This window comes from Typopeltis vanoorti, chromosome 11 (genome assembly GCF_054136105.1).
Source record: "Typopeltis vanoorti isolate ZY-2024b chromosome 11, IOZ_Tvanoo_1.0, whole genome shotgun sequence".
NCBI lineage: Eukaryota > Metazoa > Arthropoda > Arachnida > Uropygi > Thelyphonidae > Typopeltis > Typopeltis vanoorti.
In genome coordinates, this window is record NC_143559.1 from 112,336,661 (window position 1) to 112,408,749 (window position 72,089).

The 72,089-nt window shown below is 37.8% G+C and overlaps 1 long non-coding RNA gene across 2 annotated transcripts; it reads right to left on the reverse strand.

Moving 5' to 3' along the window:
* Positions 1-438: 438 nt before the first annotated feature.
* Positions 439-40,252, reverse strand: LOC150101949 (uncharacterized). 2 transcript variants are annotated; one of them, XR_016549067.1, is made up of 3 exons: positions 40,176-40,252; positions 27,289-27,445; positions 439-559 (listed from the first exon to the last, which is right to left on the reverse strand). It is a non-coding gene; the product is annotated as an uncharacterized LOC150101949 (long non-coding RNA). The 2 variants fall into 2 exon arrangements; XR_016549066.1 differs by lacking the exon at positions 40,176-40,252 and adding an exon at positions 39,141-39,274.
* Between the last annotated feature and the right edge of the window lie 31,837 nt (positions 40,253-72,089).

Below are 72,089 nucleotides of genomic sequence, written 5' to 3' on the forward strand. Positions count from 1 at the left end.
CCCCCCACCCCCCCCCCCCCCCACCCCCCCCCCCCCCCACCCCCCCCCCCCCCCACCCCCCCCCCCCCCCACCCCCCCCCCCCCCCACCCCCCCCCCCCCCCACCCCCCCCCCCCCCCACCCCCCCCCCCCCCCACCCCCCCCCCCCCCCACCCCCCCCCCCCCCCACCCCCCCCCCCCCCCACCCCCCCCCCCCCCCACCCCCCCCCCCCCCCACCCCCCCCCCCCCCCACCCCCCCCCCCCCCCACCCCCCCCCCCCCCCACCCCCCCCCCCCCCCACCCCCCCCCCCCCCCACCCCCCCCCCCCCCCACCCCCCCCCCCCCCCACCCCCCCCCCCCCCCACCCCCCCCCCCCCCCACCCCCCCCCCCCCCCACCCCCCCCCCCCCCCACCCCCCCCCCCCCCCACCCCCCCCCCCCCCCACCCCCCCCCCCCCCAAAACTCTGATTTCTAACTGTGCCTAACATCGGAAGGCAGGTGAAAGGTTCAGAATGTTTTAATAATCCCTGGGAGTGTAAGAAATGAGTGAGGAAACAGGCATAGTACAGATGTAACACTCCTATATAAAAATAACAATTAATAACATATAAAGTACCAAAAGCATTATTACATAATGTCATGAAAAAATCATGCTACTTTTTACTCATAATCATACTCACTGCATATGAAAATCTACTTATACCATCTAAACCAAGGATGAGATACCTTGAAGCTTTCAGTTTGCGATGTAGTATGTGATTTATTTTTGTATGTATTTAGACAAGTACGTGGTATGTGATTTTGTGAATCACATACCACATACTTGTCTAAATACATACAAATTCAGATATGATTTTAATAATTTAGTTAGCACAGACTTGTAGATGAGAAAACCAATTCCAACTTCTTTACCAAAAGAAAAATCTTTCTTGAAATGGCAAAAATAAGTGACAAGAAAAACGTGGAGAACCAGTTGAAAAATTTGGATGTGAAGATGAAGGCATTGACTGAAGTCATCAAACAGGCCATGCCAGGCCTAAATCCTTGATTTAGGCCTGGCATGGCCTGTTCCGGCCTAAGAAGTCATCGTTGAATCGTTTAAGAGGACGTCCTGGTTTTCTTTTTCCTAATGGCTTGTTTTGGTAATCTTTCTGTTTTCATTCTTTGAACGTGTTCCATTTATTTATGTTTATATTTTTTAATTTTTTCTATTACTGGTTCTTGGTTTAATTCTTTCATAATATCTTCGTTTCTTTTGTGATCAAATAGGGTGTACTTTGCAGTTTTTCTCATAAACTTCATTTCTGCTGTTGTTAATCTTTGTTTGTCTTTTTGTTTTATCGTCCAGATTTCGCTTCCATACATTAAGACTGGTAGGGCTAATGTATTGTATACTTTTAGCCTGGTTTGTTTTTAAACTAAGTTCGGTTTAAATATAGAGTTAATTACACCTGTTATTTTTAAATATTTTGCAATTTTTACATTTATATCTTTTTTTTTTCATATGTGTTCATACATCCTAGATAGTTAAATGAAGTCACCTGTTCTAAGATCTTGTTATCTATTACTATTTTAGTTCTTGCTAGATCTTGTCCTTCAAAGGCCATAGTTTTTGATTTTTCTGTTGATATTATCATACCATAATCTTTTGGATATCTCATTTAGATCTAAAATAGCTTTCTGTAAGTTATCTTCAGAATTTGTAATTATTATCTGGTCGTCGGCAAAGAGGAGAGTGTTTAAGTTAACTGTAGGAGAAAGTTTAATTCCTTGATGTAAATTTTTATTCCATTTTATTATTATTTCATTTAAGTAGACATTAAAAAGAGTTGCTGAGAGGGGACATCCCTGTCGGACCCCTTGGTTTATCTCTCTCGTATACGATAGCTCGTGATTTAATCTTATTTGTATTTGATTATTTTCATATATACTTGTGATAGCTTTTAGGATATTATTTGGTATTTGTCTTTCTTTTAATATGTTAAATAATATGTTTCTTTTAACTTTGTCAAATGCTTTTTCAAAGTCAATAAATGCAATATGTGTTTCTAAATTGTATTATCTTCTTTTCTCTAATATTAATTTTAGGCAAAAGACCAAGTCTATACATGATCATCCTTTTCTAAATCCATTCTGTACTTCTAAAATAAAGTTTTCGGAATATTTCATTAGTTTGTTATTTAAGATTCTGCTATATATTTTGTAACAGGAATTTAGTATACTGATACCTCTATAGTTTTTAGGGTCATCTCTATTAGCTTTTTTAAAGATGGAATCACAATTGCTTTTTTCCATTCTATTGGGGGGGGGGGGATACTAGTTGAGTAAATTTTATTTAAAAATAATAAGTCTTTCTTTTAATCTTGTTCCTACGTATTTAAATATTCTGAACCTAGCTTATCTTCTCCAGGTGATTTTCCATTTCTTGTTTCTTTCAGGATGATTTCTAATTCTTCTTTAGTTATTTCCTTTTCATTTTCGTTAATTGTTTGCCAGTTGTCTTTTTTAAAATATTTGTCTGTCCACAGTTCTGTGTAGTAATTTAGAAATTCTTCTAATTTCAATTCAGTGTTTAATTTTATGTTTTCTTTGGTATCTGCATTTAAGTGTTTCAAAATCTTATACACATTGGGTCTTATTTTATATAAATCATGTTCTAAATTAGGAACAAATTTATTCCATGATTCTCTAAGTCTTTTTCTGACTTCTCTTTTAGCTATGGCTCCTATTCTTTTATATTTTATTTCATCTTTTACTGCTTAACCATTTGTGATATGCTTCTTTTTTTCTTTTTGATTATTTCATTGATTGTATCATCCCAGATCTTCAGTTTTTTTTCTTTTATTGAATTTTTTGGTCTTTCCTAAGCTTTCATTTGCTGCTGCATTTAGTATCGTTTTTATATTAAGCCATTCTATTTCTATTTCTTCATTTTGTTTTATTTTGTCTAGATATTGGTTATATCTAGACATAATATGTGTATTATATTTTGTCGTTTCTATTTTTGTTTTGCCTTTTCCATTCCAGGGTTATTTCCCATAGATTCAATCTGATTATCTTTTTCTGTCAGCTTACAAGTAGGATTATGTTCTCCATGTCAGGGGACTAGCCTGACGATGAAATAGTTCAGTGGTAGGGCTGCTACCTTTAGGCTTGTGAACTAGTCTTCTTCTGAATTTAAACCCATAGGAGGAATAGGATATATTGAAGGGGAAAGAGTAGATTATAGAAGAATTATAGTAAGGTTTATAGAGAGGGCATAGTTGTAAGACCAGAAATGAAAAGATCCCATGGCCCTCGAGTACTCTAATAGTACTCTAATAGGTTATAAAATAAGAAGAGTTGGCTGATAAGGTCTTATAGGAAAGATTAAAGTAAGTGGATCTTCCTCAAAGTAGAAGAAGGAGAGGATAGATCCAGCTAGGGGTCCATGGGAGTGCCGCTTTCCTTACAATCAAGATGATTGCCCCTTATGGCCCTGTTGGTCCATGAGTCCTTATTCAGTATATTCGGCCCACCCCACCATATATATATATACGCATGCACGCACAAGCAAACACACACGGTGGGCTCCCCCATCCGCCACCCAGGGGACGCACTCTCTAGGGGTTACAGGGTCCCCCCGAGAGATTGACTGAAGTCTATGATTGAATTTATTCTTTCAAAACTCAATGCTTAATTTTTATATATATATATATATATAATCAACCAATTATATATATATATATATATATAATTTATATGTGGTGATGAGCTTGAGAGACGCATTGTTGAATCAAAAGAAATAGTTCTGGACCCTTCACAAATGAACAGTAATCTTAGCTACAGTTTACCTGATTCCCATAGCGCAGTGATCCAGTAATGGCGCTCTAAAATGAATTGTCACTCTCTTTCAACTCGCAAATACTGCCACGTGATCACTAGTTCAAATATGACTGTTGCAATTCTTTCCTGTGGAACTGAGATGTCCATGTTTTTTACCTTGTTAGTTTTTTAGTTTTTTGTGTTATTTCTTTCACACCTGAAGAAGTCGGGGTACCGATGAAACTAGTCGTGGTTCATTAAAGCTTTTTGCTATATTTCTCGGGTTTTTTAGTCAGTATATTATTTATTTTGAAATATATATATATATATATATATATATACTAAAACTAGATACTAAAAATCACAAATTTAAGTTCAGATTGTCTCTAATCCATTGGACTGTGTCCATGATAGCCTGGAACAGGTCCATCAATTGCCCTTAAAATTGACGCAAGCCACACTTATACATCATGGTAGCACATCTGGCAGGGCCTGTCCTCAGGTGGTTGAGTGTGCACCATTGTTATCTAGGCAGGTCAAAGCCAGGGGCCTCTGTTGTGGGATCTGTAATGAGGTGTCCATTTTTTATTGTTGAAGTAAGCCAGTGATTCTTCCATTTAGTTTCAGGAGAATATGTATCTGGTTGCTGAGTTTTCCAGATCGGGTTGCAGGACTTTAAGCAAATAGGTGATAGATTTTGGAGGTCCTCATGGATGGGTAAGGTGTTATTTCCCATACATTTTATCCACTCTCTGTTAGTGGCAGCTTTCCTCCTTATGTCTGGTGGCATGATGTTAGAGTGTCACTTGTTGGTAGCCATTCAACAAGTGTAGACTTTATGCAACCTGTGATAATTCTCTGGTATCTTTAAGTTGCACATCGACCTTGCTGACATAGTGACTTGAATACCACACTGGAGCACAGTATTATGCACAAGAGTACACCAGGGCATGGGCAGCAGATTCTAAAGTGTTGGCTCCTGCCACCCCCCCCCAACCCAAACGCACAAGCTTCCTGATGATATTATTCCTAGTTTTTAGCTTTTCGCAGACATTTTCCAGGTGTTTTCTGAAGGTTAAAGAGCAATCTAAGGTGAGATATTTTGGGTTAGGGTTGTGCTTCAAAGTTTGTCCTTTGAATGAGACCTTCAGCTGTTTATCAGCTTGATGATTGTTCAAGTGAAATGCATGAACGTATCCTACAAGTCTGGTGTAGGATATCTATTTTAAAATTCAGATAACTCAAAAAATGAAATAAAAAAAATGAATTGAATTCACAGTTAAGAAGTTATGTGTGTGGTCTGAAAAGTTCTCGGCCTCGACCATAGATGGCAACACTATCGACAAGATTTATTTTTTCGAAGTTGTTGCATCTGTCATAAGCATCCATGTGAAATTGCAAATCATGCAATTTCACATGAACCTGAGAATGAACCACATTCTCAGGCAAGGCATTCCAATCATTCACAACTCTGCACGAAAAAACCTGCCTCTCACTCCCCTACTCACACCCTCTTTATACAGTTTCCAGGGATGACCTCTGGTTCTCTCCTGATCTCCCACTATTCTCTGTAAAACTTCTCCAACATTGGCCATCCTATAACAACCCCTTACCAACTTGTAGGTCTCTATCATATCTCCCCTCTTCCTCCTGTCCACCAGACTCTGCAAATTACATCTTCTCAATCTTTCCTCATACTCAACATTCCAGAGGTCAGAAACTACCTTAGTCAGTCTCCTTTGGACCCTTTCCTACATCTCTCCATCCTTCTGAAAACCAGGTGACCAAATCTGGGCACAATAGTCCATGTGTGGCCTAATCAAAGCCTTATACAATGGAACAAGAATCTCCCTACTTCTACATGTCAGTGTCCTCCGCATCATTCCCAGAAGCCTTTGCGTTGTCTTCCCAATTTTGGCGATGTGTCCCCTAAATTTTAGATCCTTATCCACCATCACCAGCAAATCTCTTATTTCCTCTATCTCCAACAATATATTCTCACCAAGCATAAATTCTGCATCCCATCTTTGTTTTCTAAATTTTAAAACCTTACATTTTGCTACATTGAACTCACATCCCCATTTCCGTGCCCAATCACTCAATCTATTCAAGTCTTCCTGTAAGGGCACAACATCTTCACTGCACTTCATGGTTCGTCTCAACTTTGCATCATCTGCAAACAACTGAATATCTCCATCCAAATCTTCACCTATATCATTAATATACAAGTTAAACAGCAATGGACCCAAAACAGACCCCTGAGGCACTCCACTGGTGACTTTCCTTTTCCTGGATATCGCTCCCCCATACCAACTTGTTGATACCTATCAGATAGCCAGTCTCCAATCCAATGCACCAATCTAATATCCAACCCATCTGCTCTAGTTTGACTGTCAACCTATCATGAGGTACTCTATCAAAAGCCTTTGCGAAATCCAAGTATATTACTGTGTATCCTTTTCCTCTGTCCAAGGAAGCAGTCACTTTATTGTAATAAGTAAGTAGATTACTAAAACATGACCTCCCTTTAGCAAATCCATGCTGTCCATTAAAGATAATACCATTGCCATTATCTTTAATGGCAATGGAATTAACCGAACTCTGGATTCTAGTTCTCACAAGCTTCTCCAACTTAACCACAACACCTGACACATGGATAGGCCTATAGTTTGATGCTTGCGTTCGATCACCTCCTTTATGAAGTGGCACGATCTTACCAAAAATATCTTGAATGATAAATCAGATAACGCATGTGTTATTCAAAATATATTTCTTAGTCATTTCTATAATGGAAGTTATGGCAATAATACATTCATGCAAAACAGCTGCCGTACTGCAAAACCAACAAAAGTAACCTAACTCTATAAATTACTTCCTATTTAACCGGCCTGGTTGACCGAGTGGTTAGTGTATCCACTCTCCAGCCAAAGGGCTGCAGGTTTAAATCCCACTGTGGGCATGGATGTTTGTGATTGTCTGCGAAAATACTAGTGGTGGTGGTGGGCAGTAGATGGCACTGGTGTAGATGATGATGGTAGTTGCAGTTCGTTGCAGTTGGTGGATTGAGTGGTGGAGACGGAGAGCTTCGAGTAAGTGTCCTCAAAGTAAGTGTCCAAAGACTCATCGAGTCTTTGGACTACCTGGAGGTGTCAAGTAATAATAATAATACCACAACTCCTTAATTAATGTCTGAATGTTAAATAAAAGTAGAAAAGAATGCTAACTTCATCCTCTTACTTTAACAATGAAATATGATGCAGCAACTAAGCAAGATATAGAACTGTAAAGAACAAAAGTAGTGAAAAGCAGAGAAATAGTTGATCAATGAGATGGCAATAAATTTAAGCTCAATATAAGATATTTGGGACAACTATTGGCAGATCTACTTAGATGCAGCCTTTAAGGATTGGAAAAGGCAATGGTATGGTACATCCATGGGAGAACAAATCTTAGATTCTCTTCTTTTTGCTGGTGATCAGGTGATGCTTGCACAGGACAAGAAGGATGCAGAATACCGGGTGAGAAAATTGTTGGATACATGAAAGTGATGGTGCAACAGTTCTTGAGTTGGAGGAAGGAATCATAATATCAGTGGATGCCTTTACGTGTGTGGATAAACTTTTAACATGTAAACAAGAAAAATTAATATTATTTTATTTACGTATACTTCAGCCTGAAACTAACAAGTGTTTCTACACTATTTATGGCTTATTAGCTTCAAGCCAAAATATTTGTAAATAATAAAACCTGTTCGAGTATCTGGGTTCTACAATGAATAAGTCTGGTGTAGGATATCTATTTTAAAATTCAGATAACTCACAAAATGAGATAAAAAAATGAATTGAATTCACAGTTAAGAAGTTATGTGGGGTGCTTAAGGTAGGGGTGCTTAAGGGTCAAAGCTGTATAACTGAGAGGAGACCTCCACATAGCCTTTAAAGGAATGCGGAGAACCGACCAGGGCTTCTGACCTAATGTCCAATCCTCACCTTCTCGTGGTGCACCCTGTTGGGTATCTACTTTGATACTGAACGAACGAGGATGGGCTGGCAATTTGGGATTTAGCCGACCAAATTGTATTCTTATTGGTTAAACCAAAATAAAAAATGATGGTACAACATGACAAAATTTCATGCCGGCTGGGGCGTCGCCCGGTTAAACAAGGCCCCCGTTGTTTTTGCCAGGGAACCAGGGCGAACAAGCGAAAAGTCAGCTACTGGAACAAATCTGAAAACAAACCCCAACTCAACATCACCAGAGTTAAAGATCGGTACTATCAACGTAAGAAGCCTGAATGGCAAAGAAATGGAGCTAGCTGAGGAATTAGATAAGTACCAGATCGACATAATAGGGGTGACTGAAACAAAAAAGACCAAAACTGGTGAGATCTTTCTGAGCAATAAATACAAAATGTTATATTCAGGCAATAACAATCAAGGAAAAGAAGGAGTAGCCATAGTATTCAACACAAAATACGAGGCTAATCTTCTTGAATGGCAGTCAGTCTCAAGTAGAGTAATGTGGGCAAATATGAGAATGGGGAACTGGACAATGAGACTTATTTGTGCCTATGGTCCCACAGAAGGCTCTACTAAGGTAGAAGTGGAGGAATTTTTTGAGGCTTTAGAAAAAGCAACTGACACAATGAAAAAGGAAAAGTTGGTCCTTGTTGGGGATCTAAATAGTAGAGTAGGAAATGATTGTGAGACATACAAAAATATTTTGGGAAAATTTGGAGAAAAGAGCAAAGCTAATAATAATGGCAAATATCTGTTGGATTTCTGCTCAGGACATGGACTGGTTATTACTAACACCATGTTCCAACATAAAAATGTGCACAAATTCACATGGAGAGAAGAGGCTAGGAATAAGAAAAGTCTCATTGACTATGTTATTGTTGATAGTGATGTTTCCTCCCTGGTGCAGGACACCAGAGTGTACAGAGGATTTGAAATTGGAAGTGATCACTATTTAGTCTTGAGCAGGATAAAATTGAATTTCATATTGAAAAGAATAACATGTAAGAAAGTTTTAAAGCGAATAAAAGTTGAGCAGCTCTCAGATGTAAACTGTAGACTAAAATACAGAAATATTATTGAAAAGAAAATGAAAGAGTTTGAGAACAGGAATCAAACCTTGGAGATTCAGTGGCAAACTCTGAAGGAAACATTGATTGATTCTGCCAGAGAGGCATGTGGTGAGGTTGTGTGCAAAGATAAAAAAATCAGAACTCCCTGGTGGACACAGGAAGTTAAAGAGGCAGTGAAGGAAAAGAAGAAAGCATATCAAAAGTTCCTGGCAAATAAGTCAGCTTTTACTCTTACAGAATACAGAGACAAATGTAAGAAAGCTAAACATTGTGTAAAACTAGCTAAACAAAAGTCATGGGAGGACTTTGGCAAGAATATAGAAAATAAATATCAAGAAGGTGGCAAAATATTCTGGAGGTTGTTGAAGAAGCTTAGGAATGGAGGAAAGAGTGCTGTAAAAGGAATTAGAGATGATAAAGGTGAAATGAAAACAGGAGAAAAAGATATCCTTGAAGTATGGAGTAATTACTTTGAAAAACTGCTAAATGAAACAAGCAGTGATGACAGCACAGTGATAATAAACACTGACCAGGCATGCAGTCAGGAATACATATCCATACTTGAAGTAGAAAAAGCCATCAAAGGCTTGAAATGTGGAAAGGCAGCAGGAGTAGATGATATTCGACCAGAAATGCTGAAGTATGGTGGTATAAGAGTCTTACAGTGGCTGCACTGCATAGTTCAGAAAGCCTGGACAGAGGGACGAATTCCCGATGATTGGAGTAGAGCTCTCATAGTACCCATATATAAAAAGGGAAATAAAACTGAATGTGAGAATTACAGAGGTATTTCCCTACTGAGTGTTCCTGGCAAGATCTATGCAAGTATACTTGAGAAACGGTTGAGAAGAATTGTGGAAGAAAAGCTTGGTGAAGAACAAGCTGGATTCAGGCCAAATAGAGGCTGTCAGGATCAGATCTTCACTTTACGACAAATAATCGAGAAAGCATGGGAATATAACAAAGATCTGTATTTAAGTTTTGTTGATTTGGAAAAGGCATATGACAAGGTGCCAAGAGAGAAGCTATTCAATACGCTGCAGTTATATGGTGTCAATGGGGCATTATATCAAGCAGTACTTAGTCTGTATTTGAGTTGTGAGTCAGCAGTTAGAATTGAAGGAAGTACAGGAAGATGGTTTAATGTTAAATCTGGTGTGAGACAAGGATGTACATTATCCCCTCTGTTATTCATTATCTATATGGATCACATTATGAAGGAATGTGGTATTAAACCTGATATCAAAATTGGAGATGTTAATGTCAGCTCTTTGCTTTATGCGGATGATGTTATACTTCTAAATAAATCCGCTACAAGTCTGCAAGATTCTCTGACAAAATTGAATAGCTGTTGTAATAGATATGGTATGAAGGTGAGCAATAAAAAGACAAAGATAATGAAAATAGGCAGAATCATTGAAAATGTCAACTGTGTTGTGAATGGAGAACCTGTGGAACAAGTAAAACATTTTAGCTACTTAGGCACAATTTTTACTGAAGATGGTAAACTAAATATAGAAATAGACAACAGAATCAGCAAAGCTGGTATCGTGGGAAGTCAGTTGAATAAATTCATATGGAATAAGAAAGAAATTAGTCGGAACACTAAATTAGCTGTATACAAAACTGTGTTCAAACCAATTTTAACTTATGGATCTGAGAGCTGGGTCAGAAGTAAAACACTTGACCAAAGACTAGAGACCGCAGATATGAGAGTCCTGAGAAAGATTAGAGGCGTGAACAGATGGCATCAATGGCAATATCATATTAAAAATGAGGATATTAGGAAAGAACTTGACATTGTCAGCATCCAGGAATGCGTTAGCAGAGCTAATCTCAGATGGTATGGTCACCTAAATAGAATGGGAGAGGAAAGATTAGCAAAACAAGTGTTCTCTGCCAGGTTGGCAGGAAAACGACCCAGAGGAAGACCAAGATATAGGTGGATTGATACGGTACAAAGTGCCTTAGACGATAGAAATATAAGATCTGATAATGTTGGAGTCTTGACAAGTAACAGACTGATTTGGAGGAAAATTGTAGATAGGAAGTTAGTAATGATGTAATTTTTTCATGTAGTACTGTCATATCCTGTACACCCCTTGAGGGTACATGGCAGGAATTTGATGATGATGAAGTTATGTGGGTGGTCTGAAAAGTTCTCGGCCTCGACCATAGATGGCAACACTATCGACAAGATTTATTTTTTCGAAGTTGTTGCATCTGTCATAAGCATCCATGTGAAATTGCAAGTCATTCTATCAAGTAGTTTGTTTTATACAGCTGTCTGAAGCAAAAGTGTTGTCTGTATCCCTTGAATTGGATAAAATTGAGTATTGTGCAGTTATAAAATTCTTTGTAAAAGAAGGTTTAATGGCAAAAGAACTTCATTCGAAGTTCATAAAAGTTTATGGGCACTCTTCTCCTTTGTTTTCGACAATTAAGAAATAGGCTGCCAAGTTTAAATGTGGCCGTACCAGCCTTGAGGATGATCCATGTGAAGGATGTCCAAACAGTGTAACAACACCAGAAATCATTGATCAAGTGCATGATATGATATTGGATGACCAGCCAGTCAAAGTGCATAAAATTGCTGAGACTATAGGCATTTCAAAAGAACATGTGGGATATATTTTGCATGAAGAATTGCAAATGAAAAAGCTTTGCGCAAGATGGGTGCCACGCTTGCTCACAGCAGATCAAAAATGCACTCGAATGAAAATCGCTGAACAGTACTCAGAGCATTTTAATAAGAATAAAACTGATTTTGTGCATTGATTTATTACTATGGATGAGACTTGGATTCACCATTACACACCAGAATCTAGACAGCAGTCAAAACAGTGGACAGAAGCCAGTTGTTCAGCGCCAAAGAAGACAAAGTTGGTTCTATCAGCAGGAAATGTCATGGCATCGGTGTTTTGGGATGCTAAAGGCATTTTATTTATTAATTATCTTTAAAAGGGAAAAACAATAACTAGGGAATATTATTCCAATCTTTTGACCAGACTAGATGAAAAAATTCATGAGAAAAGACCCAGTTTGCAGAAGAAAAAAATCATCTTTCATCAGGACAATGCACCTGCCCACAATGGTGTTTTGGCAATGGGAAAATTAAGAGACCTGCACTATGAATTGTTGGAACATCCACCCTGTTCCCCAGATTTGGCTCCCTCTGACTTCTATCTCTTCCTCGCTGGTCAGCATTTTTCTTCGAATCAAGAGGTGATTGCAACTGTAGAGGATTATTTTTCAGATCTTACTGAGAACCACTACAGGGACAGGATAATGGCATTGGAGCATTGCTAGAATAAATGCCTTAAGAGAGATTATTTTGAAAAATAAAAATAATTTTGAAATTATAAATTTGTTTTTTCATTGTTAGGCCGAGAACCTTTCAGACCACCCTCATAATAATATGGCATCATTTTATAAAGTTATTTAGATGGATGTTCAAGCAAGACTTTTGAGATGTTATTTTTATTTCTGATTACTGAGATCTTGCTTAGATTTAAAATAAATTTATTTAAATCAGATATTACAGTGTAATTATCATTTTGTATTATCCATCACTTTTTGAAATGTTGGGGTTTATATCAAAACAAAAAAATTTGTTATATCGTAACTTAGAAGAGAAACCAAAATGACTGCTATATGCATGTTTTGAAAGTGATTAAATAAACTTACTTTGGTGCACAAACCTTATGAACCAAAAAAATGTTATAAATTCTGCTTGTTTCATTATGAAATTATAATTAAATAATTTTCCTGCACTACAAAATAGTACTTCATTGCCATTTAAAGCATGATGTTATAACCAGTAATGGTAGTGTATAATGGTGGACTGGAGACAAAGTTGCTCTACTCTACTTGTGCAAACATGTGCAGAAGAGAACATTAACATCACTAAATGTTCAACTGTTTAGAATGAAGAAATAATACAATAGTAGAAGGAAAATTGTGATTTTTTTTTCTGTATCTTCAATATATGAAGACTGAAGATACAGAAATTAAAACAAAGATTAGAAATGGAAGACAGAGAGGAAATTTTTTTAAAAAGAGATTAAAGTTCATCGTAGGTCCATATTATTCTATATGGACGTATTAGTCCATATAGAATTTATTTTCAGCGAAAATTCACTTATGCTACTTTTTTTATATAGGAAGCTGTTTGAATTCCTGTGTGAATTCAAAAAAGAATGAGCATTCTGTAGGAATGAGAAAACTAAAATTTCAGAAGTTTTGTCCATTAAGGATGATAACTGTTGGCTTATGCAAGTGGAGGTGGCAGTGTAGAAAAAGTTATTTCAATTGTGATCTGAAGAATATACATTAAGTTTAATATATATATATATATATATATATATATTATTGTTCATAATTTACTCAGTAGATAATGTTATAAAATTGAATTTGAATGACTATATACCGAGAATGAAAAGTTTAATGTTAAGATATGACTAGTTTCTTTGAATAAATCAACTTCTTCAGGTATCACAGGGGCAAAGAATTAAATAAAAAATAACAGAGACATGATAAATTACATTAACAGATCTAGTAAAAAACACAAAAGTACATTTTAAAACAGGAATGCGTGCTTGAGTTCCAATAAGTTGACTACGTGCGTGAGCTGTCACGAGTGTGCTAGTACTCGTGACAGCTCGCTATATATATATATATATATTAAGCTTATTAACTAACCACTCGGCCAACCAGCAGGCTGGCTTAACATATAATACACTAAGCTGGACTGGTTGGCCGAGTGGTTAGCATATCCACTCTCCAGCTAAATTCGAATCCCACCGTGTGGATATTTGTGATTGTCTGTGAAAATACTAGTGGTAGTAATGGTTGGTGGTATATGACATTGATGTAGTTGTTTGTTGTAGCTGGTGGAGACAGAGAGAGATGTAGAGTAGGTGCCCTCCCTTGATGAGTCCTTGGACTCCCTGGATGTGTCATGTAATAATAATAAAATTTGTGTTCGTTTTGTAAATTAAAGATTTTTTCATTTGGTTATAAAGATGTTTGAAGATTTTTATGTGTGATATCCTGGAATATGAATCTATATTTTGAAGTTAAGAGTAAACCACTCAAAATTTAGGGAGGAATTCATCATCATCATCAAATCAAATTCTTGCCATGTACCCTCAAGGGGTGTACAGGATATGATAGTACTACATGAAAAATTTACATCATTACTAACTTCCTATCTACAATTTTCCTCAGAATCATTCTGTTACTTCTCAAGACTCCAACATTATCAAATCTTATATTTCTATCGTATAAGGCACTTTGTACCGTATCAATCCACCTATATCTTGGTCTTCCTCTGAGTCCTTTTCCTGCCAACATGGTAGAGAACACTTGTTTTGCTAATCTTTCCTCTCCTGTTCTGTTTAAGTGACCATACCACCCGAGATTACCTCTGCTAATGCATTCCTGGATGCTGACAATGTCAAGTTCTTTCCTAATATCCTCGTTTTTAATATGATATTGCCAGTGATGCCATCTGTTCATGCCTCTAATCTTTCTCAGGACTCTCATATCTGTGGTCTCTAGCCTTTGTTCAAGTGTTTTACTTCTGACCCAGCACTCAGATCCATAAGTTAAAACTGGTTTGAACAATGTCTTGTATATAGCTAATTTAATGTTCCGACTAATTTCTCTCTTATTCCATATGAATTTATTCAATTGACTTCCTGCAATTCCAGCTTTATTGATTCTGTTGTCTATTTCCATATTTAATTTACCATCTTTAATAAAAATTGTGCCTAAGTAGCTGAACAAGTGTTTTATTTGTTCCACAGGTTCTCCGTTCACAATGCAGTTGACATTTTCAATGATTCTGCCAATTTTCATTGTCTTTGTCTTTTTATTGCCTGATCTTCATACCATATGTATTACAACAGTTATTCAATTTAGTCAGGGAATCTTGCAGATTTGTAGCGGATTTATTCAGAAGTATAACATCATCCACATAAAGCAAAGAGCTGACATTAATATCTCCAATTTTGATATCACTTTCCTTCATAATGTCATCCATATAGATAATGTACAATCTTTTCTCACACTAGATTCAACATTAAACCATCTTCCTCTACTTCCTTCAATTCTAACTGCTGACTTACAACTCAAATAAAGACTAAGTATTGCTTGATATAATGCCCCATTGACACCATATAACTGCAGCGTATTATGTCATATGCCTTTTCCAAATCGACAAAACTTAAATACAGATCTTTGTTATATTCCCATGATTTCTCCACTATTTGTCGTAAAGTGAAGATCTGATCCTGACAGCCTCTATTTGACCTGAATCCAGCTTGTTCTTCACCAAGCTTCTCTTCCACAATTCTTCTCAACTGTTTCTCAAGTATACTTGCATACATCTTACCAGGAACACTCAGTAGGGAAATATCTCTGTAATTCTCACATTCACTTTTATTTCCCTTTTTATATATGGGTACTATGAGAGCTCTACTCCAATCATCAGGAATTCGTCCCTCTGTCCAGGTCTTCTGAACTATGCAGTGCATCCATTGTAAGACTTTTATACCACCATACTTCAGCATTTCTGGTCGAATATCATCTACTCCAGCTGCTTTTCCACATTCCAAGCCTTTGATGGCTTGTTCTACTTCAAGTATGGATATGTATTCCTGACTGGTGAGTGTTTTTTACCACTGTGCTATCACTCCTTGTTTCATTTAGCAATTTTTTGAAGTAATTACTCCATACTTCAAGGATATCTTTTTCCTCCGTTTTCATGTCACCTTCATCATTTCTAACTCCTTTTGCAGCACTCTTTCCTCCATTCTTAAGCTTCTTCAACAACCTCCGGAATATCTTACATCCTTCTTGATATTTATTTTCTATCTTCTTTCCAAAGTCCTTCAATGACTTTTGTTTAGCTAGTTTTACACAGTGTTTAGCTTTCTTACATTTGTCTCTGTATTCTCTAAGAGCACAAGCTGACTTATTTGCCAGGAACTTTTGATATGCTTTCTTCTTTTCCTTCACTGCCTCTTTAATTCCTTTGTCTACCATGTAGTTCTGATTTTTCTATCCTTGCAGACAACCTCACCACATGCCTCTCTGGCTGAATCAATCAGGGTTTTCTTCAAGGCTTGCCACTGAATCTCCAAGGTTTGGTTCCTGTTCTCAAACTCTTTCATTTTTTCTAAGGTTGTTAGTATATTTTAGTCTACAGTTCACATCTGACAGCTGCTCAACTTTTATTCGCTTTAAAACTTTCTTAGATGTTATTCTTTTCGAAATTCAATTTTATCCTGTTCAAGACTAAATGGTGATCACTTCCAATTTCAAATCCTCTGTACACTCTGGTGTCCTGCACAAATGGGAAAACATCACTATCAACAATAACATAGTTAATGAGACTTTTTATTATTCCTTGCCTCTTCTCTCCATGTGAATTTGTGCACATTTTTATGTTGGAACATTGTGTTAGTAATAACCAGTCCATGTTCTGAGCAGAAATCCAACAGATATTTGCCATTATTATTAGCTTTGCTCTTCTCTCCAAATTTCCCAAAATATTTTTGTATGTCTGACAATCATTTCCTACTCTGCTATTTAGATCCCCAACAAGGACCAACTTTTCCTTTTTCATTGTGTCAGTTGCTTTTTCTACAGCCTCAAAAAATTCCTCCACTTCTACCTTAGTAGAAGTGGAAGAATTTTTTGAGGCTGTAGGACCATAGGCACAAATAAGTCTCATTGTCCAGTTCCCCATTCTCATATTTACCCACATTACTCTACTTGAGACTGACTGCCATTCAAGAAGATTAGCCTCGTATTTTGTGTTGAATACTATGGCTACTCCTTCTTTTCCTTGATTGTCATTGCCTGAATATAACATTTTGTATTTGTTGCTCAGAAAGATCTCACCAGTTTTGGTGTTTTTTGTTTCAGTCACCCCTATTATGTCGATCTGGTACTTATCTAATTCTTCAGCTAGCTCCATTTCTTTGCAATTCAGGCTTCTTACGTTGATAGTACCAATCTTTAACTCTGGTGATGTTGGGTTGGGGTTTGTTTTCAGATTTGTTCCAGTAGCTGACTTTTTGCTGTTCGCACTTGTTCCCTGGCGAAAACAACGGGGCCCTTGTTTAACTGGGCGACGCCCCAGCCGGCATGAAATTTTGTCATGTTGTGCCATCATTTTTTATTTTGGTCTAACCAATAGGAATTCAATTTGGCCGGTTAAATCCCAAATTGCCAGCCCATCCTCGTTCGTTCAGTATCCAGGTAGATACCCAACAGGGTGCACCACGAGAAGGTGAGGATTGGACATTAGGTCAGAAGCCCTGGTCGGTTCTCCACATTCCTTTAAAGGCTAAGTGGAGGTCTCCTCTCAGTTATATAGCTTTGACCCTTAAGCACCCCATTATTGTGAAGTCATTAGCCTCTATATACGAGTTGCCCAGTCCTTAAAATACTGCAGGCGCAAACGTTGTTTGCTTACACTTCAATGAAGGATTAAACAAAAAATATAATTTCTTGGCATCTTTAATTTATAGTAAAACTAAGTGAAAAAACTTCCAACACCATAAAATTTATATTTCCATAATTGAGCATTTCTGGTTGAATAAGTGTTGATTCCTGCTGCCTTCTTACATTTTAAATTTCTGATGGCTTTTTCTATACCACAAGTATTAACGTGTAGTCCTAATTGCATTTCTTGAATGTTTTCTACCACTATACTGCTTATTTCATTCAGCAACCTCTCAAAGTAATTTCTCAAGGCATCTAGAATATCATTATCTTGTTTTCATGTCACTATTAGTATTATTGCATGGACACCTCCATATAGTTCTAAGACTCTTCGTGGGAGACCTAAACTATCAACATATTATCTATCACACTTCTCCTTAAAACCATTTATTTATTTATTCTTATGGCAAAAGCAGCTACAGGTCAATGTCCAGACCAGAAAGCCAATCCAGTGCCTCATCTGTCACAGCATGGATGTCCTGGAGGCCACCACCATGAAATTGGTGCCTTGGGCAGTCATTCACAATATGAGTGATCGTCTGGGCCACAGGAGAACAGTCACAATAAGGGTGGTCTGACAGTCTCCATTTATGTAGTAGGTAGCCACATCTGCCCTGGTTAGTTCTGATCCTGTTTATAGATGGCCAAATCTTCCTAGGAAGGGCAAAACCAGGCTGCGGAGCACAGGGATCTTCTACCAGGAAACAATTTGTTGGAAAATTGTTGGACCATTGTTCTCTCCAAGTCAGGTGTTGATGGTAAGGCAGCTGAAGAGAGTTTGTCATTGGTCAAGAAGGGGTTTTGTGATTTTAAGCGTACACTACGTGGATTTATGAGAGTCTAGGGCAGGAGTGGGTTGCACATTACTTTATCAAATATTTAATCAAGGCTTGTCTTCTCCATATATTTGGTGAAGCACTGTTAAATAGGACAGGTAGCCAGGGGAGAGGGATGCTTCTCAGTGTCCCACTAATTGTGCGCATGGTAAAGTTTAGCTGGGTGTCTATAATGTTAGTGTGTGCATTTCTTTCCCAGACAGGGGCAGAGTATTCTGCTGCAGAGAATGCGATGGCTAGTGCAGACGACCTTAAGACATCAGCACTACAATCCCAGGTTGTTCCAGCAAGTTGTGGGATGATATTATTTCTCATTTTAACTTTGTTGGACAGGTTGGCGATGTGCCTTTTATAGGTTAGGCTTCTGTTCAGGCTCACTCCAAGGTATTTTGGGTGAGGCTAATGTTCTACCATTTTGTCACAGTTGAGATGTCGATTTTCCTCTGCATTGTTCAGGTGGAATGCTGTGGACACAGTTTTTGTTGGGTTTGGCTTCAGGTACCACTGTTTAAAGTACACCTCCAGGATGTTCAAAGTTGTTTCCAGGTTGGCAAAGAAGGTAGACTGGCGTAGGATACCGAGATCATCAGCGTATACATATTTGCTTGAGCTGGCATGTGGTAAGTCAGACATGTAGATACTAAATAGAAAAGAGGATAATACAGAGCCCTGTGGAAGACCATTGTGGAGGAATCTGGGCTGCTCTTTTTTTTTCTACCAATATTGATCCGGATCTTTCTGTTGAGAGAATGGATTCAAAAAGTTGGAAAGTTGTTTTGCACCTTATGATATTGCTTAACTTTAGGAGGAGGCCCCTGATCCAGACCGTCATAAGATGATGTTAGATCAATGAAAGTGTCTCTGGATTTAAGTTTCTTCTGGAAGCCTGCTTTAATCTGTGTTGTCAGGGCCAGGACCTGGTCACAGCAACTTCTTCCCAGCCTGAAGCCAGCTTGTTCAATCAGGAATGTTCTTTCGATGAGTGGTGAAATTCTTTTAAGGAGAATTTGTTCAAAAAGCTTAAAGGTGGAGCAAAGCAAGGTTGTAGGTTGTAGATTTTTGACATCATTTGGATCTTTCCCTGGTTTGGGCACAGCAATTATTTTGGCTTCCTGCTACAGTTTTGGTAGTTTTCTAGTTGTTATAATATTTGAGAAAAGGGAAGCCAGCCATGTTCGACCTCCCATTGGCTAAAATGTTTTAGAAACTCAGGGAGGATACCATCCACACCTGTAACCATGCCATTCTTGGTGAGTTTAAGGCTCCGTGCACTTCTTCAAGGAAACTGGCTGTACAAGTTCAGGAAGCTCGAAGGATCTCTTCAGATTTTTTCTGATCGAAGATTGCAGTTATTTTCCTGGTAGAGCTGGGACTTACCTTGGAGGTTTTCATAAATGATTAACCATTTGATTAGGAGTTACCTCTGGTGGTTTGTATGTTGTCGGTTCTGCCCCCCTCCTCCCGATTTTCTCAGAAATGATCAGTTTTTCCGGCTAGATTTGGAAAAGTCAAGTTCATGGATGGTTGAGATCCCTCTTTCCTTTCTGTTTCTGTCAAGTGTTCCTATGAGCTCCTAAGCAATAGTTGGATCTTCAGTTTTTTTCATATTTGGTGAAATCTGGAGGCTTTGGCTGCAGTTTGATTAGTTTGACAAATCTGGGATAGCAATTAAGAGTGGGTGGTATTGCTGTAATGATTTGCTCAATTTGCTTTTCAAATATATTCCAGTTGGATCTGCAAAGGTTCCATCTAGCGATTGGTGTTCCACTGATGATTGGGATTGATGTATACCTGTCTCTATTATTATTATTATCATTCGTGACACCTCCAAGGAGTCCAAAGACTCATCACGGGAGGACACCTACTGTACAACTCTTTCTGTCCCCACTACTACACAGAGCCTCTACTACCAATTACCTACATCAACGCCATCTACTCCACAACCACCACCACAGCTAGTATTTTTTGTCTGTAAATTGCATGTGTTCTGAAGGGCCAATTTGTCTGTATGAGGGATGAAAAACCCAAGTTTCCAGCAGAAAAAACCTGCTACCTTCGTATGAGATCGGCTAACTCACCTTCAATTGAAAAAGTCCATATAAAGTTTCCTCCCGTTATGATGAGAATTGAACTTAGGCTTTAGGACAATGCTGGCTGTTAGAGAATCTGTTGAGGATGGTTCTGGTTGTTGGCAGAGGGTGGTCTTCAGAGTCTTTAGAGACTATGCACAGATCATGGGGCGTAGGTTCTGTTCCATCTGGCTGAGTGAAGAGTGCCTTCTTGCTTGGCATCATAGATAAAATACAGGTTATATGATTCCATTAACGAAAACCATTTGAAACCATTAACAAAGCATCACCACTCTCCAGTGAAAAATCTAGTCCTTCATGCCTTTGTGTTTAGTGAGGGAACAACAATTTCAGGCATTTTACTATTTATGGTAGCTGAAGGTGCATATCATAATTAAAAAAAAAAAAAACTCAAATTACTCTTGCTTATTCTCTCTAAAGAAGTCCATACCTGCATTGACACAATCATGCCACATATTATGTAAATATTATGTAATATTTTATACAACAAAAATATTATAAAGCAGTTCTAGGGTGAAAAAAATGGCACACAGAAAGTTGGAAAGCCTCAGAAATTTTCAAACCAAAGTCTTTATTTAGTAAATATTGCTAAATATATACACTGCAATATATAAATAATTCTCAGGGGATCACTTTAGTGAGTACACGAGGGTACTTGATGCTGGCCCATGCATTACCTCATGTAATACACATCTGTTATATTATCTGTACACTAGTCCCTACCCTTCTTTCTTTCTTATATTCTTACTTCTTCCTCCCAATGCTATTAGAGTATCTGAGGGCTATGAGTGAATCTTTTCTATTTTACTTTGTTCTTCTCGTGCAATGGGAGTCTGCCCTCTCTCCCACCATGCCCAGCTAGAGCTAGAAGGCAAATGGCAGAGGAGTGGCAAACCGGCTGCATTAAAATTGCCAAAACCCCTTATGGATAGAGTTATTATGGAGCCAAGATAATACTTCCTTATTTGGAGCATCTGATGCGACTGTTTTTAGATCACAGGAAACAGTTGAGAAATATGCCATGTAGTCAGCTCAAAAAATAATCCACCCCTAACATTGAACATAAGGACTCTTTTTAAACCAGGAAAGACCAAATTGATGGTGAAAGAGCATTATATTTCATTATAAGAAATATAATGGATATTATCAAAATACACTGGCCAGGAGATGAGGTAAATTTGAAGAATGGAAAACTATTTTACTCTGGAAGAGAAGATAACCTCACAGAGAGGGTGTCGCAGTATTAGTCAATAATCCCTTCCAGAACTCCATTTTAACCACAGAACCACTTGGTCAAAGAATTATAACAATTAGGTTAAACTGATTTAATTTACTTGAACTACTATATATACTTTATTTAAGACAGCTCTTCAAGACATGGCATTCTAGGTCAGGGATTGACAAAAGACTGTCAATACCTGATCTTGATAAAATCTTTCCCTACCTACAGTGAACTCTAAGTAGAACAAAGTCATAGGGACCACAGGAATAACAAAGTTTCTTTAGTAGAGTACTGTGCCTATGTGGACTTGGATTGATATTTTTCAGTAATTTGTCACAGCGAGAGAGTTGGCTATAACAGCTAGGCTGTCTTCAAGTGGTGGCAATGAATTTCACTGCATAGTGTGAGGCTACCATTCTGCTTATTAGAGGCCTGAAGCGGCTTGAAAAAGTTCCACATTTGGTCTCTAGAGCAGGGTTTCTGAACTATGTAAACAAAAAAAAAGTAAAAAATACAAAATATATATAAAATAAATAAAAATAGAAAAAAAATCCTTAGCATTCCCATGGCACAAATGTACCATAGGTTTACACATAAAAACTTGGGGAGTCACATAAAAGCATTTGCTATATAAACGAAAATCAACTATTAGGAAAAATGGTGTACTGCAGTGCTCTGTTTTTTTTTTTTTTTTTTACTCCCAGCCTTTTGGTCCAGATGATATTTTCACCACTTGTGCTCAACATCTGTGTTCTGAAACTAATACTCGTCCAATATCTTCTCCACATTCTATCATACTCAACTAGCATTTACCCCACATGGACTTGAGTCTAATTACGGTAGGATAGTAAACTTTTATTTTTCTTTTTTTAGAATGGGATGAATATGAACTTGTTTCCATGATTCACTGTCCTCACCTGAAGTTCTCTCCAAAAGAATAGAAGTCAGCAACAGTCAAAATCAAAAATGTATCATTGGTTTACAACTTTTTATGAGTAAGAATCACATAACAGTAATTAGCAATTAATTAGCAACCATTTAGTAATTCTCAATTTGCAGCAGAACAGTCTGCTTTCATCAACTTTCTTGATGTGCCACAGAAATTTGGAGAATAAAATACTGTTTACCACTCTGTCCATTCACCATCATGGTGAATGGCTTCCTTCCTTCAGTTCTTCCTGTATCCTTTCACTTATCCCTCTTCTTCCCATACATAAAATGGCCTTATCTCACTGATTTCAAATCTTAACTGTAGATTTGTTGATGACAGTTCACTCCATATCTCCTCCTTCTAATTTGACAAACCTTGTAGTGCTCAAACATTTCAAGATTCAAGATCGTTTACAATCACTGCTTTAAACTCTGATTTCTAAGCCATTTTTCAATAAGAATGAGGATACCTTTTGACTCCAGTGCTATCAAATTGGCCGTGTCTGTGATCTCACAAAAAATGTCCCATATCTTATGTTTGAACAAAAACACATTAGAAGAATACTAAACAACTTTGACAATAAAGTTCTGCACCAAACCTAATACCTATCCTGTATTATCTCTACAATCTTTTATACTCAGCTGGAATCTATCCCAATGAATGGAAGCAGACATGCATTCAATTCCAAAAACTGGAAATAAATGTCTGCTGTGAAACTATTTACCAATTGCCACAACCTCATTCCTCTCCAGAATAATGTAGAACATCATGAACTGTCAACTTCTCCACTATAATCAGCCTGCCACCAGCATGGAGTCTGCAAATCTAAATCCATAGCTGACCTCTTAGCCTACTGCATCACCTACTACTGGATACACGCCATAGAAAGGCTCAGAGAAATGTGCTGTTGCTCATAACATTTTCAGTTCTTTTGATGTGTTTGGCATCAAGGACTGCTCAGTGACAGCCTTCCTTCAGTCTACTTGGCATCCTCTGTAACCGGATAACCAGTTGAAAGTTTATACTTTCTCTCTCTCTCTCTCATTGTTCACTCAGTGAACAATGAGAATGTTTCATTGTTGAAACATTCTCATTGTTTCAACAATGAAACATTGTTGAATTTGTCACCAATAAACAGGACTCTGTTCGTTAGTGGTAAACAGGACTCTGTTCTTCTTCTTTCGCTATGCCTTATCTAATGTTAAATGGGGTCAGCGTTCACATCCTTAATCTTCTTCTTCCAGATTCTCCGGTCCAAGACATCTTTCCAACTCCATCCTTTTTCCCTAAGATCCTCTGCCACCTTATCCTTCCATCTGAGCTTGGGCCTGCCTCTTTTCCTCCTTCCCTCCACCTCCATACGCTCCACTCGTTTACCAACATGCTCCTCACTCCTTTTCTCTACATGACCAAACCACCTCAGCCTGCTTTCTTGTACCTTCTTACCGATCGGTCCCACCTTGACCGTCCCTCTGATATAGTCATTCCTTATCCTGTCCTTTGTCACACCACATATCCATCTCAACATCCACATCTGCCACCTCCATCTTTCTCTCCTGTGCTTTTGTTATAGGCCACGTCTCCATGCCATGGAGCATCGCCGGCCTCACCACCATCTTATACAGCTTTCCTTTCATCTTATAACTCACTCTCTTGTCGCACAGGACCCTGCTCATCTTCCTCCAGTTCATCCAGCTGCATGTTATTCGGTGCTGTATTTCCTCATCCAGGTCACCATTCCTCTCGATGACCGACCCGAAGTGAATTTCTTTCCTGAAGTTAATCTTTCACTCTGGAGTTGTGTGAATATCCTCATCACTCCCCCATTGGCATATATTCGGTCTTTACCCAGTTAATTTTCATGCCTCTCTCCTCCAATACCTTTCTCCACTCTTCCAGGGTCTTTTCAAGCTTCTCACGGGATGATTAGCAGAGAACAATATCATTGGCAAACATCATGCTCCATGGCGCCTCCTTCTTGACGTCCTCCACTAGTACATCGATGACCAGATCAAAGAGGTAGGGGTTCAGAGCTGATCCCTGATGGAACCCTATGACAATGGGGCACCCCTCTGTTCAGGGCTCTGTTCTATTGTTGGATTCTGAATGAAGAGAAATTTAAATTATTAATACTCTCCTCAGAATCCAACATAATCCACCAGGGCAAAGGCTACATTTGTAAATAATATTTAATGTAAATCACTTGTTTATAATTTAATATTATTATAACTACCTTTAATTTTATCTAATATTTAATTATTTAATCAAGAACGTATGTATTAATAGGAGAAAAACTCTGTGATAAAATATTATTAAGCTATTTTAATTATTACTATGTTAATATTATAAGAACTTGTATTTGATAATTTAACTGTGCATTATTTGAAATATAAATATTCTCTATTTATTCCTGTTTGTGAAAGTTTAACGTTAGGTAATAGCTCAATTTTATTTATGTTTTGTTTTGTTGTCATGAAGATGCATGTAAGTAAGCGAGCGCGAGAATTGGAACAGAACGTGAAGAGGAGGTTTATTGAAAATGCTGAAAGTTTACTGGAAAGTTAGAGATCTCGAGAAGAATTTAGGCGGGAAAAATGGATATAAAAAGGAGGAACGCTGGAAAAAAAGAGAAGCATTAGGAAATTAGGAGATTAGAGATTTATTAGAGAGAGAGAGATTGGCATTAGGTTGGAATCGAGCATTCGGGAATCACAGTGCGATAATAGCGAGTTGGCAAGTCACTCAAGCAGAATATGTGGTGGAGATACTTAATGAGCAGTTCATAAAGATCTTTCAGTCTTGTGAATGTGACTTCATGGAGGGATTGAGAGCAGTTGATGATGGGGAGGAGAGACTGACTGTAGGTAAGCAAGAGGCGTATGGGGAGTTGAGTAAACTAGATGTTAATAAGGCTGTGGGACTTGATAATATATCACCACGTATTCTGAAAGAATGTACCAGGGAGTTGACACCTCCCTTGACATATTTTTTTAATATGAGTCTTGCACTCGGTCAAGTTCCTAAGGAGTGGGAGGAGGGCAAGATTGTGCCACTTCATAAAGGAGGTGATCGAACTCAAGCATCAAACTATAGGCCTATCTGTGTGTCAGGTATTGTGGTTAAGTTGTTGGAGAAGCTTGTGAGAACTAGGATCCAGAGTTGGGTTGATGGCAATGGTATTATCTTTGATGGACAGCATGGATTTGCTAAAATGAGGTCATGTTTTAGTAATCTACTTACTTGTTACAATAAAGTGACTGCTTCCTTGGACAGAGGAAAAAGATACACAGTGATATACCTGGATTTTGCAAAGGCTTTTGATAGAGTACCTCATGATAGGTTGACAGTCAAACTAGAGCAGATGGGGTTGGATATTAGATTGGTGCATTGGATTGAAGACTGGCTATCTGATAGGTATCAACAAGTTGTGTATGGGGGAGCGATATCCAGGAAAAGGAAAGTCACTAGTGGAGTGCCTCAGGGGTCTGTTTTGGGTCCATTGCTGTTTAACTTGTATATTAATGATATATGTGAAGATTTGGATGGAGATATTCAGTTATTTGCAGATGATGCAAAGTTGGGACGAACCATGAAGTGTAGTGAAGATGTTGTGCCCTTACAGGAAGACTTGAATAGATTGAGTGATTGGGCACGGAAATGGGGATACGAGTTCAATGTTGCAAAATGTAAGGTTTTAAAATTTAGAAAACAAAGATGGGATGCAGAATTTATGCTTGGTGAGAATATATTGTTGGAGGTAGAGGAAATAAGAGATCTGGAATTGATAGTGGATAAGAATCTAAAATTTAGGGGACACATCGTCAAAATTGTGAAGACAACATAAAGGCTTCTGGGAATGATGCAGAGGACAATGACGTGTAGAAGTAGGGAGATTCTTGTTCCGTTGTATAAGGCTTTGATTAGGCCACACATGGACTATTGTGCCCAGATTTGGTCACCCAGTTTTCAGAAGGATGAAGAGATGTTGGAAAGGGTCCAAAGGAGACTAAGGTAGTTTCTGACCTCTGGAATGTTAAGTATGAGGAAAGATTGAGAAGATGTAATTTGCAGAATCTGATGGACAGGAGGAAGAGGGGAGATATGATAGAGACCTACAAGTTGGTAAGGGGTTGTTATAGGATGGCCAATGTTGGAGAAGTTTTACAGAGAATAGCGGGAGATCAGGAGAGAACCAGAGGTCATCCCTGGAAACTGTATAAAGAGGGTGTGAGTAGGGGAGTGAGAGGCAGGTTTTTTCGTGCAGAGTTGTGAATGATTGGAATGCCTGAGAATATGGTGTCCGCAAAGAGTTTGAATGTGTTTAAAACACGGTACAATGAGCTGTGTGTGTGATAAAAGGACCTACCAGATGAGTCTTTGACTCCATGAGGTCTTGGGGTGGTAATAATAATAATAATAACTAAGTGGAAAATAAACTTTTAACTAGAGAATAGAGAATTTTCTAATGAGAAGAATCCATATCTTTCCATCCAATGCTGATTAATACAACACAGAATGAAAACTTTGGGTGGGGGGGGGGGGGGTAGGAAGAGGTACACTGTCCAATCACAGCTTTTAAACTCACATATTGCCGCATGGTAGGAAAAGTCATTGCTAATTAAGCCCACAAATAGTTCAGATAAACAGCTAACAATGAGAATGAAACTACTTTTTTTTCATCAAATGAGTAAAAGTGTTGGTATGATTAAAAATCTAATTGACAATTTTAAATGGCTACTTAAAATTTTGATCTGAATATAAATAAAATAAGCAAAATAAATATATATTTAATTATTAAATATGTAAAAGAATTATCTCACCCATATTCCTGTTGTACTAAATATATGCCTGCAATGATTGCTGATACATGCTGACTTCAAAATATGTAATATGTGATATTCCAATGTTCTATTCAATAATATTTTACTCAATGCCATTTTTAAGAATAACAATTAACTATCCCTGATTAAATTATTCCTGTAAAAAACAATCAAATAGAGAATTTTAAATTACTGTTACTATAAATTACTATACAGGTTATTACATACATAAATTAGGTATTTATAAAAAGCTGTTTGCTAGTGAGACAGAAATTTCAATATGAAAATGCTACTAAACTTAGCTAAATCAAGAAATAATTATATATATATATATATCCCACACACAAGAGGTACAAGGATCTATACCACATCAATGCCTTTTCTCACTTTCAAGTGAGAAAGAAGAAACCTATTGACATTTTCCTTAAAGAGCTATAGGTTGAAATTGTTGGGAAACACGTTATGAAGAAGGCTGTTCCAGAGGACATAGGCAGATGGAATAAATGAGGAGATGCAGATTTGATGAGTTCACTGTTATACTGTAAAGGGATGTTGGAAAACAGCTGCTCATTTTATCAGGTCTAACAGTAAGGTGGAGGAATGATATTTGTCAATTCACTGGAGCAGTGACCATGGAAGTATCTATATAAGAGACACAGAACTGAAACTTTGCATCTGTGAGATGGTGGTTGAAGTGAGCCTGTGAGGGAAGTGTCATCTTTCAGATGAATTGCTATCCTCTGGATAGCATCAGAATTTTTTAAGGTTTTAGGTACACAACACCAAATGCATGTTCTGTATTCTATGGATGGATGAATTTGGTATTTATATAGGATTAGTAGATGGGTGGGTGTAAAATAGCTTCTTGAGCAGAAAAGAATGCCTAGTTTTTTAGAAGATGAAAAGCTATTGATGTGATGTCTTTGTGCCAAGAAAAGTTGGAGGTAAATGACAGTCCGAGGAGAGAGAGAGAGTTCACCATGCCTGGTGTTGTGTGTATTACTGAGGATGACAAAAAGTGGGCTGAGATCCTTCCAGAGAAAACTACATTTTAGTGGCAGGACATTTTGGTGGCATTGAAGGTGACTAGGTTATCCTTGCCCCACTGAAGGATGGTATGGAGATCATTAAGGCACTGGTTGCAGATGATCTTGATATAATGGATGTCTGGGAACTACATGGTTTGTCAAGGAAGTAGGATGATTGGAGAGTGCTATCATGATTGAGAGTAGCTCATATAAGAAAATGAGGGTAGGCGAGAGAATGGAGCCCTAAGGTGCTCCGGCATTGGTGATAAAGCTCAAAGAGAGGGTGCCGTCCACCATGACATAGTGAATGACGACCAGAGAGAAAGCTAGTTATCCCATTACAGGGTGGCAGGTAGCCATATATGGAGATTTGTAAAGTCTGCAAATGTGTGCTAATGCTCCAAACATTAGTGGTTTGGACATTAGCACACATTTTGTGCTAATGTCCAAATAATGTTTGGACATTAGCAAACATTAATTTCTTTACTGCTTATTTAATCAGCAACCACCAGTATGGTGGTTGCTGATTAAATAAGCAGTAAAGAAATTAACCATTAATAACTTTCTCATTATTTTGGAGAGGACTGAGGTGATGGCAATTGGACAGTAGACTTAGACAAAAGTCTACTGTCCAATTGGATATAATATCTCCAATCCATTCCAAAAAAGGGCTATCCCATCTCATGGAAACTAATATAATGTTAGTTTCCATGAGATGGGATAGGTGCCACCTGGGAATAGAAGATTGAAGAGAGACAATAGAGGGCAGGTGTTAGCTCTGGAGCACAACATTTGAGTACAGTAGGAGAGATGTTATCGGGACCACGTGACTTCGTAGCATTCAGGTTGTTTAATATTCTTCTTATGTCTTTCTGCTGAAAAGCAACAGGAGACATGGTGCACAGTTGCTAATATGGAAGGAGGTGATTTACCTTCATCATCTATGCAGGAGTTACAGAAAAAGTGATGCTAGGAGGTCAACGTTTTCTTTGGGTGCTGTAACAGTGGGACCATCTGGATGGGAGAGGGGTGAAAGTGCAGATGAGCATAAGTTGCATCCAATGGCTTTTGTGAGGGGCCAGGAGGCAGCTACCATTTGGACAAGAGTTGAAGCCACTATAATGAGTTTTCTGGGATATCCAGAAAACTCATTATAGTGGCTTTTATGAAGTTAGATTTGGATTTGCTATAGTTGATTTACATTTATTGCATGTTTCTGCATTGGCAGAGTACGAATGACAGTTATTCATGAAGCAGTCTTCGAATGCTTTATGCCGCTGAGGATGATTTCTGTAATTCGCTCAGTGCAGGTGTCTAGGTCAGAAGAACAGAAGCAATAGTCATGCCATGGAAAAGAATAGTAGTTCCAGACTTACACCAGATTGTGATCTGAATTGCTGAGAGTAGAGGTGACTTCTACAGTGTGTCAGGAATGAGAACCAGTTTAAAAAAGATCAAAGGCATTGGGAGAGTGGAGAGGATTATCTGGAATCTCTTCTTCTTCTTCTCTTCCATCTAAGACAGGATCTTCCATTCTTCTCTATTCCTTGCTGTTTGAAAAAGTTCCTTATATGTTCTGCATCCCGAGATGTTCTTTATTAATTTCAGTCAGGTAATTCTTGGTCTTCCAGGTCTTCTTTTTTCAGTTGGAAAAGTATTGATTAGGACATTAGGAAGTCTGTCTGCATCCATGCGTACAGTGTGTCCAAACTATCTCAGTTGTTGTTTTCTAATTTTTTCTATTATTGTCTTTTTATACAATAGTTCTTGTCTGACTGTGATGTTTGTTTTCTTTTCTATCCAACTTGTTCTATTTATTTTTCTTAAGCATTTCATTTCAAATGCCAGCAGGTTTTTCTCCTCTCTTTTTTTAACTGCCCACGCTTCTGCTCCATAGATGACTGTTGGTATAATTATTGCTTCATATAATTTGATTTTGGCTTGCTTAGATATCTTGTTTGTTTTCCAGATTTTTTGTAATTTTCCCATGGTGGTCCATCCTATTGCTATTCTGTGTTTGATTGTTTTGAGTTCATCTATTGTTTCTATTAGTTTTGATCCAAGGTATATGAAGTTGTCTACTTGTTCTATTTGTTCTCCGTTTAGGGTGGCTGAGATGGTAGTTCTGTTCCTCCCTATTTTCATCACTTTTGTCTTTTGTATATTTATTGTCATGTCATATGTTTTACAGGTTTTGTTTAGTTTGTTGATCAACTTTTGTAGTTCATTTGGGGTTCTTGCAAGAAGGACAAGATCATCTGCATATTTGATATTATTTATGTTTAAACTATTGGCATTGATTCCAGGCTCATTGTCTATTGCCTTCTTTACAACTTCTAGATATATGTTGAATAGGCAGGGGGATAATGGGCATCCTTGCATTACTCCTTTTTGGATCTCTATGGGTTCTGTTGTGAGTGTGTCCTTTTTAATTATTGCATTTGTCTTAGAGTAATATTTTATCAGAAACTGTATTATATATTTGTCTATTGCTTTTTCTAGTAGAATTTTAAGAAGGATTTCTCTGTTGATGTTATCGAAAGCTTGTTTAAAGTCCACAAAACAACAATATAGTTCTTTATGGTCTTCCCAGCTCAGCTCTGTTAGTTGGTGCAATGTGAAAATTTGGTCTATTGTTGAATAGTTTCCTCGGAAACCAGCTTGTTCTATGCCTATCATTTCTTCATAGATGTTTTTTAATCTATTTTGTATAATTCTTATGAATATTTTATAGGTGTGAGGGAGTAAATTGATTGATCTATAATTTCTGCAGTCTCTTTTGTCTCCTTTCTTGTATATTGGGATGATCTTTCCAGTTCTCCAGTCATCTGGGATCTCTCCTGTTTGTAGTATTTTATTGAATAGGGTTGTTAAATATTCTATTGATATGCTGCCTCCACATGACCACAGTTCAGTAGGGATATATCAATGCCTGGTGCTTTATTGTTTTTCATCTGTTTTATTGCATATCTAACTTCTTCTTATAAAATTTTTGGGTGATCATTATTTTCTTCTATTGTTGGCATTGTAGTTTTGTTTCCTTGGTGGAAGATAGTCTTAAAATGGTTTGACAAGATTTTTCTTATATATTCAATATTCCCGGTTTCAGTCATCCTGTTGTTTATCATTGTTACTGCTTTTGCTGAGAATTCTTTTGTAATTTCTCTTACAGTATCATGGAAGACTTTTAGGTTGTTTTGTTGGTATGCTTCTTGGCATTTCTTAGCTTTTTCTTCTAACCATTTTTCTTTGGCTTTTTTTTGCATAGGTTATCAACTTTATTTTTTTTCTGGTATACCTTTTTATCTGGAATGCCTTGCATATTTATTTATGTGGTGCCGGCAAAAGGTTGGTCGATTGGTAGAGCCTCTGCTACTAATGGCTCAGTTAAGTAAGTTTGAGCGCAGTTAGTAGTTGGCCAATCGTTCGATGCTGTTGGCACACTCTCCATCAATGAGTCTTTGGACTCCCTGGAGGTGTCAAATAATAATAATAATAAGCTTGGTAGGATTTCACTTTAATTGAACAAGTGTTGATAAACACTGATTTTTTTTTTTTTTAACTTTCAAATTCAACAAAAATGAATAACTGTCATTCTGCTCCAACCCATGAAAGGTTATTTACAAAAAAAAAAAAAAGTACATTTGGTGCTGTGGGTGGGCTAAGGATTTTTTTTTTCAATTTTATAATGTTTTATATTTTTAATTTATTTTGTTTACATAATCCAGAAGCCCTGCTCTAGAGACTAAACATGTAACTTTTTCAAGCCACTTTAGGCCTCCAATAATTGGGGTAGTGGTCTCACACCAGGCAATGAATTCGTCTCCCACCTAAAGACAATCACAAACATCCATGCCCACAAGGATTCAAACCCAGAGCCTGTTGGTTGGAAAACGGATACGTTAACCACTTGGCCAATCATGCAAGTGAATTCTCTTCCCTCTCATCCTTTCCGCGAGTTAATTTCAAAGATTATTATATATTTTTTACCACCATGGAGTCACAAGACTCATCGCAGGAGATCAATACTAGTCAACAAGTCTATCGTGCCACTCCTTAAACTCATCCACTGTTTGCACTTTCACCACCTTCTCAGACAATACATTCCATGCTCCTGCCACTCTATGCAAAAAATCTTACTTTTTACTCTTTTATTACCCCTATGTAGCTCAGTGGAAGTGGCGTTGACATCCACAGACTAGACCGCCAGAAAAATGATGCAAGTTCAAATCTAGTCCTGATATAATTTTTGTTATCTGTTTCTACACCCTCTCCGAGGTTACTTCATTCATCCCCTTCAAATCCTGGCGACCAGATCTGAGCACAGAAATCCAGATATGGTCTGATCAAGGCTTTTATACAATGCGACCACCACCCTTTTATCTCTTGTGGTTAATGTCCTACTCAATATTGCTGCAATTCTCTGAGATGTCTGCAAATTTGTAATATATCCTCTGAACTTCAAGTTTCTATCTACAATCATCCCAAGATCCCTTGCTTTTTCCCCTCTTCTTCTAGAATAACTATACCAAATGAGTATGAAGCATCCCATCAGTGGATTCCATCCCCCAACTGTACCATCTACCACTCACTACCACCAACAACAGTATTTTTTGTCTGTAAGTGGCATGTGTTCTCTTGACCAATTTGCCCATACACAAAAAACCTGTGCTTCTGGGAGACAAAAATCTGCTACTTCTGTACAAGATCAGCTAAGTTATTTTCTACTGAAAAAAGTCCACAAAGATTCCTCTCATCATAACAAGAATTGAACTATTCCAAAAGAAGACTACAATGTTCCATTGTTCTTCCAATTGTGCTATATATGCAATTTCTCATGAATAACTTCATATCTGCTTTTTTCTGGTGCAAGCTTATTTAATTTTGAATCATCTGAATCTATTGGTATGCTACTATTACTTTGGAAAACAGCTTAATATTTGGCTTTAGTGTCCAGTTCAATTCAGCAAAATATTTTGTGTTTGTTTCAATATTTGATAGATATATATTTTTTAATCTTGTTTTTATGTATTTAATTCTATGCATTTAATCCATTTAGTTTCTTGAAAATTGCAAATCTGTATATAATAAACTCTCATTTATGACAGCTGTTATGCTGTATGCTACAATATGTGTGATGTTTTTGTATTTAAAAAAGCAATTTCTTTTCAGTAGGAGTTTTTAACTGGCAGTCATTAAAGCTCACAAGTTTCTTTTATACCAGGATTATCCTTTAGAGATTAAGTTTTCTACTTATTTTGGTTTCTGCAGCAATAAAGCTGTTAGCCACTAAAAATTAGCCCTTTTCAATTTATATATATTTGAGACCAGCAATGATCCACGACAGGTCATGACTACATATTAGGTTCCTTGCAATGGTTCCAGTCTAGGAACAAAGGGCTAGGTAAAAAAAGTAGGAAAAAATACTACAACAACAGTTGACTCTGAACACAGAGAACATGTAAAAGCTACAAGAATGTTTATAATATATATTGCTGGCATTGTACCTATGGGACTTAGTTGGAACTTTTCAGCAGTTTTCTATAGCGAGTGAGTTTTTTATAATGGTTTTGCTAAAAATAGTGAATTTGTTATAATGGGGTATTTGCTATAATGTATATACTCCTTGGAGGTGTCACAAAATAATAATAAATAATCACAGCAGACAGACATGTTTATAACACTATTTGTTACAAAATCCTTCTGCACTGTTGTATGTAACTGATCACTTTTGGTGATCTATTTAACTGATGAAAAAAAAAATGCAACATTCTGGTATCATGATAGTATTCACTGACACAGCAATCAAACCCAAAACCATTTTTAGGCAAATAATCTTCTATTAGTTTATTTGCTATTATTAACACAGAATTTTGTATCATTTCAAACTGTGCTAATAAATTTTATTATAAACAAACAAAAAAAAAAGGTCTAATCCTGAACAAAAAGTTCTGAACATAAAATCTTGAACAGAACATAAGGGAATAAGTAGAATTATAGGGATATTTTTACATTTTCTGAGGGATCTCATACTAGGGAGAGTAAACAATTTTAAACTAGAGGGATGTATTTAATTTAAACTAATTAACTGAACAGGTATATATTTATTTAAACACAGTTTTATTAATGGCCATTTTGTTTATTTTGGAACAATATTTTTGTTGCCGAAGGCTATATGAGATCACCAAGTGCATTTTACTCTTGAAGATTCTGTTCGTGTTCTAAGGTTGTTTTGCTTCCCTTCATCTGATTAAGCACTAATTTTAGTAAATTATTATTATTATTATGTGCAGGACATAAGCAGAGAGGAAGTGTATTGGGTACTGAGAAAAACGAAGAATGGAAAGGCTGTGGGGGGGGGGGGGGGGGGTGGACCAGATACCTGGGGAAGTGTGGAGAAGCTTGGGCAGCGCGTAGACATGTTATGGGATCTGATGAGTAAAATATCCCAACAGGAAAAGATACCAGAGGAATGGAAGAAAAGCATTCTCGTCCCAATCTACAAGGGAAAAGGAGATGTTCAAGATTGTGGCAACTATAGAGGGATCAAGCTGATGTCACACACATTGAAGATATGGGAAAGAGTAATTGAAGGAAGGATATGGAGGGAAACAAAAATTGGTGAGGAGAAGTTTGGATTTATGTCAGGAAGAGGGACAACAGATGTGATATTTGTGCTAAGGCGATTGATGGAGGAATATAGGAAGATGAAGGCAGAGCTGCATATGGTGTTTAGACTTCGAAAAGGTGTACAACAGAGTGGCCAGGCAGGAGGTATGGAGGTGGATGAGGAAAAAGGGGGGGTATTGGAAAAGTATGTGAGGTTGGTGAAGGAGAGAGTGAAAACTCGGGTCAGGTCTAGTATCGGCATGACAGAGGGGTTCCCCGTTGTCATAAGGCTCCATCAGGGATCAGCTCTGAGCCCCTACCTCTTTGATCTGGTCATGGATGTACTAGTGGAGGATGTCAAGAAGGAGGTGCCATGGAGCATGATGTTTGCCGATGATATTGTTCTCTGCGAATCATCCCGTGAGAAGCTGGAAAAGACCCTGGAAGAGTGGAGAAAGGTATTGGAGGAGAGAGGCATGAAAATTAACTGGGCAAAGACTGAATATCAATGGGAGGTGATGAGGATATGGTCATACGACTCAGAGTGAAAGATTAACCTCAGGAAAGAAATTCGGTCGTCGAGAGGAATGGTGACCTGGATGAGGAAATACAGCACCAAATAACATGCAGCTGGATGAACTGGAGAAAGATGAGTGGGGGTCTTGTGTGACAAGAGAGTGAGTTATAAGATGAAAGGAAAACTGTATAAGATGGTGGTGAGGCCAGCGATGCTCCATGGCACGGAGACGTGGCCTATAACAAAGGCACAGGAGAGGAAGATGGAGGTGGCAGATGCAGATGTTGAGATGGATATGTGGTGTGACAAAGGACAGGATAAGAACGACTACATCAGAGGGACGGTCAAGGGGACCGATCGGTAAGAAGGTACAAGAAAGCAGGCTGAGATGGTTCGGTCATGTAGAGAATCTGGAAGAAGATTAAAGATGGGAACGCCGACCCCCGTTTAACACGGAATAAGGCATAGCGAAAGAAGAAGATTATTATTAAGTGACAACTCCAAGGTGTCCAAAGCCTCATCGAGGTAGGGCACCGACTCTACAACTCTCCATCTCCACTACTCAACCCACCAACTGCAGCGAACTACATCATCTACACCAATGCCATCTACTGCCCACTACCACCACCACTAGTATTTTCATAGACAACCACAAACATCTATGCCCACAGCAGAATTTTTACATTTGAACCTGCAGCCTTTTGGCTGGAGAATGGATATGCTAACCACTCGGCCAAACAGGCTGGCATTTCTTTTCCTTAAAATCTGTTTGGGCATAGTAAAGTTATTATATGTGGACAAATGAAGTAGATGGGATAAATGTTGATTTGATTGACTCCTAATACAAAATGCTGCACCTTTTGTGTATGGGAGATTAATCTGCAAAATGCATATATGCATGAGATACCATTTAAGCTGTACTATAGATGTTTATGCTATAGCCAAAGCATATATAAATAAGCCGATTGTTCAATAATTCATTTTTGAAAGAACAATGCTATAGCAAAAACATGCTGATGTATAATCCTTTGATGAGTCCAGGTGTTTGTATAATAATAATAAAAAAAATGTAAATAACAATATACAATCCCAAAAAAGACTTCGAAAATAAAATTTAAAAAAAAAAAAATGGATAAATAAAAATTTCCTTTTTCTCTGCCGATACAAGTTGCATCATTCAACACCAATCTCAATCAAACTTAGTATAGTTATTTCTTACTTTGAGATTAAAATGATTAAGGTAGCATTTTTGTATTAGGATAATCTGTCTGTACAGAACAGACAGTTTATCCTGCAGAGGAGGTGGTACTGCTATTTACATAAAAAATCATATCAATCATCACTCAATAAATACTCCATCCACCATCAATCTTGAGATCACTGGCATAGAAATTCTCATGTGCTCAATGGGCAAACTAAAGATTTTCGCAGCATATAACCCTCTGCAAAAAATATTACTCTTCTCAGATCTGTACACCATACTAAACAACAGGGAGCCTGTCATCATGGCTGGCGATTTTAACGCCCAGCATCCATTCTAGAATAGCTGTTCTGCCAACAAAAATGGTCACATCCTAGCTAACTACTCAGGATCCAACAATGTGGTTGTAGTAGGCTCCACCGTGCCTACCCATCACAACACATACAGTTGGGCTGATGTCCTAGATATCACTATCTTACAGAATGTAAGACTCCAGTAACTAAACAACAGGGAGCCTGTCATCATGGCTGGCGATTTTAACGCCAAGCATCCATTCTGGAATAGCCGTTCCGCCAACAAAAATGGTCACATCCTCGCTAACTACTCAGGATCCAACAATGTGGTTATAGTAGGCTCCACAGTGCCTATCCATCACAACACGTATGGTCGGGCTGATGTCCTAGATATCACTATCTTACAGAATGTAAGACTCCAGTACAGTATAGTGACACTTAATGATCTTTCATCTGACCACAATCCCATTCTATTAAAGTTGGGAAACCAGGATAACCTGTCTCCTCCTCCCCACTCATATATACCTTGGGAAAAGCTATCAAAGGTATTCCCAAAATATATCGGTCCTGTACCGTTGATTAAATCCACAGAGGAAATTGAAGCAGCTATAAAGAATCTAAGTAAACAAATCAACACAGCCATCGCAGCAGTTACTATTTCCACAACTACCCCTAGACCTAACCACTTGCCAGAAGATATCATGAACTTGATCAGAGAGAAGAACAGGGCAAGAAAAAGATATCATAACACTCGAGCACCTCAAGATAAACGAATCTTAAATAGATTCAATTCTGCAGTTAGAGATGCCCTCACAGCACACAGAAATCAAATTTGGGATGCAAAATTGACCTCTATTTCTCCTGAAAACCACTCCATTTGGAATCTTATCAAAAACATAAAGAACAAAAACAAACCTCTTCCCCCTCTCCAAACAGATGATGGCCTCATCCATACAGACAAAGCTGAGGCAATAGTAACAACTCTAGAAAAGCAATGCAAACCTACATATGATCATTTCAACTTCAATCACATATACAAGGTCCACAGATATGTCAGATCTTCACTCAAATTTTCTGCCACATGCCTTAGTCAAATTGCACCCACTTCACCTGCAGAAATATATGACATAATCAAGAAGCTAAAGAACAAAAAGTCTCCTGGACCTGATGGAATCACCAACAGGGTGATAAAACTACTACCCCGAACAGCTATTGTGCATCTGACTAACATTATAAACTCCATCTTACGCTATAAATATTTCCCTTCCCACTGGAAGCTAGCAGATATAATCCCAATCCATAAACCTGGAAAAGACCCGCAATCACCTCTAAGTTACAGACCAATTAGTCTCATCTCCAACCTGGGCAAAATTGCCGAGAAAGTCATTCTCACTAGACTCCAAAAACTAGTGCACAAGCTAAACATTCTTCCTGAAGAGCAGTTTGGATTCCGTCAATTTCATAGCACTACATAACAGGTTCACAGATTAGTGGAATATGTCACCACAGGATTTAACCGGCATCAATGCACTGGAGCGGTTTTCCTTGCCTTAGCCAGTGCATTTGACAAAGTTTGGCACTATGGCTTGCTATATAAAATGATAGCATATGGAATACCATTGGGAGTGGTTCATCTAATTAGATCATACCTCTATGATAGGTGCATGCAAGTTAAGTTAAACGGCACACTCTCAACACAAAAACGCATCTTGGCTGGTGTCCCACAAGGATCACTACTGGCACCGACTCTTTTCTCCATATATATGTGTGATATTCTGCACAACCCACTGTCATCCATCAAAGCCTTATATGCAGACGATACACAGTGATATTAGCTAGATCGTTAAAACTGCACCTAGTAATAAAAAACTGCACGAAAATCTACTGCTAATCGAACAATATTTCACTGAATGGCGACTCCAAGTAAATCCCCAGAAGAGTATAGCCGTATTATTCGCTAGAAGATCAATGCTTCCTGCTGGAGATGTCCTCCTGTTTAACACAAAAATCCCATGGCAAACCGAGTTCAAATATCTTGGCATATTGCTGGACAGAAAATTGACCTTCAGCTCCCATATCAAGTCTCTATGTCTAAAGTCATCAAAAATTATTGCACAGCTCTATCCCCTAATAAACAGGAACAGCAAATTGAGCATCAGAATCAAGCTACTCGTATATAAATTGATTATTCGTCCTGTACTCACCTATGCTTCTCTGGTTTGGTGCCATACTGATATCCTCAAACTACAACGCGTACAGAATAAGTGCCTCAGAATGATCCTCAACACACCATGGTTTGTATGTACTGTACAAATTCATCGGGACACAGAAGTCCCCTATATTTACACCTTCATGCAGACTACAGCAACTAAGTTCTTTTTAAAAGCATCTGTGCACCCTAATAATCTAATTCAAATAGTGGCAAATTATGACGCAACAGACTTCACCAAGCACAAAAGACCAAAAGCCATTTTAAACTACAATCCCAATGACTAATCCTCAGGCCCACTCAGGGCGAGCAACAGGCTCATAAATTTTTTCCCTCTCACGGTTTTTCCTCATCAGATAGCGGGGAATATGAAAAGCATCTGCTTCACCCTTTAAGCCAGTATATAATGCTGTTGTTGTATGATTAAGGTAGCATTCTTCACAAGCACCTCCACAGGTTGCATTTTGCAAGTTTCTAACTAATTTATTATTGTTATTATACAAATACCTCCTGGAGTCAGAGCGCTTTTTTTTTTTTTTTAATTTAATGCCTTGTTTCTTATACAACATAAGGTCTGCTGGAAAAATTTAGCAGAATGAGGAAATCGAACAGAACTGATTGTCTGAGCTACCTCCATGGATTTAATTGTTCAGCAATTTTTGACCATATTTAGAATATAATTCCTTCCTTCCTACATTGCCTATGGTTCACGACAATATCAGCACAAACAAAACACAAAAGATACGATAACAAAACAAGGAAGGAATAACAACTCTCCACTAAAACCGCGATGTAAGCAAAACCACGTGACTAAATATCCAGTACGTTCCGAACGCCAACGGAAGAAACGTTAAGCGCCAAACGCTTCGCCACACAGAAGTAAAGAAAATAATGAAGAAACAAACAAATAAACTGCAAACGACTTAATCGGAGACAAATACAATGTCGAAATTCAAAAAGGATGTTTGCAGGCTATATATTAAATTTAGTTTATTTTTTATGATGAATGTTTTGTTACCATCTTCCCTACCTCAAAATCATCATCAAGCTCGTCACCCTAAAAACAGACCTACCCTGTTCTTCAGTGGCGCACCCAGAGGGAGAGCCAATGGGCCCAGGCAACCCTCCCCCAAAGAAAAAGGGAAAAAACACTAGAAAAATTTCCAAAAATCGTTTCCTAATTAATAAAATTATTATTATTTATTTATATTGTGTCGTGTCTTCTATTTCTATAAATTAGCGGTCATTGTAGATGCTCAGTCATAGGTCGTATGTGATGCGTAGTATGTATTTTCAAATCATCTACTCAACTCTCCCCCCCCCAAGATTAAATCCTGAGTGCGCGACTGCTGTTCTTTACCCTAAAAAAACACCTTCACCCGCTCTGTCTTCCACCTCAATAAACATACTCACCCATTAGCAGCTTCTACCTAACTTAGAAGTACCCGACTTTCCCCGCCTCCTAAAACACAACCACCCACTCTACTCCACCTCAAAACTTCCTACCGGACTCTTCCTCAAAAAAAAAAAAAAATCCTGGCCACCACCTCAAGAAACACACTCTGCTCTACGAAATATTGCAACACATGCTCGATCGTACTACACCACATTCATCCTCTAAATAAACTCCAGTTCATAATATAACACAATCTTCCATAATAAACTGGAAGAAATACATAATATAAAACAAAATTCATATGGACGAAATATTTCAGGACATGAATAATGTGAGGAAAATTAGAGTTCATCCATGAAAATTGAGTAATAGTGTGCATAGCAAGGGTGTAACGAGTAGATTTTGATTGGAAAGTTGTCAATGAGTGAAATAAATTGCCAAAGTCAGTTGTGTGTGCTACGTCAGTGAATAATTTCAAGGCAAAATATAAGATATATTGTAGAGGTATTGATAATTGTTGAATAATATTTTTGAATTGAACCTCCTGTGATCAGTCTACGAAGTTCATGGAGATGACTGTTTAATAATAATAGTCCGTGGCACTAGATACCCCGAAGAAAGAGCGCCATAAGTAGATTTCTAGCAGCTGAACAGAGGACCTTTTACTAAGCCTTTTTTTTTGGACCAGTTCAGAGTTAGTCTAACTCTGACACGAGTAAGTGGGATTTTTTCCTCTGGGAATATCAGAGTTCTAAACGCAGGAAAATCGACCATAGAAGTCACACTACTTTCAGAGAGTTAAAAAAACGATGTTATGATTAGGGTCCATGAGTTGACTGAACTTGTTAGCCGCCTCTCTTCACGTGATGCCGTATATAATTGGTGATAGTCTTGGACTAGCTTTCTCTGATTGGCTACTGGTGGAGATTGCACAGTCTTCTCAGTTTCCAAAAGTTCGATAGAGCTAAAACGGCCTCACCTACACCGGATACGGAAATAAAAGACATCAACTAACTTTTTATGAGTATACTATACATATGATGTAAACATACCATTTATTATGTGATTTGAAATGAGCTATTAAAAAAGTGCAGCCTCTACCTAACTTAAATTTCGTAGATCTACAGCATAATACTAACAAAGCTATTATTCTTGTCAATATAACGTGTTCAGGCAAATTTGTTTAACTAGTGAAAAAGGGATAATGGGAGATTTTAACTTTCGAAATGTAACTTGGTAGGAAGAAAGAGTATATGGGAGTATGGAAAGAGAGTTTCTTGCGATATGAAGGCAGCACTGTCTTTATACAGATGATAATGGAGAGAATTGGCGGTGAAACTATTATTTAAAAATTCGGTTAACGCCTTTTATTCTCTTTTAGGGAGTAGGTGGGGTCATTTTAACCCTATCTAACCTTTAGGGAACTGAGTAGGCAGTTCAATCTTCACCGGTAACCAATCAGACAGCTTCATCAAGGCCATAATTTTAAGCAGCCTCTAGTGAAGAGACGGCGAAGAGTGTCGCTATATCTTGGAATCTTGTTGTCTAAAATAGTATGAGTTCTAAGAGGATTTTGTGGAATTTATGAGGTGAATAACCTGAGTACGCAGGGAAAAAACCGTTTTGACCGTGCAGAGATAGACTAACTCGAGGCCGGTATGTGAAAGGCCTAGAAAAAGTTTGTATAGCTGAACACTAGAATTCAACTTAGGTATTTCTTCTGTTTGTCTGTTGCTGCGAATGCAAGCTGAGTTACACACGCCTATTGTTATTATTATTACTTTATTCACACTATTGAAACACAGCCAAAATAAGATATTTAAACAACAATTTGACTAGTGATATTGAGAAATTCCGATTCTACCCAAGAATCTAAGAATATTCTGTCCGGTAGGATCATAAAATACAAACTGTTCAGAGTAATTCCGTATTTTTTGAAGCTTATATGTGGGTAGGTCGTTGATACTAATTGCAAATAGTTGGATAATTTCTTTTAAATTGCATCGTTCATCGATAACAATTAAGAGGATTTTGGTGTGTTTTAGTCACCGGGCAACATTGGTTGTCAGATCTCGATATTAAGTAATTTTTTTTCCAGTTCTATGCAGTTGATTTTTTTATCAGTGAGTACTAATGTCAATAATCCAAACTCGTCGATGATTAATAACTGCGATGTCAAATCAGTTATGTTCCAAGATCAGACTGTATTCCAAGTCCAGGTAACTTTTGCTGTTTCGTTTTCCAACATTGCCTATATTTTATCCTGTCACTAGTTATTACAAGTAGAAAAACCATATTTTTTGTATAGATTCAAATGAATTATTTTGGCCACTTGATCATGGTGGTGTTCAGAATCAGATTGGACTATCTTGCTACACCTACAGTAAGATGTTATACAATCTCATCTTTCTGTCACATAATCTGCATTTGCTGATATTCTTAATTTCTGCTTTGATTGCATTAGTTCGTAACGTCTGTTCTTGAGCGGCTAAAATAAATCCTGTTATTTTTTAATATATTCACATTGTAGTCACTTCCAGGTTTTGGTCACTTCAATTTTTTCCTAGGTTGCAAGAAGAAATTGGCCATGCTAGGGTTTATTTTTCCAGGACATATTTCGATTATTTTGCTTTCCGTTTTTGTAATTAATAATGTTGATTTCTTTCCTATTTCTTTTAGAAGACGTTGTGAAATGGCATGAAGCATTTGCCCAGTGTTATTGTCGATGTAATTTTTAAACTAATTTATTCTTCCACTCTGTCTCGTTTTCAGCAGACCCCATCCACTTATTCTTCATGATAGATACAGTCAGTGAACATCACTTCGTGGATGTAATACATGATGCTAATTTTCGAATTTTACAGACCAATTTGACTATATCTTCTTTTGTCCAATCTATTATGATAGCTGCATATCAGATCAGTGATATATACAAAGAGTTTGTTGTTCAAATTGTGTTCAATCCAATAAGTTTATTCTCAGAATATTCTTGACCAATTTGGGTATTCCGCTTCTGCTAACCAAAATTAAAATTGATACCATAATTAATTTCTCCTCGTTAGATAATGTACATTTATAGCTTTTTTTTCTTTTTTTTTTTTCATTTTCATTTGGATGTCCTCACTGAAAATGTTAACCGTGTTCAGTAACGAGTATATTTGCTGTGTCATTTTCCATATAACTTGCAAGACTTCCGTGAAGATAAAAAAAGTTTTAAAAATCAGCCAACACCTTTTTGTTCCCATATACAGGGAGTAGGCGAGGCCATTTTTAAGCTCTATCTAACTTTTAGAGGCTGAGTGGGCAGTTCAATCTCCACTGGTAGCCAATCAGAGATAGCTGGCCCAAGGCTATCGCTAATTAATCAGCACAGTGAAGAAGGCGGCTAGTAAGTGCCGCCATCTGGTGGTCCCCAACCCTAACACAATATTTTTAATGTCTGAAAATAGTGTGGTTTCGACAGCCAATTTTCTTGATTTTGCGGGACGAAAAACTCGCGTTTCCAGGAGGAAAAACCCGCTAGCCCGTGCCAGAGAACGACTAACTCTGGAACCGGTCAAGAAAAGCTTAGAAAAAGTTCCCCTAGTCGGTGACTAGATTCGAACGCCTTTCGTCATGCTGTCAAGTGCTGTAGAGTGCAAACGCCACTCCTACTGTGCTATCTTTTTTATTATTATTTTATTTTATATATATCACACTTATTATATATTTAGCAAACTATATATTCTACAAGATAAATCATATATACATCTGTATGTACAGTGAAATAACATTCATATGCAATCATCTACAGAATTTCTTCTATTATATTACAAGTAGCAGTTATTATCACATACAAAGCTTTCACGTATGGTACATAAAATTCGGCGTCTTGTAATTTTCCTGATAGTTTTTTTTTTCCCCAGTTAAACTTGTAACACTAAGTTTGCTGTTTGCATTGAAGTAGGAGAGCACTCTTTTTTCCTGCGGTAGGAGATCTGTTCCAAGTGACTCAGGCGCTGTTTCGTCTGGTGGAGGTGTAGAGCTAGTATCCTTCCGATTTTACTTCCGATTTGCCCCATTTCCACTAGGAGTGATGAAAGTGTCGTTCTATTGTTGGTTGGAGGGTTCGTCTGATATAAGGTTGGAGGTTAAGTGTGCCCATTCTTCTGTAGCCATTCTTCTAGAATGGACTGAATTGGTGATCTCCTCCTGGATATAGTGATGTAATTTCTATATGGTTCCGGGACTGTCTTCTTTTCCATATGCTTGGTCGAACCTGTGAGACCAAATTGCGTACATCGTTAGGATTAGAACAATTGTTTGCACCCTGTTTATGTTTTCCTTTTAGCCAGAATAATATTACTTCATTGATTAATTTGATTTCGGGAAGACATCTTTTAACGGCTTTCCATGTTACTTCTGCTTCCTTGCAATATAACATTAGGTGGTATAGTGTTTCTGGTTCCTGGCAAAACTGACATGTTGCATGTCCTTCAAGAGGTGTACCTTTAGCCACTATCCAGATTTTAGTTGGTAGGCAGGCATGGTGCACTTTAAAGAAGGTTTTATACCTTGGATGTATTGGGAGCTTGAAGACATTGTTTAATACTGGACTGAGTGTGATTTGTCCTCTTCTTAATTCTCTATGTTGTGATATTGGAATGGTTGTTCTCCTTAGTTTGTAGTATGTCGCTTTAATTTTTTGACTTATTAAGGTTTCAGTGTTGATGCGCTGTCACAAATAATCCCTCTGCCATCTCTGTAAATATTCTGGGAACTCTTCCGTGGATCTCTGGCATTATGCTGATTATTCTGTATGGAAGGTATTTCTGTAGGAATGCTATTGCATAGACGTGGAATTTGCATATGTTGCATATTCGCGCTTTTTTCTCTTACAGATAGTTGTCTTGGGCGCATGGTATTTATTTTCCACGCAACAGCTGAGTGGAGTTCTTTCCATTGTTCTTCATACGTTTCTGGGCCACCTATTTTAACTCCCAAAACCAATAAGTATTCCTGAGTTCTTATGCTTTGAGGAATCTCAAGGTTCTTTTCCCATTTTCCTATTAGTATGCAATGAGACTTATTCAGGTTTACTTTCAGGGAAGAAGCTCTTGCAAAAGCGTCTAGTCATTTCAGTGACTCTTCTATGGATGTTTCCGTCTCTAGGGTTAATATGATGTCGTCAGCATATGCCAATGTTTTTGCTTGGCTCTCCCCGTGAAAGTTTGTTCCCTTGATTTCTTTGTTGGAGTTGATCGCTCTGATGACTGGTTCTAGTGCAAGGACGAAGAGAGCCATAGAGAGGGGGGTCTCTTTGTCTCACTGAGCATTTCATTTTAAAAGATGCGAATAGCTTCCTGTTCACGATTACTTGACTTTCTGCATTCTCGTAGAAAATTTGCAGCTAGTTCCTAAATTTTGGGCCAAATCTCATTTCTCTACAGCTTTGAATATATACACGTGGCTTGTGGTGTCAAACGACTTTTCTATATCCAAGCCTAGTAGGACACAGGGTTTGTCGGTCAGATTATAGTACTCATATACTGATAGTAAATGAGTAATTGTCTGCTATGTTTCTGCCCTTAATTGCACAAGTCTGTGTGGGAGGTATTAATTTCTGTAGGTACTTCTGTATTCTATTGGACAGGATTTTTGAGATGATCTTGTAATCGGTGTTTAAAAGGGTTATCCCTCTCCATTGCTTTATGTCCTTTAATTTCTCTACGTCTGAAGTTTTCGTGATAAGTGTGAAGTACCTTGTGCTGAATCTGTCTGGCTTTATTTGTGTTTCGTATATTTCTTGCGTCATTCTCATAAATAAATGCTCGAATTTTTAGAAGTAGTGCTTGTAAAATTCGTTTGTAAGACCGTCTTCCCCTGGGGATTTCTTGTCTGGTAAATGTCTTACTGTTTGCCTGAATTCTGCTGCTGTTATCGGGACGTCAGTTTCTTCTGCCTGCTGCTGGGTTATCTTAGGTATGAAGGGGGAGGAATTTGTTTCTGTCCCGTTCCTCGCTTTGTTTTTCCGAAAACAGTGTTGCGAAGTATTCGTGAATAGCATGCAGTAGTTCCGCATCTTCTTGAATAATTTTCCCATTGTAGTGTAAACGTTCTATTCTCTTTCTTTCGTAATTCCGTTTTTCGAAAATCCAAGCTGTGGATATTTTGTCCTCATCATTTTCTATGGTTCTTAACCGGGAGCGGAGCCATGCTCCTTCTATTTCCTGAAGTTCTTTCGTTTTAATTTTTTCTCTAATTAGATTTATTTCTTGTTTAACTTCTGGTTTTGTTTGATCCATGTAGTACAGGCTGGATAGTTTCTTTACATCTGTCTCTCTTTCTTGGTTTTCCTGGTGTTTTCTTTTAGTGCTAATTTTTATGGCTGCGTTTTTAATTTTTCTTTTGAAGGTTTTCCAGGCTATGATTGGATTGACAATTTTTTTACGTCTGATATTATATTTTGTATTTCTGTGTTGAATTTTTCATCTTTCGTTGTTCTGATTAAATTTATACAGTACGAAATTTCTGTTGACGAATTTTGTTCTTTTTTCCTTGTGAGGAGGGTTGAAATTCTGCTATTACCATGTAGTGATCGCTGAAAGTTACACGAATATTTTCGACACTGCTTGCAGTGAAGCCTCTGTATTGGGACAGGTAAATCCTGTCGATTCTTGAGCCGTTTCCAGGAGCGAAATGTGTGAACTTCTTTTTTTCTTGGATGTAGGAATCTGAAGGCATCTGTTAGCCCACAATCTACAAAGGTCTTGATGTGTCCTTTCTGTGGTGCTTGTGACCATTTCTCCTGATCAATGAAGGGCTGTTCCACGAAGTTCATGTCACCTGCAATTACTGCTATGTTCTTCTCTTGCAGATTTTCTTTATCTTCCAAAATGTTGTTTTTTCTTCACGTTTTGTTGGGCCGTACACATTCATTAAGGTTATTATTTTATTGTCGAGATGTATTCTTTCTCCTGTTAACTGCAGTCTTATTTACATGCTTGCAATCTGTCCTGATAATCTTAATCCCATAATCCCGATATAATCTTTGTAGCTCTGCTTTGCATAATTTCTGCAGCTTCTTTATTCTCTTGGAATCCGGGAGACCAAATCTGCAAACAACAGTTCAGGAGAGCGGTCTTATCGAGGCCTTATAAAGAAGCAAAATGACTTCCTTACCTTTACATATCAACTTTGCTTCAACATCACAATTATCCTCTGAGTTGTATTTGCAACTTTTGCTATGTGACCTTTGATCTTCAAATTCCTATCCACCATCATTCCAAGATCCCTAGCCTTAGCAGTTTCTTGTAACATAACCCGGCCAATATAATATGCCGCTGGAAATCGCATCACTCCAAAGTGCATAACTTTACACTTACTATCATTAAACTGGTACAGACCTATCAGTCTTCTGTCTAACCTTGGAAAGATTGCAGAAAAAGTAGTCCTTACTAGGCTTCAATCTCAAACGAACCAACTACATATAATCCCAAATGAGCAATTTGGATTCAGAAAAAACCACTCCATCGTTCAGCAGATCCACAGGCTGATCGAATACATCTTCGAAGGCTTCAACCAGAACCTTCATACAGCTGCAGTCTTTTTAGATGCTGCAAAGGCTTTTGATAAGGTGTGGCATTAAGGTCTTTTCTACAAGATCATCACATTCAATATGCCTACTAATCTAGTTAAAATAATTCACTCATACCTCAGAGACAGATACATCCAATTCAAAATAAATGAAACTGTATCAACCAGACACAAGGTTCTGGCGGGAGTGCCGCAGGGCTCACTCTTGGCCCCCTTGCTGTTTTCTATCTATATTGCTGATATCCCTCAAAACCCAAGCTCAACAATCACTGCATTATATGCTGATGACACTGCATTATTAGCAAGATCTCTCAGCCCCAAACTAGCTATTAAGAGACTCCAAAGAAGTATTCGCACATTAGAAAAATGGTTGATGGACTGGAGAATTCAAACCAATCCACAGAAGAGCTCGGCCATACTGTTCACTAGAAAAAGCCTCAAATCAAGGAAGATATACATTTACTAGGTGTTAAAGTCCCATGGCAGAATACAATCAAATATCTTGGAGTAATTCTGGATAAAAAACTACAATTCACCAACCATATAGAACACATGTTCAAAGACATCCAAAGCAATAGCGCAGCTCTACCCCCATGATCAACAGAAAAAGCAAATTCGATACTCAGAACAAACTGCTCATATACAAGATGGTAATACGTCCAGTCATAACTTATGTATATCCTTCATGGAGTCATACTTCAAAAACAAATATTCAGAAGCTGCAGAGAATACAAAACAAATATCTCAGAATGAGTTTGGATGCTCCGTGGTTTATCAGAAACTCCCAAATTCACAGAGACGTCAGCATTCCCTACATCACATCTCTTCTTCATGACCTAGCTGAAAAGTTCTTCAATAAGACAATTAATTATCCGAACTTACTGATCAAGCAAGCTTCGGACTATAATGAAGCAGATTTCTGCAAATACAAGAGACCCAAGTCAATTCTATGCTCAGCTGAACACAGTTAATCTCACTGCCCTTTCAGTGCGAGCTTAAAGCTCAACAATTCTCCACCCAAAGAACTTTCCTTTACAGATGGAGGGGAATATGAAAAGCATTTATGCTTCACCCATCAAGTCAGTACCATTATGCGTTATCTCATTTCCAATGCTTTGGAGCACAGGATCTGCTGATGAATAATGCAAAGATTGCAGTTTTGCAATATCTGGATTCATTTTTGAAATGGCGATATAAATTTTTATTATTGCAATTATAATATAGTACAGTAGGTCGTTGCATCTATATTGTAACTATAAATGTCGTATGAAAACGAATAAATCGAATGCTTAAATCGATATTTCTGTTTTATTATAAAAAGCGACATACTTTTTTCAGTATCTTTCTTTAAGGTCGGCGACTAGAGGAAATTTTTCTAAGCCTTTTTTCGACCGGTTCCCGAGTTAGTCGATCTCTGGCACGGGCAAGCGGGTTTTCCTCCCGGAAACTCGGGGTTTTCGTCCTGTAAACTCAAGAAAATCGACCGTAGAACCCACATTATTTCAGACATTAAATAAATTGTCTTAGGGTTAGGGACCACGAGATGGCGGCACATTTGAGCCGTCTCTCTTCACTGTGTACCGCTTAATTAGTGATAGCCTTGGGCCATCTATCTCTGATTGGTACCAGTGGAGATTGAACTGCCCACTCAGTCTCTAAAAGTTAGATAGGGCTAAATGGCCTCGCCTACTCCCGTATACGGGAATAAAAAGGCGTTAGCTGGTTTTTTTTTTTTTCAATGGTCGCAAGAAATTGGTTTGGGAGCCACATGATGCCCGAGGACCACAAGTTTGATACCCCTGCGCTACAGCATAACAGATGCCGCGTTATGGTCCGAAATTCCGTCAGATGTTCCGAAATTATATGATCTGAAACGCGCAAGTGTTTTTGTCAACATGTATTTTTTTTTTTTTTTTTAAATTTTCTCTGAATAAATCACTGCGGATATCGGTATTTATTATCGAACAATGCGACTCCGTGGTTAAACACATTACTGGTATCCATATCGATATACGATTATAGGTTATTAATAATAATTTATGATTGACCAATATTAAAGTATATTTATAGTTTTTATTAAAAATGGGACAAAATTGACATTTTTATTAAAACAACGGGACGGCCGGGAAATATCAAAAAAAAATAAATAAATAAATAAAACGGTACTGTCTCTTTCAAAACAGTACGTATGGTCAGACTATCTTATATTTACATGTAATGTTTTATTTTGTTATTATTGCAATATTTTTAAACGGCATCTTCTCGAAAGCTCATAAATGTTGCTATGGCGTTGTGAAAATCTCGCGCATGTGCGAGCCACAACTTCCTTCCGCCTTCGTGAAATCCCTGTTTTTTCCACTCGCGCATGCGCGAGAAATGTCTTTATCTCCTCTCCCAATTACAAGCCGCTTTAGCTATCGAGATGTGCAGAGTTCTTGTTTCCAAATACGGAAATAATATGGGTTCATTTCAAAATTTTATGATCTAATTCAATAATAAAATCTAATGCGATTGCATTTCACTAAATAATTCATTAAACTACCAACACAAAGTAAATATTTAAATACGAATATTTTATGAAGATTTTTAATACGCAAAGTTGACGAACGTCATATTATACAGAAACCAACATATTTTCGTCATTTTGGCAGCCCACCTTGTTCATATATATCTTAGCAAAGTGAGCACTCATTAACTGAACAATCTCATAATCTTCCGACACTCGAGTACCATCTGTATTCAATAAAGTTATTCTTTCGCATTCATTCTTACTTTTGCATGCGGCATAACGATAAAATCCTTTTGGATTGCCTTTTTTTTTTTTTTTTTTTTTATGTTGGGTCCATAAACTGGATGTTGGCTGGTCAACCTATAGTACGTTAGTACCGTATATGGGTGATGGGTTGTGAAAGGAGAAACTTGTTTACATTTGATTTCAACGCCTGTATATTGTATTCCTTGGGAAATACGTCAGGGGGAAGACGGTTCTACAGTACTGCAGTAGCAAGGATGTATGAGGGGGAGAAAAAACTTGTTCTGTGGGTTTCGAGGTGTATTGTAAAAGGATGTTGGACGGCAGCTATAGTGTTCCAATGGGCTAAGTACAGGATGGGGAATTATTGGTGCTGTTTCAGATGAACCTTTCCCGTGAAAGTATTTCTAGAATATACAGATTGCAGAGACCAAGCGTCTATGTGAAAGTGGGGGGAGCGAGTTAGTGAGGGATGGGTCATTTATTAGTCTAATTGCTCTCCTCTGCATTGAGTCAAGCATTTTGAGGGAGCTTTTTGGAGTCCCACTCCAGATGTAAGAGCAGTATTCGAGAGCTGGACGGATTTGTGACTTGTATAGTGTTAACAGATGTTTAGAGGTGAAGTGGCGTCTTGAGCGAAAGAAAAAAACTAGTTTTTTGAAAGCTGATGATGCAATAGTTGTGATGTGTTTATGCCAGGAGAGGCCTGATGTCAAGGTAATTCGGAAAAGAGAAATTTCGTCTTGTCTGTGAATTTGAGTGTTATCAAAAACAATGCTGGGGAAAATGGTTCTTTTTTGTGAGAAATAAGACAGAACTGGGATTTACTAGCGTTGAAGTTGACAAGGTTGTCTGAGCCCAATCGGAGGATGGCTTGGTGGGCGGAATTAAGGGCAGTGGTGGTTGATGTTCTATGGGTTGAAGTGAGTTATGTAGGGTAGAGTTTGTCAAATGAAAGGAAGGAATGTAATGTGCTATCATCTGCAAAACTGTGTGTTGGGTTAGAGGTCAACTGAAGTAGGTCATTGATAATATAGAAGGAAGAGGGTCGGTGAGAGAACTGAGCCTTAAGGGACCCCGGCATTAGTTGGACGGTGAGAGGATAGGGAGCCGTCTACCATCACACATAGTGTGCGTCCAGGAAGGAAGCTGGCAATCCATCTGCAGAGGTCCTGAAGCAGTCCAAATGATGGGAGTTTGCTTAAGTAAGCATTTGTGCCAGACTCGGTCAAAGGCTTTGGAGATATCAAGTGCAACTACTTGGGATTCGTTGAATTTCTCCATAGCATTTGTCTAGTGATGGGTGATGTATAAGAGTATATCTCCTATTGAACGGCTTTGGCAGAATCCGTACTGGTGGTACCTTCAAAGTAGATTAGGAGTTGAAAGTTAATGATTTTTTCCATTACTTTAGATAAGACTGAAGTGAGTGAGATAGGGCAGTAGTGAGATGGCCGTGATTTCACCCTTTTTAGGAATGGGTTGAATATAGGCCAGTGGCGTAGCAGAGCTGTTGACACCAGGGGCGGTCACTGAGTTTGCCACCCCTCTCAATACACACCAAAAATACTACAAAAAGACAAAACAACTATAGGGAAATGAAATAAAACACTATGTTTATTTTTGAAATAAAACTTTAATTTCAACGTTCTAAAATGTTATTTTTCTTGCTTTTCTGTTAGCAAAATCGTCGATGACTGACGAAGTCTATTTCATAGTAATGTGTTTAATTCTTAATCATATTTTATTTAGAAAAACTCCTCTCATAACTAGCAACACACAGCAATTGAGGAAAATTCGCAGTAGTATTACAATATTTGGAACTGAATTCTCGAGACTGTATTTTAGAATTAACTGCAAAAGTTCAAAAAGATTCAAAGTGTTGCCCAGGGCAGACCGCTCCTGCACCTCCCTAGCTACGCCACTGATATAGGCTAGTCTCCAGGTTTTGGGATATATACCAGTGGAGTAAGAGTGTGTGTACAAGTGACATAGGATAGGAGTCAGTTCAGAAGTTCAGATGCACAGACCTTTAGGATAATTGGAAGAATTCCGTCTGGGCCAGGAGACGTTTTTGTGTCTAATATAGACAGCAGGTTTGTGATGCCTTTTTGGCAAAAGGATATAGGGTGGATTGTATGTTGGGCAGTTGGAATGACTAGAGTGCATTTGCCATTGTCAGTTGCATGTGCATTGGAGGCAAAGTGTGATGCCAAGAGATTTCACTATGATGAAATCTTTATATTTATAGAATATACACATTGCAGAAACCAAATGTCTGGATGAAAGTGGGTGGACGGAGCTGGTAAGAGATGGGTTAGTAATCAATCTGATTGATTTCCTCTGTATTAAGTCAGCCATTTTATGGAGCTCTTAGGCATTTCTCCCCTCTCAGCTGGACAGATTTGTGATTTGTATAAGGTTAACAGCTGTTCGAAGGCAATGTCTTGAGCAAAAAAGAAATCCTAGATTTTTGGAAGATGAGGAGGCAATAGTGTGATGTATTTATGTCACAAGAAACTTAATGTCATTGATTCCAAGAAGGGAAATCTCATCTTGTTTAAATGAGATTTCCCTTCTTGGGATGAGCAACACATGTGGGTAGATCTATTGATCAAAGTGGCGGAATCCATACTGGCGATCATTATTAACTGGGTGCCTTCAAAGTAGTAGAAGTTGGGTATTGATGGTTTTCTCCGTTACTTTAGCCATAACTGAGGTGAGTGAGATAGGGCAATAGTTTTTGAGTAGTGATTTGTCACCCTTCTTGGGAATGGGCCATAGGCCAATTTCCAGAGTGACATAGGAATTAATTCTGGTGCATAAACCTGATGATGCAATAGAGCCATTTGGATGTGATAGGGGTGGGAGTAGTATTGAGCAAAAGTTATGACCGATTGCTCTGATGAGAAACAAAAAGGTTTGGCTGACGTTTGGACAAGATGCAAGATTCCTGCTTTTTGCTCTTTCAAAGTCTTTTTTTGAAGAATTCATTGATAGTTTTCTTACAGCTGTTCCCAGACTTGAGTAGAAGCACTAAAGGAAGATGGAGGTCTTAATGTAAACCAGTTCCAGTTTGCTTGAATTTTTGTTTGTGCAGCTTTGACACACCTTTAAGAGAACCAAAGCTTAGTTAGAGGATGAAGTTCAGAGTAAGATTGTTGTGGGAATATATGTTTCCATGCCAGCAAGGATTACTTTGGTGAAACATTTGGGTTGCAACAAATCACTAAACATGGGTTATGTCTTTGGTGTTACATAACATAGTGACAGCAAACGAATTTGGTTGAGTGGGCAGGGAGGTCAAAGTCAGGTGATTCTAGGTTGAGTGCTCTCTAGCATAGTATGTCAGAACAGGTATATGTGCAGATGCAACCCTTTGGTTGCAAGGAGTCACAGAGTGTGTAGTTGGGAAAGATGAGATGAGTAGAGTTGGGGGAGGGGGAGTGATGAGATTTGGGTTTCTGCCAGTAGACATGGTTGGGGTTGATGCTACAGATGTTGAAGTGAATATGGAAGGCTTTGTGGGGCATATATTTGTTTGCAAGGGTTGTGCGCACCTGAGCAAAGGTTAGGTCAGGCTGAATTCATATGCAAGATTGGGGACAAGTGCTTCAGAACTTGTTAATCACTGCTATTAGTTTGTGTGTAGATGAACTTGGTGTGTTGCAAGTCACTTTCACGAAGTCTGGGTTTGCAAGTTTGATTGTGAAGTATCTTCATGACCAGGCTACTTGAATATAGAGGTTGATGACTTTACATCAATTGCTTTAGTATCTCATATAATGTAAAGTTACATTACATGTAACTTTACATGTTACATTTACAAAAATTTACAAAGTTACATTACATGTTACATGTAAAGTTACATGTAACCTTACATCCTTTCAAATATGTACAGTGTTATGCATTACAGAAAGGGTTACTATTCGACTTTCATTGAAGTTTCATGGTTTAATGCAGAAGTCATACATTTATTATTATTATTATTATTATTATTATTATTATTAAACAAGACCTCATGGAGTCAAAGACTCATCTAGGAGGTCCTTTTATCTCACACACATCTCATCATACCGGGTCTTAAACACACTCAAACTCCTTGCAGACACCACACTCTCAGGCAAGGCATTCCAATCATTCACAACTCTGCACGAAAAAAACCTGCCTCTCACTCCCCTACTCACACCCTCTTTATACAGTTTCCAGGGATGACCTCTGGTTCTCCCCTGATCTCCCACTATTCGCTGTAGAACTTCTCCACCATTGATCCTATAGCAACCCCTTACCAACTTGTAGGTCTCTATCATATCTCCCCTCTTCCTTCTCTCCACTAGTCTCTGCAAATTACATCTTTTCAATCTTTCCTCATACTCGACATTCCAGAGGTCAGAAACTACCTTAGTCAGTCGCCTTTGGACCCTTTCCAACATCTCCTCATCCTTCTGAAAACCAGGTGACCAAATCTGGGCACACCATTTCCAATATACAAGTAATGAAAAAGTATCACATTAATTCAATCTTGGTATTCTTCTGGATTTGGCTCCCACAATAAAGGTCAAAACTGATCTGAGTTGACTCTTCACATAATACCCAGTATTATACATGTCCCAAAGGATACGTGCTTTGTATTATGAGATACTAAGGCAGTTGATGCAAAATCATCAGCCTCTATATATAAATAGTCTAGTCATGAAGATACTTCATGAGCAAACTTTGTTTAATTACACTCCACTTGGATAAAGAATTAAGCAAAAACTTCTTGTGAAGTTTAATTTCTAACTAAGTGAAAGCTTTCTCTAATCTTTAAACCTTCCTTATGCGTTTGCCAAAAGATAAAGTTCGTCCATTATCAGCTAATAGTGTATAGGATACGTGCCAAAGTAGATGCCCTCATAATGGACAACTCATAGTTCTGTAGCTGAATGGAGAGTAAAACACCAAGTTATATAATTAAGGACCAAGTCTGTGGATGTGCTCCTTTCAAAGAAAAACTGTTACATGAAAAGACCATTTCAAAATTGAAAGGTTATTCTGGGAAATGCTATACAAATTTGGGTATAAAAACTTCCAAATATCTGGGTAGTTTTCATTCTTTGTTTAAATAAAAAGAATAGCCACCTTTGACTGTATCCAGAAAGAGTAGCCAAAAAAGAGAAAAATCAGGAGAGTGGTAGAGAAGAGACAGAAGTGCTTATCAGTGGAAACAGTAGTAGTATGAGAGAAGAAGAGAGAACAGGAAAACAAAAGTAGAGTATGAGCAGAAATTGGAAAATTAGGCTAAGAAAAATCCTAGAGAGTATTTCAGATATGTGGCGAGTAGAAGGAAGAATGATCATGGAAAGATGAAGGGATGAAAGTGGTAGAATGGTAACTGCTGCAGAAGACATTGTTGAGGTATTCAGTGATCAATTTATAAGGGTGCTTCATCCTGATCTGGGTGGAATCATGAGGAACTTAAGTATAGATGACATAGGAGAGGATAGCTTAATTGTGAGCGAGCAGGAGGTATTTGAGGCAATAAATAACCTTGATGTTAATAAGGCAATAGGATTTGATGACATATCACCATGCATCTTAAGGGAATGTTCCAGGGAACTGGCAGTAGCATTGTCATGCCTGTTTAATAAGAGTTTTGCAACAGAACAGATTACAAGGGAGTGGAAGGAGGGTAAAATTGTTCCACTGCATAAAGGTGGTGATAAAGCTGTAGCTTCAAATTATAGGCCGGTCTGTATATCTGGAGTTGTGGTGAAGGTACTGCAGTGGCGCACTCAGGATTTGATCTTGGAGGGGGCCAAGCACTCAAGATTTAATCTTGGGGGGGGGGGGGTCGAGTTGAGTATACAATTTGAGAATACACACTACACATTGTATATGAGCTATGACGGCGCATCTGCAGCGATCGCCAATACATGATACCCGTGATCTCCTGTGGCCCGACTCGGGCAAACGAAGTACCTCCCGAGCACTACTTCGTTCGCCTTGTGTTCACAGCGCCCAGGATTCTCGAGTGCTATAGGGTATTCCCGCCTTATGTGACTGCTAATTCATAAGGAGCATATAACGAACATAGAAATATACGACCCAACATAAATAAAATAAAAAAAAAAGAATTTTAATTAGGAAAAGATTTTTGGAAATTTTTCTGGTGTTTTTTTTTTCCTTTTTCTTTTGGGGGGTGCCAAGGCCCCTTGGCCCCCCACCCTGGGTGCGCCAATGTGGTACTGAAGAGATTGGTAAGAAGAAGGATACAGAAATGGGCTGATAACAGCAGTATTCTCTGTGGTTACCAGCATGGGTTTGTTAAGAGGAGATCATGTTTCACTAACTTACTTATGTACTATAACAAGGTGACAAATACCTTGGACAAGGGAGATCCATATACAGTGGATTTTGCAAAGGCTTTTGATAGACTGCCACATGACAATCTCTTAAATAAATTGAAACAGATGGGATTGGATAACAGACTTCTGTGTTGGATCAGTGACTGGCTTGTTGGATCAGTGACTGGCTTGATACTGCACCCCCATATACAACATCCGGATAAGTATCAGGATGTTGTATATGGGGGTGCAGTATCTCGAAAGAGAAAGGTCACCAGTGGCATGCCGTGGGGGTCAATTTTGGGGCCGTTGTTGTTCCATTTGTATGTTAATGATATTGGGTTAGGTTTAACTAGTGATTTCGAGCTGTTTGTGGATGATGCAAAACTGGGGAGAGAGAGAGCAATGCACAGTCAGGCTGATATTAATGCTTTACAAGAGGACTTGAATAGATTGCATGAATGGGCAGATAAGTGGAATTGTCAATTCAATGTTGCCAAGTGTAAGGTTTTCAGATTTGGTAAGCAACGATGGGATGCAAAGTATACACTTGGTGGGGAAAACTTTAACAGAAGTAGAGAAGATGAGAGATCTGGGAGTGGACAAGGACCTAAAATTCAGGGGCCACATTGCACAAGTTGTGAAGGTATCACATCGAATAATGGCAATGATGCGGAGAATCCTGACATGCAGAAATAGAAAGGTCATGATTCCATTGTATAAGGCCTTGATCAGGCCTCATATGGATTATTGTGTGCACAGATTTGGTTGCCAGGTTTTCATGGTGACGAGGATATGTTGGAAAGAGTACAGAGAAGATTCACAAAGGTAGTCAATGGTAGTTGGAATGTGAAGTACGAGGACAGATTGAGAGAATGTAAGTTGCAGAGCCTCGTGAATAGGAGGAAGAGGAGGGGATATGGTTGAGCCATATAAGCTGGTCAGGTTTGTTATCTGGTAGACATGGAAGAGATTTTTCATAGCATGGAAGAGGCCATTGCTGGAAACCATATAAGGAGGTTGTGAGCAAGGGAGTGAGAAGCAGGTTCTTTGCATGGAGGGTGGTTCGGGAGTGGAATGCGTTGCCTGGATGTGTTGTGGATGTGGACACACTGAATCAGTTTAAGACGTGGTTGGATGAGCATTGTATGCAAGAGTGAGTACCTCCCATGATGAGTCTCTGACTCCATGGAGGTCAAATGTTAATAATAATAATATCTGAGTACTTGCTTGACATTTTATTCAATTATTCTTGAAAATGCTTCAGTTCTTGCAGGAAAATATTAAATTAAAATACTGAATTTTTACTTACTGTGTTGTTAAATGGGGTGCTTATGGGTCAAAGCTGTATAACTGAGAGGAGACCTCCACATAGCCTTTAAAGGAATGTGGAGAACCGACCAGGGCTTCTGACCTAATGTCCAATCCTCACCTTCTCGTGGTGCACCCTGTTGGGTATCTACCTGGATACTGAACGAACGAGGATGGGCTGGCAATTTGGGATTTAGCCGACCAAATTGAATTCCTATTGGTTAGACCAAAATACAAAATGATGGTCATGACAAAATTTCATGCCGGCTGGGGCGTCGCCCGGTTAAACAAGGCCCCCGTTGTTTTCGCCAGGGAACCAGGGCGAACAGTGAAAAGTCAGCTACTGGAACAAATCTGAAAACACACCCCAAATCAATATCACCAGAGTTAAAGATCGGTAATATCAACATAAGAAGCCTGAATGGCAAAGAAATGGAGCTAGCTGAAGAATTAGATAAGTACCAGATCGACATAATAGGTGTGACAAAATACGAGGCTAATCTTCTTGAATGGCAGGCAGTCTCAAATAGAGTGATGTGGGCAAATATCAGAATGAGGAATTGGACAATGAGACTTATTTGTGCCTATGATCCCACAGAAGGTTCTACTAAGGTAGAAGTGGAGGAATTTCTCGATGCTTTAGAAAAAGCAACTGACACAATGAAAAAGGAAAAGTTGGTCCTTGTTGAGGATTTAAATAGCAGAGTAGGAAATGATTGTCAGACATACAAAAATATTTGGGGAAAATTTGGAGAAAACAGCAAAGCTAATAATAATGGCAAATACCTGTGTTGTGACGGAAAAAGAGCTGACTCACTATTTGTAAGCCATCTTGTTTCCAACCCAACACACATTGACAATTAGACCTAAGGATAAGGACATGCTTATGCCTCCAGAGACAGGGCTAAGAGAGTGTTGTACATATGTTCACTCAAAAGTGTATCAAACCGACTGAGATTGTTAATATTAAGTAAACCTAGGAAATCTGTAGTTAGGATTGATAATGTCTGTGTAAAATAAGCAAAGGGAAATTGTGTCTCAGGACCGAAATTGTCATTATTAAATGTGCATAAGAGATCTATGTATTAGAACCATGTCAAAACAGTTTGTAGTCGTGGTGACCAATCGGCCATGGCTAAGAGTATAACGTAGTCACCGAGAGAGGGCGCTCGCATTTTGTAATATAAGGTGCGGCACGAGACTCAAACACTCTCTTGTTTTCTGTTCCTGCGTTCCCGTCCAAATCCTGGATAGCTACGGAAGCTTGTCGCCGGTGCCCAGCAACAATCTCCCGGTTGCTGTTGTACCGAGTCAAGTAAAGCCACCAAAGGAATGAAGTCAGAATTCCAGTAAAGAGCCGTTGGTAAGCTATGCCAACGTAAAGTCAGCGAAGGGCAACCTTCAAAGATAGTGGAAGCAAGTCGCTGATGCTATGAAAACACGTGGTGAGAAAATACGGAAGTGAAAGCGTGGAGGGAAGTCACAGAAACTCCATGAAAAGAAAAAGATGGTAATGTACAAATTTTCATACTCATTATAGAATTGTAATCGTAAAAGGAATAGGAGCTAAGGAATTAAGGAGCTCCACACATTAACTTATCCATAGTGCCTAAAAGACTGCTTGGACTGATCTGTCTGTGTCAAATAAGCTGGTGTCACTCTAAGCTTATGCTGAGAAAGGAACCTAACCTCTGAACCGTTTGTCAGGAAGAAGCTAAATGATATAATGTTAGACATTAGACTGAATTTTAATTAAGTTGTGGGAGGATAGAGCTTGAGCAAGAATTAGAATAATTTTCCATGTTGAAAGACAAGACGGAATGCGTCTGACATATTTTATATAAAGTTTGTATATAATTGTGCACTTGAAAAATGAGCACTGAGTAACCCTGTATGGAATATTTGAGTCTGAACATAATAATGAAATTTTGGATATCTTAACCTAAAGAGGAGGGGGAGGAGTTCAGACTCTCTAGCATTGAAATTATTACTTAAAATGTATCTATGCAAGGGTTTATAATAAATGTATTTCTTTATGTCAAAGTTCATGAATCTGTTGTTCCTGAGACTGAATTACCACTAAAACTTTCGGACATGTATGAGTGAAGGGGGAAGCAATTTACGTAAGAAAGAAAAGGAGGGAGCCACGACTGCACATCACGTGATCCCTTTGTAGTTTAGTGTTATATATTTGAGTATCAGAATTTAGGTGCCGGCTGGCGCAGTCATTCTAAACAAAAATATAAATTTGTCGGCAATGAAATAACTGGTACGCATGAGAGATAAATGATACATATAGAATAACATAACATAAGAATAAAAGTAAAAGCGACGAGGCGGGACATAACACCAGTTGGATTTCTGCTCAGGACATGGACTGGTTATTACTAACACCATGTTCCAACATAAAAATGTGCACAAATTCACATGGGGAGAAGACGCAAGGAATAAGAAAAGTCTCATTGACTATGTTATTGTTGATAGTGATGTTTCTCCCTGGTGCAGGATTTGAAATTGAAAGTGATCATTATTTAGTCTTGAGCAGGATAAAATTGAATTTCATATTGAAAAGAATAACGTGTAAGAAAGTTTTAAGGCGAATAAAAGTTGAGCAGCTCTCAGATGTGAACTGTAGACTAAAATACACAAAGATTATTGAAGAAAAAATGAAAGAGATTGAGAACAAGAACCAAACCTTGGAGATTCAGTGGCAAGCCTTGAAGAAAACCCTGATTGATTCAGCCAGAGAGGCATCTGGTGAGGTTGTCCACAAGGATAGAAAAATCAGAACTCCATGGTGGACACAGGAAGTTAAAGAGGCAATGAAGGAAAAGAAGAAAGCATATCAAAAGTTCCTGGTAAATAAGTCGGCTTTTGCTCTTAGAGAATGCAGAGACAAATGTAAGAAAGCAAAACACTGTGTAAAACTAGCTAAACAAAAGTTATGGGAGGACTTTGGCAAGAACATAGAAAGTAAATATCAAGAAGGTGGTAAGATATTCTGGAGGTTTTTGAAGAAGTTTAGAAATGGAGGAAAGAGTGCTGTAAAAGGAGTTAGAGATGATAAAGGTGACATGAAAATGTCAGAAAAAGATATCCTTGAAGCATGGAGTAATTACTGCGAAAAATTGCTAAACGAAACAAGCAGTGATAGCACAGTGGTAAAAAACACTCAACAGGCATACTGTCAGCAATACATATCCATACTTGAAGTAGAAAAAGTCATCAAAGGCTTGAAATGTGGAAAGGCAGAAGGAGTAGATGATATTCGGCCAGAAATGCTCAAGTATGGAGGTATAAAAGTCTTACAATGTCTGCATTGCTTAGTTCAGAAGGCCTGGACAGAGGGACGAATTCCAGATGATTGGAGTAGAGCTCTCATAGTACCCATATATAAAATGGGAAATAAACCTGAATGTGAGAATCACAGAGGTATTTCTCTACTGAGTGTTCCTGGCAAGATATATGCAAGTATACTTGAGAAACGGTTGACAAAGATTGTGGAAGAGAAGTTTGGTGAAGAACAAGCTGGTTGCAGGCCAAGTAGAGACTGTCGGGATTAGATTTTCACTTTATGACACATAGTTGAGAAATCATGGGAATATAACAAAGATCTGTATTTTTTAAGTTTTGTCGATCTGGAAAAGGCATATGACAAGGTGCCAAGGGAGAAGCTATTCAATATGCTACAGTTATATGGTGTCAATGGGGCATTATATCAAGCAATACTTAGTCTTTATTTGAGTTGTAAGTCAGCAGTTAGAATTGAAGGAAGTACAGGAAGATGGTTTAATGTTAAACCTGGTGTGAGACAAGGATGTACATTATCCTCTCTGTTATTCATTATCTATATGGATCACATTATGAAGGAGAGTGGTATTAAACATGATATCAGAATTGGAGATGTTAATGTCAGCTCTTTGATTTATGCGGATGATGTTATACTTCTAAATAAATCCGCTACAAGTTTACAAGATTCCCTGACTAAATTGAATAACTGCTGTAATAGATATGGTATGAAGGTCAGCATTAAAAAGACAAAGACAATGAAAATAGGTAGAATTGTTGAAAATGTCAACTGTGTTGTGAACGGGGACCCTGTAGAACAAGTAAAACATTTTAGCTACTTAGGCACGATTTTTACTGAAGATGGTAAATTAAATATGGAAATAGTCAACAGAATCAGCAAAGCTGGTATGGTAGGCAGTCAATTGAATAAATTCATATGGAATAAGAGAGAAATTAGTCAGAACACTAAATTAGCTGTATACAAGACAGTGTTCAATGCAGCTTTAAGTTATGGATATGAGAGCTGGGTCAGAAGTAAAACACTTCACCAAAGACTAGACACCGCAGATATGAGGGTCCTGAGAAAGATTAGAGGCATGAACAGATGGCCTCAATGGCAATATCATATTAAAAATGAGGATATTAGGAAAGAACTTGACATTGTCAGCGTATAAGGTAAGAATGCATTAGCAGAGCTAATCTCAGGTGGTATGGTCACTTAAACACAATGGGCAAGGAAAGATTAGCAAAACAAGTGTTCTCTGCCAGGTTGGCAGGAAAATGACCCAGAGGAAGACCAAGATATTGGTGGATTGATACGGTACAAAGTGCCTTAGAGGATAGAAATATAAGATCTGATAATGTTGGAGTCTTGACAAGTAACAGACTGATTTGGAGGAAAATTGTAGATAGGAAGTTAGTAATGTTGTAAATTTTTTATGTAGTACTATCATATCCTGTACACCCCGAGGGTGCTTGGCAGGAATTTGATGATGATGAAGTCTAGGAAAAAACATTTGTAGTGTCTTTACTTAGTGCTAGTTTAATATTTGTCTTTGATATGCATTGTCTTTACGTAGCATAAGTTTTTTTTAATAAATGTAATAAAAGTATTTTTGTATATATTGATTGTTTTTATTTCTTTATTCATTTTGTAAGGAGGGGGCACCTGGAGCACCAATGCTTCAGGCTCCAAAAAGTGTAAGTACGTTTTATAGATTGTAGATCATAAGCAGTTTGCTATTTTATTTTAATGAATAGACTGCATAAATGTTGAAAGTTGCTTAAGTTCTTAAGTAGCATATTTTTTATTATTAATTTTATAGCATACATATTTAGCCAAAACTTGAGTTTCTTGGAAAATGAATACTAAATAAATTACAAATCTATTTTTATTGCCTGGATGAGACTTGTCCCACAGTTTGAAAACTTCCAGAATATTTTTATAAATAATCTGTTTCTAATTTAGCAATAAATTCCTATCTTTGGTTAAATGGAAGTCATGGGACTAAATTGTTACATTTGCTTCCCAGAAAGTTAAGCATCCCACCAGAATGACATTTTTAGATATCAAAACATAGATGCAAAATGTATTATTAAAATACCATTGGGATAGCACTAAAATAACATAGCATAATACAAATTTCAACATATTCCATCTATCATGGCTGGATGAATGGTAAAATTCTGTAATTCCTAAAAGCACAGTCTGTAAAAAAGCAGTTTGAATCTCATGATGCAAGAATATTTTGTAGAACAATTTGAGCTACCAAAGGCTATTTAAATAAGTCTTGTGTGGAAGAAGACTTTTCCTCTTGCAAACTAGACAGAACTGGTTTGGAACATGTAATGAGCTTGAGTTGGACAGATTGTGGTGGAATCGAGTCTTGAGTGGCATTCACAATGAATAGTGAAATGTCATGAAGTGTCAGCTAATATTAATGCTAGCATCAATTTATTATTTTATTGTGTCTTGTTCATTTAAAAAAACTTTGTTGACTTTCCAGAATGGTTGGCCAAATGGATGGTGTCTTCACCCTCCAATCAGACTTGGGATTTTGGATCCTAACATGGATTAGGATTTCTGAAATGTCTTTAGGTGTTAGGGGATTTGTTGCCTGGTAACTCTGTGTGACCCACCAACCTATTTATTGGAGGACTGAAGTAGCTAATCCAAAAAAAAGTATCATTGCCAATGATATGTTTTGTTGGATTATTTTTTAAATGTATAAACAAATAAAAAACACAATAATCATACATCTGTATGACTAAATCCTAAACTATAGATGTCCAATCCTCTGAGACAAGGAAAAGGAAAGGAAAGGAAGGGAAATTTTTGCTTTTAGTTTGGAAACTATAAAGATTTTTATTTCAAGCAAAACCAACATGTTTAGAATACAAAAGTAATTTTTTATACTATACAATGCATATAATGCACATAAACAGTAAGCTCAAATACCTAAACAATTAAATGTATGCTTTGAACTGCAATATTTCAAATAATGGACCTTTCAAACCTAAATTGTAGCAGTTTGTATTTTAAAGGAAATTTTTTTTTCTTTTAAAAAATGCAAATCTTTTCATAATCAACAGTATTCTGAATATTAGACAGCAATGAAATATCTCAATCACACCAATATGCTGTATGAAAGAATAAAAAAATTAAAGCATTTGGTAAACAAAAATCAAGGATAGTTATTCAGAAACATAATAACAGCTAGAAAAAAAAAATGAATGTATCTTATGAAGTGTTACCTTGGCTCTCTGGCATTGTGAAACCTGATTCAGAAGATAATTGGTTGTCATTATTGAAAACAGAAATTAAATACAATCAGAATGGTCAAGATTATTAATATATTTTTAAGATCACAGCCATCCAAGGTACTAAGGTAAGCTATAGTTTATGTTCACAAATGACATTTAGAAAGAGCTAGCAACAAGAATAACTGAACAAGTCATTTTGAAGTATTCCAACCACTAGAAAAGAAGCTGGTTTAATTATTTATTATAAACCAAGACTTAAAACCATCAAGGGTGGTGGCGACTTTAACTCACAAATTCGATTTTATTACTTTTACAGTATGTGTAACTACTACCAAAACATGGGCTTCTTAGATACAAATCAACATTCAAGAGCAAGCTTGGGTCTCAATGCCTACTATACTATATGTTCACTGGGCATCTACAGATGCCGTATGGTCACTCCAATGCTCGGTGATGTGCCACACCAGGCCTCGCCATGTAGTCTTGTTGTTTGCTTTTCTGGCTGCCTCGACTCTCTGAAGATCAGTCACTCCACACACACACACATCCATCTATCTCATTGATGGTCTACCCCTTCTTCTTTTTCCAGGAACTTTACCTTCTATTAGTGTTCTGAGAAGTCCTCCTTCCATCTTTTCTACATGTCCAAAATATTGTGATGTCATGATGTCCTCTGCATATATACTAAACAAGTATATATGCAGAGGACATCATGCCAGCAGAACCAAAACAATTGAGATTATGAAAAGTACCGACTTCAGAAAGCTTTATGTCTGGATTTATTATAGATAGGTGGAAAGGTTGGGATAAGGATTCCAATGCTGTCTCAACTTCCTATAAGCTGCCATAGCATAACTGGAAGAATAGCGGAACATTGTGCCCTTCGAGTGGAAAAGGCCTGGGTTCGAATTCTCATCGTGATGAGGGGAATCCTTATATGGACATTTTCAGTTGAAGGTGAGTTAGCCGATTTCATATGGTGGTAACAAGGTTTTTTCTCCTGGAAACTCAGATTTTTCTTCCTGCATACAGACAAATGGGCCTTCAGAACACAATTACAGACAAAAAATACTGTTGTTGGTGGTGATGATGGGCAATAGATGGCATTGATAGTAATGGTATCATAATTGGAGAATTAATTAGTAGTGGAGAGGATGAGATGTGTTTAGCGAAGTAGTGTGCCCTCCCATGACGAGTCCTTGGACTCCCTGGAGGTGTCATGTAATAATAATAATACTAATTTCTAGGCAGCTTTGAAAATTAAATGATTTATTCCTGGATAAGGGAATCAGGAATAAAAAAAAAAAAAAAAAAAAAAAAAAAAACATATCTAGCATGTTGACTGCCATTGGCCCAATGTGTAAGCTTGCCACCAGTGCCAAGTTGGTGGCAAGCTTACACATCAACTTTAAAAATATATAACTGTTGATACATTTTTCACTTTATTACTGTAACTACAAACTTTTCTTTAGTGAAATAGTTTTCAGAGCTTATGTGATTATATTATTGGTTAAAAGATTCTAGCCCCACATGATAGGGAGTGGACAGCTCGCTAGAAATGAGTGACACCATTGTTGCACTAACATCTCCATGCAGCTTACTTTAAGCCATTTAACAAATTGCCTCCACTGTCAAAATATTCTTAGTATTTTCTCTTCAATAATATATCTTGTTTTGTTTTTTCTTCCGCACTGTGACTGTAGCCACATTTTTTTTTTCTTAGCAAAGGAAAAAGAATCTTACAGTTTCCATATGAATAAATACTCTTTTGTACATGCTATATATGAGATAGCCTTGAATTGTGTATCAAATCCTGAAAAAGTGATTACTTTATACCCTAAAAAAAAAAAATAAAAATAAATATATAAAAAAGTATCTTATATTAACTGTTTGTTGATGTTTATACGATCATTGTGCTGCTTGCTTGTAATAAGCTAGAAATTGAATCAGTAATATAAACATGCAAGCTCCAAAATCATGTTAGTACAACTCTGGTGTTGCATTTTTTTAAAAAATAATCTTTTGTGTTGTAGTCTGCAACAAGATTTAGTACAAAAAAATAAATTATGAGATAACTTGTAGTTAGTATCTTTATATAGATGGCTAACTGGTTATCTTCAGTTGTAAGATATTAAACATAACATATTAAAGAATCTTCTACTATATAGAATCAAAGGCAGCAAACACCTTAAAATTAAGGCTCTAAAAATAAATTTCTGAAAGAATGTTATGAGAATGTATTGAGAATTGATGAGAGAACTCATCAATTCTCAAACTTATGCAAACTCTCAACTCATTATTATCATACCACCAGGTATGATAATAATGATTTGAGAAGGCAAGCAAAGATTATGAATGGTATGCTACCAGAATTGTGTGAGGAAAAAGGAGTTCATTTTGTGAATGTGTGGGATGAGTTTCAGGGATGGATAGAGCTGTATAAAAGAGATGAGCTATATTTGAATTGTTGGTATAAGTGAGACATTGTTAAACGAGGATGACATTCTGCCAGCAATAGAGATGGAGGGATATGTAGTCTTTCATGAAGATACACAAAGCAAAAAGGAAGGAGGAGAGTTATTGATGATGGTAGAGGAGCTGTGCCCATCTAGGGTGGAGATGCAAGGGACAAATGCTGAGTGGTTTTGAAGCAGTATGGTGTGAAGTGGAGGTGAACAGGATGAAATCTTTAGTAGGGTGTTGCTGTAAACCTGGTAATGTGGAAGGCAGTGAGAAGGAAATGTTTAGGTAAATTGAGCTGGTTAATAAGAAAAGGGTAATCCTTATGGAGTCATGGCAGGCTCTTGTAATCCAGCTGCTAGGAGGCTTAGGGCAGTGGGTGGTTTGAGAACTGGAGTTCTGTTTTATCAGCCTGTTGGCCGAGTGGTTAGTGTATTCACTCTCCAGCCAAAAGGCTGCAGATTCGAATCCCACATTGGGCATGGATGTTTGTGATTGTCTGTGGAAATACTAGTGGTGTTAGTTGTGGTTAATGTAGTTAGTGGATTAAGTGGTGGAGACAGAGAGCTGTGGAGTGTGTGTGTGCTATAACAAAGATCTGTATTTATTATTAATAATAATAAATACAGATCTTTGTTATTTCTCACAATTTTTCAACTATTTGTCATTAAGTGAAAATCTGATCCTGACAGGCTCTAATAAGCCTGAATCCAGCTTCTTCTTCTTCACCAAGTTTCACTTGCAAGCAAAATTTATATATTGCTGTATTATTATTATTATTATTATTACTACTTTCCTGATACCCATGGAGTCACAAGACTCATCGCAGGGGGGCCAACACTAGAGAACACAAAGTCAATCATACCACTCCTTAAAATTATTCACAGTCTGCACTTTCACCACTCTCTCAGGTAATGCATTCCATGCTCCTACCACTCTCCATGCAAAAATGTTACTTCTTTTACTCACCACCTCCTCTTGGAGGCATGAAGTGATTTGAGAACTTTTAGGTATTTGTATCTCTACCTGATCATAAATGATTCAAGTTCAAATATTAACATTTCTCTCTTTGTTGATGACATAATGCTGGGCACTGTAAGACAGGTGTTTCAATGATTTCTTTATAGGATAATCTTAATGAAAGAAGGAAAACATTGCTGCAAATAATATGGATATTGATAAGGCTAGAGATAGTGCTGATATATCCCTTTGTAAGTAGATATAAGAGAGGGTTAATTAAACAATTTCAGATTACCTTCAATGAATTGCTGGAAAATTGTTACTATTATGATGAGGATATGATTCAGGCTTCTATTGAGTCACAATACTGATCGTGGGAGGCCCATCCTAGAAATCACGGAGTCTATCATGCCACTCGTTGAACTCTATTACGCAATGCATTCAACAGTTCAACCACCCTCCATGCAAAAAATCCACTCCTCACCCTCTTGCTCACAGCTTCCTTTTGTAACTTCCAGGGATGGCCCCCTTGTCATTGCTCCTTCCTCCTGTTCTACCTAGCGAAAGAACTCCCCAGTGTCAACCCTATAACAACCTGTCAACAGTTTAAAAATCTCAATCTTATCACCTCTCCTTCTTCTATCTACCAAACTCTGCAGTCCACATTCCCTCAGCCCAACATTATTACTAACATTATACAGTCCTTATACCATTTGTCATTTGCCTCTGCACTCTTTCCACAGTTCATTTATCTCCTTCAAATTTTGGGAACCAAATTTGAGCACAATAGTCCAAGTGTGGTCTGAAGTGCTTTATATAATGGAATGACAACTCTTTTATCTTTGCAGGTCAGTAGTATTCTCAGTATTGCAGCAATCTTCTGGGTTACCTTCATCACCTTTGCAATATGTTCTCTGAATTTCAGGCTTTTATCAATCACCACCCCAGATCCTTGGCCTCCCCCACTTCCTCCAGTACATGTCCTCCAACCAAGTATGCAGCCTCCTATCGATGTATCCCAAACATTAAGACTATACATTTTGCTGCGTTAAACTGACATCCCCATCCATTTGTCCATCTGTACAGTTTATTCAAACAGTTTATTCAAATCCTCTTTGCAACCCTACCATATCTGCACTATTATTAATAACACTTTCCAGTTTCTGTAAACAACTGAATACCCCTTGCAATCCATTGAGAATGTCATTGATAAGAATGTTAAACAACACAGATCCCAGTTATGAGACCTTTGGGATCCCATTTACAACCTTCTGCATCATTGATACTGCTCCTCCATACACAACTCTGTGTATGGGAAGGCCTGTAATACCCATCAGATAGCCAATCATGAATCCAGTCTGCTAACCTGACATTGAAACTCATGTGCTGCAACTTAAATATCAACTTGTAATGTGATACCCTGTCAAATTCTTTTGTAAAACCAAAAAAAGAGGCAGAATATGCCTTTCCCTCATCAGCTGCTTTTGTCACTTTATTATAAAACGCAGTCATATTACTAAAACAAGAGCACTCCTTAAAAACCCATCTGACTCTCACAGATCAGATGAGGGTAATGTTATCTGTTACTTTTACAGATATCATTACCCTCATTTGCTCAACTCTATATGATTCCTCGCTAATTTTTCCAAGATCTACGGCCTATCTGTGTGTCAGGTGTTGTGGTTAAGTTGTTGGAGAAACTTGTGAGAACTAGGATTCAGAACTGGGTTGAAAACAATGGTATTATCTTTGATGGATAGCATGGATTTGCTAAAGGGAGGGCATATTTTATTACAATCTACTTACTTATTACAATAAGGAACTGTTTCCTTGGACAAAAGAGAGGGATGCACAGTAATATACTTGGATTTTGCAAAGGCTTTTGATAGATTACTGCATGATAAGTTGATGGTCAAACTAGAGTGGATGAGGTTGGATTGGAGACAAGCTATCTGATAGGTATCAACAAGTTGTGTATGGGGGGAGCAATATCTAGGAAAAGGAAGATCACTAGTGGTGTGCCTCAGGGGTCTGTTTTACGGCCATTACCATTTAACTTGTATATTAATGATATTGGTGAAGATTTGGATGGAGATATTCAGTTGTTTGCAGATGATGCAAAGTTGGGACGAACCATGAAGAGTAGAGAAGATGTTATAGTCTTACAAGAAGACTTGAATAAATTGAGTGACTGGGCACAGGAATGGGGATGCAGAATTTATGCTTGGTGAGGATATATTGTCGGAGGTGGAGGAAATAAGAGATCTTCGGGTGATAGTGCATAAGGATCTGAAATTTAGGGGACACATTGCCAAAATTGTAAAGACAACACAAAGACATCTGGGAATGATGCAGAGGACACTCACTTGAAGAAGTAGGGAGATTCTTGTTCCATTGTATAAGGCTTTGATTAGGCCACACATGGACTATTGTCATCAGATTTGGTCATCACCTGGTTTTCAAAAGGACGAAGAGATGTTGGAACCAGAGGCGACTGACTAAGGTAGCTTCTAACTTCTTGAATGTTGAATATGACGAGAGATTGAGAAGATGCAATTTGCAGAGTATAGTGGACAGGAGGAAGAGGAGAGATATGATAGAGACCTACAAGTTAGTAAAAGGTTGTTATAGGATCAATGTTGGAGAGGTTTTACAGAAAACAGTGGGAGATCAGGGAAGAATGAGAAGTCATCCCTGGAAACTGTATAAAGAGGGTGTGAGTAGGGGAGTGAGAAGCAGGTTTTTTTCATGCAAAGTTGTGAATGATTGGAATGCCTTGCCTGAGAGTGTGGTGTCTGCAGAGAATTTGAGTGTGTATGATAAAAGGACCTCTCTCAGATGAGTCTTTGTCTCCATGTGGTCTTGGGGGTAATAATAATATTAATAATAATTGGAGAACTGCATGCAAGATTCAAGCATCAAAGGTTAATGTTATGTTACTGGAATATTTAAGTAGTTAATTAATATCCTTGCTACAGAAAGCAATACAATAAGTATCCTTGATGTTTTTTATCAGTGTTCTTTTATCAAACTCTTGCATTTTCAGTCTTCTGTTGTTATTATTATCATTATTTTTTGTGCATCTCCATGGAGTCAAATACTCATTGTGGGAGGCATGCTCTAATCATTATTCCCACAATAATTATTGTACCTCTCCTTGAACTCATTGTAGTAATAGTGCATGGCTTGTGATATCTTCATCCCAAAGCAAAGCAAATAACAGTTGGCTTCATAACTGGTAGCCTTTATTCTTTTGCCCATACTGCTTATCATGCAGGAGGAGGAGGAGCAAATTGTAATGATGCAATGCCAACTCTTCCTAGCTTTGCATCATTTGCAGACATCTGAATATTTCCCCTTAATCCTTTCCTATATATCCTTATTGTACAAATTAAACAGCAGCAGTAAGTATACTGAGTCCTACAGTATGCCAATATCACCCACCTTTCGCTGGATTTAGTTCTCCCATACACTGCTTTGCCTATCATTCACCTTCTTATCCTAATCACCAACTTCATATCCATTCTCACTGGCTACAATTTATGTAACAGAGTTCTATGTAGTATCCTGTCAAATGCCTTTGCAATGTCCAGTAGTATCATTTGATGGTCT